General features: G+C 43.7%; 2 long non-coding RNA genes across 2 annotated transcripts; one reads left to right on the top strand and one right to left on the bottom strand.

The window, feature by feature from the left end:
* The first annotated feature begins 11,760 nt into the window (after nucleotides 1-11,760).
* On the top strand, nucleotides 11,761-43,628 carry LOC142070747 (uncharacterized). Its single transcript, XR_012666695.1, has 3 exons — nucleotides 11,761-12,462; nucleotides 16,668-16,782; nucleotides 42,860-43,628. It is a non-coding gene; the product is annotated as an uncharacterized LOC142070747 (long non-coding RNA).
* A 3,299-nt stretch (nucleotides 43,629-46,927) lies between these two features.
* LOC142070746 (uncharacterized) lies at nucleotides 46,928-59,286 on the bottom strand. Its single transcript, XR_012666694.1, has 3 exons — nucleotides 59,248-59,286; nucleotides 50,519-50,690; nucleotides 46,928-49,310 (listed from the first exon to the last, which is right to left on the bottom strand). It is a non-coding gene; the product is annotated as an uncharacterized LOC142070746 (long non-coding RNA).
* Nucleotides 59,287-72,089: the final 12,803 nt, after the last annotated feature.

The raw sequence follows: 72,089 nt of genomic DNA, 5'->3' as shown, positions 1-72,089 counted from the left end.
TACCGTGCTAATAAACGATGGTCACATAAACACCACCCTATACCGGAAACCTACTGACTGCTATTCCTACCTACATGCCTCCAGCTTTCACCCTGACCGCACCACACGATCCATTGCCTACAGCCAAGCTCTGCGATACAACTGCATTTGCTCCAACCCCTCAGACAGAGACAAACACCTACAAGATCTCTATCAAAGCATTCTTACAACAACAATGCCCACCTGCTGAAGTGAAGAAACAGATTGATAGAGCCAGAAGAGTTCCCAGAAGTCACCTACTACAAGACAGGCCTAACAGAGAAAATAACAGAACGCCACTAGCCGTCACCTTCAGCCCCCAACTAAAACCCCTCCAACGCATTATTAAGGATCTACAACCTATCCTGAAGGATGACCCAACACTCTCACAAATCTTGGGAGACAGGCCAGTCCTTGCCTACAGACAACCCTCCAACCTGAAGCAAATACTCACCAGCAACCACATACCACACAACAGAACCACTAACCCAGGAACCTATCCTTGCAACAAAGCCCGTTGCCAACTGTGCCCACATATCTATTCAGGGGACACCATCATAGGGCCTAATCACATCAGCCACACTATCAGAAGATCGTTCACCTGCACATCCACCAATGTGATTTTTGCCATCATGTGCCAGCAATGCCCCTCTGCCATGTACATTGGTCAAACTGGACAGTCTCTACGTAAAAGAATAAATGGACACAAATCAGATGTCAAGAATTATAACATTCATAAACCAGTCGTAGAACACTTCAATCTCTCTGGTCACGCGATTACAGACATGAAAGTTGCGATATTACAACACAAAAACTTCAAATCCAGACTCCAGCGAGAGACTGCTGAATTGGAATTCATTTGCAAATTGGATACAATTAATTTAGGCTTGAATAGAGACTGGGAGTGGCTAAGTCATTATGCAAGGTAACCTATTCCCCCTTGTTTTTTCCTCCCCCCCCCTCCCCCTCCGCAGACGTTCTTGTTAAACCCTGGATTTGTGCTGGAAATGGCCCACCTTGATTATCATACACATTGTAAGGAGAGTGATCACTTTAGATAAGCTATTACCAGCAGGAGAGTGGGGTGGGGGGAGGTATTTTTTCATGCTTTGTGTGTATAAAAAGATCTTCTACACTTTCCACAGTATGCATCCGATGAAGTGAGCTGTAGCTCACGAAAGCTTATGCTCAAATAAATTGGTTAGTCTCTAAGGTGCCACAAGTACTCCTTTTCTTTTTAGTGAAAAGGAGGTTGAATCAGAGGCTAAAATAGGAAGAGAACAAGTTAAAAAAATTAGACAAGATAGATATCTTCAAGTTGGCAAGGCCTGATGAAATACATCCTTGAATACTCAAGTTGCTGACTGAGGAGTTATCTGAGCCATTAGTGATTATCTTCGAAAAGTTGTGGAAGACTGGAGAGATTCCAGGAGACTAGTTATCAATGGCTCCATGTCTAGTTGGCAGCCGGTATCAAGTGGAGTGCCCCAAGGGTCAGTCCTGGGGCCGGTTTTGTTCAATATCTTCATAAATGATCTGGAGGATGGTGTGGATTGCACTCTCAGCAAATTTGCGGATGATACTAAACTGGGAGGAGTGGTAGATACGCTGGAGGGGAGGGATAGGATACAGAAGGACCTAGACAAATTGGAGGATTGGGCCAAAAGAAATCTGATGAGGTTCAATAAGGATAAGTGCAGGGTCCTGCACTTAGGACGGAAGAACCCAATGCACAGCTACAGACTAGGGACCGAATGGCTAGGCAGCAGTTCTGCGGAAAAGGACCTAGGGGTGACAGTGGACGAGAAGCTGGATATGAGTCAGCAGTGTGCCCTTGTTGCCAAGAAGGCCAATGGCATTTTGGGATGTATAAGTAGGGGCATAGCGAGCAGATCGAGGGACGTGATCGTTCCCCTCTATTCGACATTAGTGAGGCCTCATCTGGAGTACTGTGTCCAGTTTTGGGCCCCACACTTCAAGAAGGATGTGGATAAATTGGAGAGAGTCCAGCGAAGGGCAACAAAAATGATTAGGGGGCTGGAACACATGAGTTATGAGGAGAGGCTGAGGGAGCTGGGATTGTTTAGCCTGCAGAAGAGAAGAATGAGGGGGGATTTGATAGCTGCTTTCAACTACCTGAAAGGGGGTTCCAAAGAGGATGGCTCTAGACTGTTCTCAATGGTATCAGATGACAGAACGAGGAGTAATGGTCTCAAGCTGCAGTGGGGGAGGTTTAGATTGGATATTAGGAAAAACTTTTTCACTAAGAGGGTGGTGAAACACTGGAATGTGTTACCTAGGGAGGTGGTAGAATCTCCTTCCTTAGAGGTTTTTAAGGTCAGGCTTGACAAAGCCCTGGCTGGGATGATTTAACTGGGAATTGGTCCTGCTTCGAGCAGGGGGTTGGACTAGATGACCTTCTGGGGTCCCTTCCAACCCTTATATTCTATGATTCTATGATTCTATGATTCTATGAAAAGGGCAAATATAGTGCCCATGTATAAAAAGGAAAATAAAGACAGGCCAGGGAGTTACAGACCAGTCAGCTTAATTTCAGTACACATAAAGATAATGGAGCAAATAATTAAGCCATCATTTTGCAAACACCTAGAAGATAATAAAAAGATAAGTGACGGTCAGCATGGGTTTGTCAAGAACAAATCATTACAAATCAACCTAATAGTTTTCTTTGACAGGGAAACAAGCTTTGTGGCTAGAGGGAAAGTGGTAGATGTTGTATATATATGGACTTCAGTAAGACTTTTGATACTGTCTTGCATGACCTTCTCATAAACAAACTAGGGAAATACAACCTAGATGGAGCTACTATAAAGTGGGTGCATAACTGGTTAGAAAACTGTTCCCACAGAGTAGTTATCAGTGGTTCACAGTCAAGCTGGAAGGGCATATCAAGTGGGGTCCTGCAGGGATCAATTCTGGGTCCAGTTTTGTTCAATATCTTCATCAATGATTTAGATAATGAGATAGAGAGTACACTTACCAAGTTTGTGGATGATAACAAGCTGGGATGGGTAGCAAATGCTTTTGGAGGATAGAATTAAAATTCAAAATGATCTGGACAAACTGGAGAAATGAAACGTTATTATGCAGAAGAAAAATGCGACCTGTAACCATCTTAATTTAAATGAAACAAGCACAGGAACAGTTTCCTTACCTTATCAAATCTTTTTTTTTTAACTGTCCCTATATTTTTAGTAGTTTACATTTAACACAGTACTGTACTGTATTTGCTTTTTTCTCTCTTTTGTCTCTGTTGCTTCCTGATTGTTCCAAATGAGGTGTGTGGTCGACTGGTCAGTTCGTAACTCTGATGTTCATAACTCTGAGGTTCTACTGTACTGAAAATTGGGGAGAAACAGTAGTTGTCAGGGACTTTCTGACCAGGAAAATAATGTAGGACTTTTTGGAGAGGGAGGGCATCAAATGTGGAGGCAGGATCCAACCAGAAACCACTGTGGAGGGAAGGACAGATTAGTGTAACAATTGTTAGACTAAAACAGAATTGTCTGAGGCCGTAAGAACATGGGGTTGAGACTCCTATTTCTCATTGATTCAGTTGTAAGTGGATACAAAAAGTAACTGTTAATGGAATGATGTCAGATTGGAGGAAGTCTCAATTGGGTTCCACAAGCAGGAGTGGCGGAAGCTCCCTAAAAGTGGAGCTTTTATGGCCCCTGCCCCCCATGACGCTTCTTCCCCTGAGGCCCCGCTCCCATACCACCTCTTTCCCCAAACCCTGCCCCCTGTTTGCTTCTCCACCTACCCTGCCATTGCTCACCCTTACAGTTGGTAAAAAGTGATGGGGCCATGGCCCCCTGTCCACCCCATTATGGCACCCCTGTGCACAGAGATCTGTTCTGGGTCTGGTGTTTTATAACACCTGTATTGATGACCTGGATGTGTGATACTGATCAAATTTTCAGAAGACACAAAGCTAGGGGGAGTTGTCAACACTTTGGAGGATGGAACTAAAATTCAGAGGGATCCTGATAAATTGGATAACTGGGCTATAGATAAGCAAATTAAAATAAAGACAAATGTAAGGTGCTACACTTAGGGAAGAAAAAACAAATGCACAAATATAGAATGGGGGATAACTGGCTTGGCAGCAGCACTGCTGAAAAGGATCTGGGAATAGTGGTAGATCATAACCTCAACATGAGTCAGCAATGCGATGCTGTTGCAAAAAAAAAGCAAATGCAATTTTAGGTTGCATTAACAGAGGCATAGCATGTAAGTTACAGGAGGTAATAGCCCCACTCTACTCGGCACTGGTTAAACCTCCACTGAAGTCCTGTGTCCAATTTTTGTCAACAATATATAGAAAAGATGTACAAAAAAGATCCAGAGGCACGTGACAAAGATCATCAAAGGGATGGAATGCAAGCCCTATGAGCAAAGGCTGAAGGAAATGAGTATGTTTGATTTGGAAAAGAGGAGATTAAGGGGGGACATAGTGGTCTTCAAATACTTGAAAGGCTGCCATAAAAAAGATGGGGAAAAGTTGTTTTCTCTTGCCACAGGGGGCAGGACAAGAGGCAATGGTTTCAAACTACAGCATAGCAGATTTTGATGAAATCTCAGGAAAAAATTCCTAACTGTAAGAACAGTAAGACAATGGAACAGACTACTAAAGGAGGTTGCGGAAGCTCCTTCACTAGAGGTTTCAAAGGAGGCTGGATAGCCATCTGTCTTGGATGGAGTAACCACAACAAATCCTGCATCTTGGTAGGGGTTTAGACTAGATGACCATTGCAGTCCCTTCTAACCCTGTGATTCTAAGTCTCCCCAGAAGCTTAAGCACACCCTTTCCCAGAGCTCCACCCCTCCGGGTATTCCAGTTTACAGGTTAAACCTTTGGGGGTACACAGTAGCAAAGCCAGGTTTTGTAACTAAGAGGAACCGGGGTGTGATGAGTCATTGGTGGCCATTTTTCAACTGAAAAATATGTTTCAAAAGGTGACAAAAAACATCTAAAGGACACTGGGTGAGGGACACCTGCCTCTTCTGCCCTTTCCGGGTTCTGCCGCTGTGGCCTCATGACAGTTACAGCAATGAAATCAGAGGTTTTGCAAAGTATCTTCTTAAACACACACACAAACACACTCTTTATTCCTAATGAAAGCCTAGAGATTTACAGATCCATGGAAAAGCAACAAAAGCTGCATGTGCAAACCGTCCAGTGTCCTCACCACTTTAAGAACACTTTGGGTTTTTGATCAGTCCTCTCAGGAACCCAAGGCCCTCCTGCTCAGCCTTCAGGTTTTCACTCCCTTCCCCTGCAACAAACAAGCTCTTCTTAGCTTGTTCAGGTCCAGTGGTCAACAGCTTCCCCCTAGCTCAGAAAGCATGCCCCTTTTAACAGCAGCATCTAACACCTCTTTCTTTGTTCTCCTCTTCTGCTGGAGAATTTCAATTGCTCCAACCCATCTCCCTGCAGACAAGCTAGGGAGAAACCAGTTTCCTTTAGCTTGGCCAACCTCTTTAGCAAATTCATTGTTCTTCCATGGCAGAGTCATTCCATATTAACCACTCTTGATTGTCCTGTAGCTGTTTCCAAACAGTATGTGTGATATGTGACATGGTCACTGTCAACAAATGGCTGATTCAATATACATTGAGGGTTAAAGTTACACAGAGAGTTTGGAAAATCAATCTGAATTCATATGCCGTACATAGATTCCCCAAACCATTGCAGTATGGGGAATGAGTCTGAGTTTAACATAACATTCTAATAACTTTTCTTCATGGAGATGTTAAGATTATTTGCAGGAAGCTTGAGCTCAGCAGTCAAGAAAAATTGCCAGCTGATCTTAATAAGCAGTAGAATCAAGCTATATATAATAAACTTTGCCAAACAGTGAGTAACATGAGGACAATGTTATTCAGCAAGCTGCCTTTAAAACAAGATAAGGTCTTGATTTACTGTTATGACCAGAGGTGGTTATTGTTAAATTATTTTTAAGAGATCATGGTTTGGAGCTATATAACACAGCATCTGATCAAAGTACTACAGTTACGCTGTTGTTTTTTTATTGAGAGATAAGCAATATAATCTTTTTTCCCTATCACATTTCAAAAGTTCTCATTTCATTGTAGTGCTTGTGGAGGTTTGTTCTTCATTTAAGTTACTGTCAGATACAACTTCTGAAAGATTGGCATAGAGCCCACGATCCAACCCCAGTCAGATGGGTTTAGGGTTCTGTCACTAGTGCTTGGTATTCCTTGCTCTTGCAAAGCTCAGACCAGGCTGTGCAAATTGCATGAACCTGGGCTGATGCTTTATGCCCAGCCATACCACTTTACAGCTTGCCTTCAGCTGCACAAATTTCTTGGTCCTATTATTAACTTTCAATACCTTTGGGATGAGTTGGGGGAAGAGAAGAAGGTTCATGTGGAATGCAAACATCCAAGTGAACTTTCAGGGGTTGGTCCCAGGCTCAAGCCATGGCTTCTAGGGCAGCCAGGATCCTGGCTGTGTGGCAGGAAGTCTGGAAGCAGAGTTTGGAGTTCTCCAGGCAGTTTAGGGAGCCTCCTAAATTTTGTTTCAAAAAGTTAAATGAAACGGTGTTCTGATTTTTTCAAAATGAAGTTTGGAATTCCCGTTCCATGGGAAAATTCCAGTCTTCGAGGTTCTGTTCCAATGTGGAACACATTTAATTGATTTATTTTGAAATTTCAGTATTCCCCCAGAATGGGAATTCTGGGTTCTGGCCAGCCCTACTCCTTATGGTTGGTGTAGCAGCCCTCACATGAGGTGTCTAAGGGTAGGGGAAAGGAAGGGTCCTTATGCCCTTTCCACATGCAAAAGCCTAGGACAGTCTGGCCAACTACACGTAAAACAGTTCATCGCCTAGAGTTAATTACTGAACCTGCCATATTAATACACCCTTAGGATAACATTATCATTGACACACTGCTTCAGTAAGGCCTTGTCTACACTGCAGAGTTTTGTCACCAAAAGGCAGCTTTTCGCGATGAAACAGTGGCGGTGTACACACTGCAATGCCACTTTTGGCAACAAAACTCTTCGGTTTTGGTGACAAAATAAAATCACCTTGACGAGAGGCATGAAGCTTTTTGTGGCGAACTAAAAGTGACAAAGCATCAGTGTAGGTGCTGTTTGTTAAATCACCATAACTGGCCTCCCCCAGTATTTCACAATGCCCACTGTGACCACCCGGCTCACTGTTTTGAACTCGACTGCCCTTCATTCCTGCTACACAGGCTTGCGCCCCTCCCCTTTCAAGTTCTGACAGCTGAGGAAGCCGCTCAACTGCAGCAGCAAAGGGCAAATCACAAGCATGGAATGCTGCTTTCTCCAACACTAGGAACACAGAGGCAGGCAGGGGTGGATGTGTGTCTGTGTGTGTGAGAGAGGGTCTGCTGTGATGTGCAGAATTAGGGAAGGAGGTGGGGGTTGCTGTCAGGGGGGTCCCGCTCTCCTTTCCTCAGGACTGGTTGCTTCCTGAAGCTGTCTGAAATTAGAGACAGTGTGCTGACACACTCACTCTCCCCAATACACACTCTCTCTCACATACACACTCCCCCCCTCACTCTCTCACATATTCTCCCAACACACACTGTCTCTGTGTCTCACACACACACACACGCTCCCTGTCATACATTCTCCCTCCTCCCCCCACACTTCAGTTGAAAAGCGGCTGGCAATCTAGTAGGATGCCCATGGAATGATGGGATTGAGAAACCTGCATCATTTGATGCTGTCCCTGTCCCATGAGGCATTGCAAACCCTTCCCAAAGCACCCTGTGGCCAGTTGGACAGTGGGATAGCTACCCACAGTGCACTGCTCTCTGTGTCGATGCAAGAACTGCTAGTGTGGATGCACTCTGCCGACACAAGGAGCATAGTGTGGACATGCAACAGCTATTTAATTAAAGCACTTTAATTAAAATAGCATAACTTTTGGTGACAAAATTCTGCACCGTAGGCAAGGCCTAGAATGCTGGCTTTAAAAAAAAATCTAAGCCCCCTCCCATACATGCACAAAACATCAAGATTATTACATTTCCAAATGTTAATTCACAGCTCTACATCCATCACTTTTTCATCATTGTCCTGATTCTAAACTGATTAGCCTGTAAACTAACTGTTAGCCAAACATTAATTATCTGTTATGTAACTTGCAAATATTCATAGATTCATAGATTCATAGATATTTAGGCCAGAAGGGACCATTATGATCATCTAGTCTGACCTCCCGCACAATGCAGGCCACAGAATTTCACCCACCACTCCTAAAAAAGACCTCACACCTATATCTGTGCTATTGAAGTCCTCAAATTGTAGTTTGAAGACCTCAAGGAGCAGAGAATCCTCCAGCAAGTGACCCGTGCCCCATGCTACAGAGGAAGGCGAAAAACCTCCAGGGCCTTCCAATCTGCCCTGGAGGAAAATTCCTTCCCGACCCCAAATATGGCGATCAGCTAAACCCTGAGCATATGGGCAAGATTCATCAGCCAGATACTACAGAAAATTCTTTCCCGGGTAACTTGGATTGCAGCAGTTCAAAGGTTTGCCTCACCTATTTGCATATGTAGTCACTGAGAATTCTTAAGTATCCATACTAATGTGGGAAAGGATAAAAAAGTATCTTCAGACAGTGCAAAGAGTATATCTAAAATTCAGTAATTGAGTCCTAGTGTGCAGGGGAAAGTAAATTGTTATTGTGAGTGGGAATATAATAGTTTCAATGCAGTTTTATACTAGTTGGTTTGAACACATATGGGGGTTATAAATAATTATGCCTCATATTATTAGCCAATCAGGGTAAAGTATTTCAAGCCTATTCAGAAAGGTTAAAAGGCATCCTCAAAGATGTCAATCCTCTGTTTTTGAGATAGGGTTTCCTTACTACACTTCTAACCACTGCTCTTATAGAGGTGGCACAATATGGGAACCCATTTTAGTTGAACTAAGCTAAAAATTAAACATGCTAGTGCTAAGGTAATTACTGTGTTACCTTGACAGTGACATTAAATAGCTTAAAGGCTTACAGATTTTGCAAACAGTAAAACATTATTTTTACTCTTCAGAGGAAGGATTGGGTGACGTGGAGGTGAAATTTATTGATATTGTAATTAGTAAACATTCATATCACATTAGTACTTTCAGGCCCAATACAATGATAGAGTTTGCATAGGTTTGGGGTATTTATTATGATCCTATAACAAAGAAAGAAAAAGACACTGAACAAAATTCACCAGTATTAAATCAAAAAAATAAAAACAAACAATATAAAATCTTCAGAGTTTCTGGCTGTCTTTTTGCACTTTTTCAATTTTTAGAAATGTTATATACATGATTGTATTAGTGATACTTTGTACTAATGATACTTTTCATCTCTAGGTAAGTTTCATAAACATCCTTGTGAGACAGGTCTTGTTATCCCCATTTTACAGAATGATGAGCAAGGCAGCAAAAAGTTGAAGTTAAAATTCTCAAATATAGGTGCCTAAAGTTAGGGACCTGTTTTAAAAAAGAGACTGGTTTATTTTAAAAGTACCTGAAGGCCCACAGCTTCCATTGATTTCAGGGGGAATTTCTAGGGATCAGGTTTTCAGTGCAAACAATGGGGGAACCCCCATGAACTATAATTGAGAGTAGTCATAGCAGAAGTCACAGAGAAGAGGCTGAGGAAACCAAATTATAAATCTAAATAGCTGGAATCCTCACTTAATAGAATGGTATAACAGAACTGTTAGTAACTCAAGCCCAGATATCTGCTCTGAAGACATTGGTTGAATCTCAGGATTTCCAGTTTGATATTTTAAAATTTGGTTTCATTCCAAATTGGAGTCGAACCATTTTTTCTGAGTTTTCTTGCAAGCTGGAAATCTTGAAAAAATTTCACTTCAGAAACACAAACACGTGGTGTTTTCAGAATGAAATATGCTCTCTCCATCTGCCAGCTGCTGACTGAACTTGACATTCTAGTCAGATTCCACTGGAAACCCGGGATCCCCAGTGCTGCCCCAGAGCCATACACTCTGGAATCCCAGTCTCCACAGCAGCCCCCCAAGCGAGCTGGCAGGGAACCAGGAACCTGCCTGTGGTTTGGTGAATGTTCATCAGACCTTTTGTGAGATGTTTCAGGGTCAATGAACCAGCATTTTTTTGATGAAACTGTTTCATTGGAAAATTTCCAACCAGCTCTATTTGTTACACTCCAATTGTAGTGTGCCTCTGAGCAGGGAGGCACTATTGTGTAAAGAATTTTCTTCAATACTGCACTTGCTATAGCATCTAAGATCAGCCAGAACCCCTATTCTCTAGTGCTGTTCTGCTGTCAGTGACCCCTTTGCAGGGCTGCTGTAGTCTGCTGTATGTGGCCTATTATTAGCAGTAGCAGCAGTAAGTCCCCAGAAGGCCCCAGGGACCCATTTTGCTAGTTGCAGAACAAACACAGAAGAGACAACCCCTGCCCTGAAGGGCTTACAATCTAAAGACTCAAATACAAAGGATAGGGGATGTCGATTCAATGTACAAACAAAGGAATTGGAACATGCTATGGCTGTATCATGCCACTGATTTTAAGCACAAATCTCCGTTGACTCCATCAGGGACTTCTGCTTTAAAACTGATGGTATGGTATGGCTCTGTTATAGTTTTTTGAGAGGGGTAGGGGGTTAGTTTGTTACTTTTGACCCACTGCCTTCATGCTCATCATTATACAGAGCTGAACAGTTTAAAAACTTTTGATCTCCTTTGCAGTTTAGACTATCTTCAGGGTACTTTTGTAAGCAATTATTACTATTTAAAGTTGACATTCTCAGTTGTAATTTACTGTGGCATACTTCCTGTGTTATGCTATTTCAGACTATGTGCTTGGTTCCAGGTAACTGAGGCCAGCCCAGGAGAGAAGTGTTAATATCTGTAGATAGTTCTCCATCAACTGATATGTTTTACAACTGGGTTTCTTATAGCCATGATTAGTCTCCACTGGAGGGGAGTAAGGATTTTTTTTTCCTATTTGCTTTATAATAACGTGGCTGTAACGAGGGGGCGTAGACTCCCTCCCTTAGGGACAGGGAGAGAGCCATGACCACCTTACAGTGACCTTCTCCCTAGGTGATAATTAATCCTGTCTTAACTAATGAGGGTTATTTAGAGATTATATGATTAAACAGTACACTTCTTTCCCTTGTTAACTGTGGGATTCTCCTGTTGCTGATATAATTTCATTAACTTCAAAGGCGTTAACTCCAGTTGTGTAATGTGTAACGAAAGTAGAATCTGGCCCAATGAGTTAAATCTATTTATTAAAAGACTTTGGAATTATATATTATCTCTGGTGGGTATATTCTTGTAAATTACTTTAAATATATGAATAAATAATAACAAACACATGATCAGAATTGAAGCTGGGTCCCAATACCCAGGATAAGAGCCAGAACAGTACTCAGGACAGGAGCCAAACTGGGTAATATAACTTCCATTAAAATTGATAGCTGGCAACATGAAGAGCAAATCTTAAGCCTGGTCTACACTACAAACTTAGGTCAACATAAGCTGTGTTAAGTAGATCTACTAATTATGTGTCTACACTACCGAGTCCCTTCCACCAACCTAAATGGTCTGTAAAGTCAACATCAGTATGCCACCTGTGTGAGAGGCATAACACTTGATATCCACAGGTCAACATGTGGATAGTGTAGACACTATGTTGTGTAATTCAAATGAATTGGCCTCCAGGAGGTGTCCCACAGTGCTCTGCTGTGACTGCTCTGGAGAGCACTTTCAACTCCACTGCACATCAGCCAGGTACACAGAAAACAACTGCTCCCCTCTTAAAGCCCCGAGAACTTTTGAATTTTCATTTCCTGTTTGATCAGTGTGGAGAGCCTGCCAGCACAGCTGATCATGGAGACTCAAGGCCACAAATGCACTCCAGCATGGAGTACACAGGAGATGGTGGATCTTACTGCTGTGTAGGGAGAAGAATCTGTGCAGGCAGAGCTCTGATCCAGCAGAAAAAACACTGATATCTATGCCAAAAATCGCACGGGGCATAGGGGAAACGGGCTACACCAGGGACATGCAGCAGTGCCACATGAAAATAAAGGAGCTTCGGCAAGCATACCAGAAGACAAGAGAGGCAAACAGTCATTCTGCTTCTGCCCCACAGACATGCCGCTTTTATGACGAGCTGCATGCAATTCTCGGTGGCAACCCCACCACTACCACAAAACGCTCCATGGATACCTCCCCGGAGCCCCAGGCAACCTCGAGCAACAACGAGGAGGACACTGTTGACCAGGAAGAGGAGGAGGAGGAGAATGTAAGGCAGGCAAGCAGAGGATCCATTCACCCCAACAGCCAAGAACTGTTCTTAATCCTGGAGCCCATCCCTTCACAGGACCAATTGGCAGCAGAGCATGAGGCCAAGGAAGGCACGTCTGGTAAGTGCACATTTCCAATCAAACTGTAGGGGTTACATGCTATTATTTTTTATGTTTAATCTGAACAAAAAAGTATGTGTAGTGGGTATTGGTGGTCAATCCAGCTACCCAGAGGGTGCTTAGGGACCACAGACTGTTCGCTTGTTCTGCCCCACCCAGAAGGCTATAGAGCAGGGGGTTGGACTAGATGACCTTCTGGGGTCCCTTCCAACCCTGATATTCTATGATTCTATGATTCTATGACCGATTCTATGTTGCAGAGTCAGACTGCCTGAAACTAAGCAAGGCCACACAGGACAGATATGGAAGAACAATGCTGAATAAAGCAGCTTTATGTATAGTTTAACAAATGATACAGAGAATCAGGGAACTAGCTGGGAACTGGAGGTAGTCTCCCCCAGCCAGTGGTCAGGTTCACCCACCGCCCATGTGGCACTGGCCAATTGTGTTGGCCTGCGGGGACCCGCAAAGTGCGGGGCCTGGAGCGGTTGCCCTGATTCGCCGTCCCCTAGGGATGGCTCTGCCTGTATCCCCCGGGTAGGGTTGGGCAAACAAATAGTCTATGGCCCCCAAGCCTCCTGGCTAGGGCAGATAGTAGTAATTGGGGTTCTTGCCATCTGGGTGAGAAAGAACAGCAGTCAGTCTGTTGGGGACACTGGGGCATGGCCACTAGGTAACTCGAGGGGATGGAAGACCACGAGTGTCGATGAAGCCCCCTCGCACTAGGCCCCGGTGTCCTTGGCCCCCCCTCCCCTTCTATGACCGATCGCTGTTCTGTCTCACCCAGAGGGCCAGAACCCCAGTTGCAACTGTCTGCCACAGCCAGGAGGGTTGGGGCTATAGACTAATTATTTGCCCTGTCCCGCCCGGGGGCTATAGACTTGTTGCTGGCACCCAGTGCCGAGAGGCTGAACAACAGCTTGAGTTGGTTCGTTACCCGGTGTGCTACATCCAATAATCACAACGGGGTGGAGAAGCAGGAAAGTTTATTTGCAGCTGCAAAAAGGTACAGGGAGAATAAAATCTCAAATCCTGCACACAGAGCAGGAAGTTACACAGGCTTTTATACATCCTTTTTCCCAGCATACTTATCCAATAGCAAGCTGCCCCAAGTATCCATATAGCCAGCCAATCCAGTTCCCAGCTAGTTCCCTGATTCTCTGTATCATTTGTTAAACTATACATAAAGCTGCTTTATTCAGCATTGTTCTTCCATATCTGTCCTGTGTGGCCTTGCTTAGTTTCAGGCAGTCTGACTCTGCAACATATTGTTGCAGATTCTCAGCATAACTGCTGTGTGTGCCTCCAGGCGGGGGGGCCAAGGATACTTGGGCCTAGTACGCAGAGCTGCTGCGAGTGCCTCCAGGCAGGAGGGGGGGCCAAGGACACCGGGGCCTAGTGCGAGGGGGCTTCATCGACACTCGTGGTCTTCCATCCCCTCGAGTTACCTAGTGGCCATGCCCCAGTGTCCCCAACAGACTGATTGCTGTTCTGTCTCACCCAGATGGCAAGAACCCCAATTACTACTATCTGCCCTAGCCAGGAGGCTTGGGGGCCATAGACTATTTGTTTGCCCAACCCTACCCGGGGGATACAGGCAGAGCCATCCCTAGGGGACGGCGAATCAGGGCAACCGCTCCAGGCCCCGCACTTTGCGGGTCCCCGCAGGCCAACACAATTGGCCGGTGCCACATGGGCGGTGGGTGAACCTGACCGCTGGCTGGGGGAGACTACCTCCAGCCCCGCCCCTTCCACCCGAGGGAGAGCACACTGGGAGGGAGAGTGCTTGGTGGCGCTGCTGCAGCCTTCCCAGCCCTGGGAAGGTAGGCGGCATGGCTCCAGACCCCTGGGGCCTAGCAGTGCCATCAAAGCAGGGCCCTTAGGGGGCAGAGTGTGGGCAGGGCCACACCTGGCTGTTTGGGGAGGCACCGCCTCCCCCAGCCTCCCCTACCCACTTCCTGGCGCGGTTGCTCCCAGAAGTGACGTCACTTCTGACTCGGAAGTGACATCACTTCCACTCTGGGCCCCGCACCCCGCTAGGGATGGCCCTGGCTACAGGTTGACCATTGTTCCGTCCTACCCAGAGGGCCAGAGCTCTAGCTGTTTTGTCAATCCCAGCCTGGAGACTCAGGAACTCCTGACTATTTGTTTGCTCAGACCCACCAGAGGTCCAGAGCCCACCACACGGCAATTACCTGATCTAACAAGGAATCCCAACAACTGGGTGGCAGGGTGTACCAACTCCTCACTGAGCCAACAGGGGCAGCCCAGCCCGACAACAGGGCCTCCTCCCATCACAAGCACCTCACAAAATGGGGTCCTGATCCATGACTGAAGCTCCTAGGTGCCATGAGAATACAAAGAATAATATGAGCCGACGCACTCATCTGTATTGAAAGCTGAAGAAAAGTATGTTAATTTTAATAGAGTAAAAGCTACAGAATAGACCAGAGCATCCTTTCTGAAGACAAGGAGTTTCCTGAAGACCATCCCAAAGTAAACGCCCAGCTGCTGAGTCCAAGTTTGCTCCCCCTTTATTGGAACACTACCTCTGACATGCATCTCATTTTTGCTGAGGCCTTGTGTGGTCACTTAGGTCAGGTTTAATGGCTACGAAGCTGAATGCTGCTGTGCCAGTAGTGTATTTGTTCATGGCCACAGAGAAATCTGCCCATCTAAGGACATTCTTTGAATATTAATATACTTTTGGATTTATTCATTTGTGTGTTGGTTTTCTCCTTAACCACTATGAGTATATGGTAGCCAGCCAGCCAAGATGAGGGGAAGGCAAAAGTGGGTTTCCACCCCTGACCTGAACTCAGAGATTTATTTTCAGATTTCAGGGCACGTGTCTTAATAGGTGTCTCCACAGATCAGTCAATAATTGTTTTAATTGCTCTGCCAGGGCACATTCAGGGCAGAGGCCAAGCCACTGCAGTATTATAAGAGATGCTAATTGAAAAGTCATTTGTCCTGAACACAAAGTTAGGAAATACATTGTGCTTTGAAAGTTCTTGGGTCAGCACCAAAGTCAGTAAAATACTCATACTTTTTCTAAGAAAGGCCAAATCCTCTACCCCAATGGCAGAACTGGCAGGGAAATCCATGGGAGGGATCTCACTGGGCTTTCTTCCAAGAGAGGCAAGCTTAGAATTGATTCCAGAATGGCTATTTGCCTGAGTATCGTCTGCAGGTGAATAAGGACTGCAGGATCTGGCCTGGTAATTGTTGCTGTTATTATCGGTGAGGCTAATAGCATCCATATTATTAAGGTTTCTTAGCACTTTCCATTAGTGCAGTTGCTTATAATTTTACCAGACTTCAACTGGTTGGTCTGAAAGTCCCAGGCTGGGTGTCTGCCTCAGGATGAACTGTTTTGGAAAACTATAGCCAAAATAGTTCAGCTGTTTCTGAGAACAAGGCTAGGGAACATGACATTGTTTTGCCTAGGTTAAAAAATTCTGGTGACCTTTTCTTCGAAAAGCTTGCGCTCCTGCATACTTTGGAGCAGGGACTTGAAATTTGGTAAAGAGGTGGTAGCCTTTGTGTCAGGAAATCCATCCAATCTAGGCAGCTTATAAGCCTTTGAAAAATCACAGTCCACCCATGCTCAGTAGAGACTTGTTAGATTTTAACAGCAAAATTCCCCAAAGATTTTATCTGCAACAGGCACACGCCAGCCTGGGGCTCAGCAAGAGTTTCCCTGAAATTATAGTTCTAGGCTGCCGCAGGCCTTGCTAGCTCTGGTTTCCAGTCTGGGCACCTGTTATTTAAAAGTGTCAAATGAGAGCTGAAATTACTTGTGGTGGGATGGCATTTCTGCCCGGCCTGCAAAGAGCTGAAAAATCACTCAGAGACTGACCTGGAGAGGTCACAGCAGAGAGACAGGTGGCAGCAGATGTTAACTTAAATGGGGAGCTGGGAACCCAAATCAAACCAACCTCCCCACACACACACAATCAAGCTCCACCCCCTCCCACATCTATCATTGGCTAGTGATTTATTGAACCAAGAAGGCAGGAATAGATGAAAATAGATTTATTTAAGGACCCCCTCCCAACAACTATTCCCAATTAACAGACAAAACTCACTTGGGTGTTAACCAAACCAATAGGCTTTAAGCCCAGAGCCCAAAACCACAACAATATCAGGAGTGGAGAATACAAATTAAAAGGGTAAACACATCACCATTCTCATTGGCACAGGGCACAGGACACACAGGGTAGGAATCACAGGAACCGAAGGACTAAGGGACACCACCAGGAACACAGGACAGGAGCCATGATCACAGGACACTGAGGATCTAAGGAACAAGTACAGGTAAGCATCTTCTCTTCTTTCTTGACTCATTGTCTTGGCAGGGAATAAACAGGCACTCTGGGCTGCCTCTCAGATGGCCAGCATTTTATCACTGTCAGTTGCCAAGCAGAACTTCCTAAGTCACCTGACCATTTTCCCACTGAACTGTTGTTACTAGGCAGTTTCACATTCACAGGGGGATCAAGAAGGGGACACAAAATGGCGGGTGAAGAACAATGAACAGAAAACAAGATGGCGAATTGCAGTTACCTTACACAGAAGGTGACTGATAGTTGGCCAGTGAATGAGCAGCTGGTGAGGTGGCAATCGACGAGCGGCTGGCGGGGTGGCCAGCCAGCACAAGTGCTCAGATGGTGGAGCAAGCAAGTTGCCATCTTCCCCAGGTGGAGGTGAACTCACACAGATGCAAAATCCTGGGTCCTCACTGACCCAGGACAACCACTGTGAGTGGGGTACGGTGAGGGAGCAGAGTGGGGCACAGAAAAGGAACTTTTGGTTGTATAACTCAAGAACATGAGGCAGAAGACACTGCCCCACACACTCTGGGGTGGATGTCCTGCTCACGGTTTTATGATTATGAATCCTGCTTGTGGCATTTTCCCTAATTAATGTCAGGTAACTTCCCTCCTTTCATTTAAAGTTTCTTTTCTACACTCAGACTCTATGTTTGCAAGAGGGGAAGTATTGCCCCTCAGAGGCACCGAGGGGTGTTCTGTTATTTTCCCAGGTTACTGAGTGGCGGCTCGAGCCAGTTCTGTGTTGTACTGTTAGAAAGGAACCCCTAGATATTGAACCTGGCCCTGGTTGCTGCCAGCTCCACATGGCAAAAGGGTTACACAATTCTAACATATCTTTTTTGAGATGGGGCAACCAGAACTGCACACAGTATTCAAGGTTTGGGTGCACCAAGGATTTATATAATATAATTTTGATGTTTTCTGTTTTATTATCTGTTTTCTAATGGTACCTTGTCAAGGTTCCTTTCCCACTCTGAACTCTAGGGTACAGATGTGGGGACCTGCATGAAAACCTCCTAAGCTTACTTTCACCAGCTTAGGTTAAAACTTCCCCAAGGTACAAATTAATTTTATACTTTGACCCTGGATTTCCACGGCCACCACCAAACTTTAACTGGGTTTACTGGGAAACGTAGTTTGGACACTTCTTTCCCCCTAAAATCCTCCCAACCCTTGTACCCCACTTCCTGGGGAAGGTTTGGTAAAAATCCTCACCAATCTGCATAGGTGACCACAGACCCAAACCCTTGGATCTGAGAACAATGAAAAAGCATTCAGTTTTCTTATAAGAAGACTTTTAATAGAAGTAAAGGAATCACCTCTGTAAAATCAGGATGGTAGATACCTTACAGGGTAATTAGATTCAAAATATAGAGAATCCCTCTAGGCAAAACCTTAAGTTACAAAAAAGGTACACAGATAGGAATAGTCATTCTATTCAGCACAGTTCTTTTCTCAGCCATTTAAAGAAATCATAATCTAACACATACCTAGCTAGATTACTTACTAAAAGTTCTAAGACTCCATTCCTGTTCTATCCCCAGCAAAAGCAGCATACAGACAGACACAGACCCTTTGTTTCTCTCCCTCCTCCCAGCTTTTGAAAGTATCTTGTCTCCTCATTGGTCATTTTGGTCAGGTGCCAGCAAGGTTACCTTTAGCTTCTTAACCCTTTACAAGTGAGAGGATTTTTCCTCTGGCCAGGAAGGATTTTAAAGGGGTTTACTCTTCCCTTTATATTTATGACATACCTAACCTTGTTAACTTTTTGGACTGACACTGCACATTGAGTGGATGTTTTCAGAGAACTATTCACAATGACTCCAAGATCTCTTGAATGGTAACAGCTAATTTAGACCCCATCATTTTGTATGTGTAGCTGAGATTATTTTTTCTAATGTATATTACTTTGCACTTATCAACACTGGATTTCATCTGCCATTTAGTTGTCCCGTCACACAATTTTATGAGATCCCCTTGTAATTCTGTGCTGTCAGTTTTGGCCTTTATCTTGAGTAATTTAGTATCCTCTGCAAACCATCTTCTGCTTTTCCAGATCATGTATGATGATGTTGAACAGCACAGGCCAAGAACAGACCAATGGGGTATTTAACACTTTCTAGTGTGAAAATTGATCATTTATTCCTACCCTTTGTTTCCTACCTTTTAACCAGTTATGATCCATCAGAGGACCTCTTACCCCTTGACTACCTACTTTGCTTAAGAGCTTTTGGTGCTGGACCTTGTCAAAGGCTTTCTGAACAGCTAAATACATTATATCAATTGGATCACCTTCGTCCAGATGCTTGTTGACATCCTCAGAGAATTCTAATAGATTAGTGAGGCATGATTTTCCTTTACACAAGCTGTGTTGACTGTTTCCCAACATATTGTGTTCATTTATTTGTCTGATAATTCTGTTCCTTACTATAGTTTCAACCATTTTGCCTAATACTCAAATTAGGTTTACTAATCTGTAATTGTCAGGATAGCCTTGGGAGTCTTTTTAAAAAAAAATTTAAAAATCAGCGTTAACTGCAGGGTAGCTAATGTATTTGGTACAGAGGTTGATTTGAGCGATAGGTTACATATCACAATTAATAGTTCTGCAATTTCATATTTGAGTTCCTTCAGAACTCTTGGGTGAATACCATCTGGTCCTGGCGACTTACTGTTTAATTTACCCTTTATTGACAACTCAGTCTGGGACAGTTCCTCAGATCTGTCACATAAAAAGAATGATGTATACACAGTTGTGTATAAGTGCTGCAGGGATATTGGACTGTTTCATTGATTTAATTTTCATTGCCCAGCTTTGAAAGCAAAATTGCACATCATATGTTGCCATAGATTAAATATACACAGGACATTCCTCTCTTTCTCTCTCTCTCCCTCCTTTTCCAGCTCCTGCTCCTGTGGCTTGAAAGTTCTGTAATATGTAAGGGTAGTGGGTGCCCCAGAGGACTTCATTTCCCTATAACAGCAATTACACACTGTCATAGCCCACCATGGATCCAAACACAGCATTCCCTTTTCAAATAAAGGGAGAATTCTGTGTAAAATTGATGTCAGGAAGTGGGCTGGAGCTCCTTTACACAAAGTAAAACAGAAATGTATATTAGTCTTTTTAAAGAGAGCAGCTGCTAATTAGGAATATAGGCCAGTTAAGTCAATGTGCTGATTTTTACTGACATCCTCTATAAGGGCTCCATAAGGATGCCAATCTAGTAGATGCCACTACCTGCAAGCACAGTGGGGATGGATTGTCTTTCAGTGCACCACACTGGAATACTGCCTCAACTTTGGCTATGTCATGGTCATTCCAGTTTTCCATTCATTCTCTCTGTCCTGATGCAGTGGCAATCACTTGTCAAATAATATTTCTAGACATCAAACCACCCAGCTCATGATTTTTAGCAGGTAGGTTTGAGTTGCCCAGATACCCAACAGTGTTTTGTTGATTCCTACCAATTGACCAGCCTGATCAGGTATTTTAGCACCACATCATGTCCTCTAAAATTAAATTGGAAATTGAAAATTGTTGTTCATTTTATATTCCTATCTGATCCACAGTGGGCCAGTTTGTGGAATTTTTGTGGTAGCATTATTAGTGATATAAAAAACTGGAGTGGATTCTAGGGGAGTAGCAAGCGCTGGTTGAAAAATTTCTGATGGAAGTTTGATTGGAAAATGCTGATTAGGCAGAACCAAAACAGCAATGTGTCAGCTCAGTTGAAACTTTTGAAGGAAACCAGGCAGAAAGCCTGCCAGGCTTCTAACACCCGCCCTGGCCGGCTCCCCCAGCTGCTAGGCAAGTACACAGGCGGGCTGGTCCACTCCCTGGGCAACTGTGTCCCTGGTTTGCCCAGCTCACTTGTCAGGGAGCTGGCTGGCTAGCTTAGAAATTTTAAATTTTTCCAGAATGGAATTCTCAAAAATTTCTGTTTCACAAAACATTTTACATTGGCAACTATTCTGATATGCATGAAAAACATTTCAGAACTGTGAAATTTTCCATAGCACAGAAGTTCTGGTTCCCACACAGTACTACTATTTAGTTCTCAGAGTCTACTATTGAAATTCCGAAGTTAACTTTAGATATGTACCTTTTCTTGCACATTATTTCTTGACACCTTGGTGGAAATCCTGGTCCCATGGAAGTCAATGGGAGTTTTGCCATTGACTTTCAAGTCAGTCAGGATTTCACCCTTTATATTTAGATTGAAAGCCATATTGTTTAGCCCTAGTACTAGACAGACATAAGTTGTAGGATATTTAGTGCCCATTCCAATGCCCACAGAAGTCAGTGGGAGTCTTTCCACTGAAGTCAGTGGATGGTGAGTTGAGTGCTGAGAGAAGAGCAAAACCATAGTTAAATGTCTGGAAGGATTAATATGAGGAAAGACTGAAAAGCTGAATACAGACATCTTAGCTAAGTGATGACTAAGAGGGAAGTGATTGCAATCTACAAATATTTGAAGAAGATTAAAAACGGGTAGGGAAGGAACTATTTAGGATAGCAAGGGAGAGACATAGCTAGAACCAAAATGATTATAATTACCAAAAGGATGATTTAGGTTGAACAACAGATGTGTCTTCTCAGTAAGAAGAGATATTAGATTGTGGAACAGTTTCTAAAAGGAAGTGGAGGTAGCTCCTTTGTTTGGGACATTTATCTAGAAGTGTGAAAAGCCCACAAAATATACTGTAAGAACAATTCTTCACTGGGAGTGTGACGGACTTCACCATCTTCCATTGCCTTTCTATTGATAGTGTCTATTATTCTTTCAGTTTCTGAGATCTCTAGGTGGAAGAGGTATAAAGGTGAAGCAAAATGCAGACATTAATGTATTTCTGCCATAGTTTGCTAGTATAATGTTATCTCTGAACAACAGAAGATTTATTTTTCCATCCCATGTCTTTGCCAGAAACTCCTTTTTAAAATATCCTACTATCTTATGTCTCTGATCTTAAATTTACTTAGTTTAATACAGATTCCAAAACAGTGAATTCAAATGTAATTGAGAGATATAGTGTTTGTATTACCTCTTGCCCATAAGCAAGCAGTTGTACCAAACAAATTGCATTTAAATTAGTTTACAGGCAACTGCAGTCACAGTGGTATTAAAAATACATGCATATTAGTATCCTTATTTATCCTGGAGTAATGTCAAAAATAATGATGCACATTTATATAACACCTTTCTTCTGGAAGGAAACCAAATTGCTGCACAAATTGATTTTACAAACTACATACAAAATTCTCTTCCTTCACCACTTAAATACACCTAGCAGTAGCTTAGATCAGTGGTCTCCAAACTTTTTGGCTCGTGCAGCCCCAGGGTGAAGAGCGGAAGACCTGCCGCAGACGCGCCACCGAAGGAAGAAGACCTGAAGACCAGCTGTTATACCAATAAAATAAAAACCAACAGGATCTTATTAAAAGGGGAAAGGCAAAAAGAATCATAGTAAGCAGTTAGTTATAGCTATAACATTCCATTCAATTTCATATTTATTCACACATTCATTCATACACACACACACACAGGTTCTGCAAGGTTGTTATCATAGTTACCAGCCTTAGAGTTGCTCATGCCAAGCCCCTGGCCAGGTGGCCTGGACATGAGGAGGGAGCAGGGCCTTGTCAGATGCACATCTGATGCTCCTGGAAGTTGGTTTGCAGAATCAGACCCCAAAGTTCTCACAGAGAGGGAAAGAAACAGTTCCAAAAACCAAGAGACCTCTTAGTTTAAATTCCAGGGTATTACTAATTATCAGGAATCAAACTCATTTGTGATTTTAATACAGAACTTCTTTAATATGATCCAACACCGCCGCAGGCGGGCCGCTGGAGGGGAACACCAGCCATGGACGTGCAGAGCTGCTGCCTGCCATGCACCACCTGGGATCATCTTGTGCACCCCCTGGGGTGGGCGCATCCCAGTTTGGAGACCACTGGGTTAGATCAGAGCACTATGCTGGGACATTGCCTCAGCATTGACTCAGGAGGAAGGGTGCCACCTAGTGAATCACCAACGCTGCTTAATCTGGGAGCTGCATGGTCTTTGGAGGCTCCTCGTGTTTACCTTCACAATTTCTTTCAGTGCTATGGTGACATGAAAGCACAGCCACTGCTTTACAAACCTGAAGTGCTAGAGAGGTTAGCTCTAATGCTGTGGTGTATTAAGGGGAATCAGTGAAGAAGTTACTCAGCCTTGGGAGAAAGTGTGGGAAGTAAAAATCTGTTTCACCAAAGCACAGGGAGTAAATTAGAGTTTACTGATTAAAGCTGAGTTTTTAAAGCTTCATCTCAATATTATTTGTGGTTGGTAGCACTCACAGTGTAATAGGTGAATTTCAAACATAGCAGGGGGCGTGGTCCTTGGCACAAAAGAATGTATGTAGTCTCATTGTTTGCTGTTTTGTAAAAAGTTTATTTTCGAAAGAAAAGTTATATGGGGGAGGTCTAGGTTGGTTATGAGGAAAAACTATTTCACTCGGAGGGTGGTGAAGCACTGGAATGGGTTACCTAGGGAGGTGGTGGAATCTCCATCCTCAGAAGTTTTTAAGGCCCAGCTTGACAAAGCCCTGACTGGGATGATTGAGTTGGGGTTGATCCTGCTTTGACCAGGGGGTTGGACGAGATGACCTCCTGAGATCTCTTCCAACCCTAATCTCCTATGATTGTGGATTATAGCTGAGTTTTAAGGTTCAGATGAGCTTTCTGTTTAAAGTTCGACTGTTCTAAAATCTGTATGGTTAGTCAAATTGCCTTGAAATTATGGTCAGTGGTCCAAATTTGAGGGCATTCCACTACGGGATTCCTAAGATACAGCTCTCAGGGGGTATTAAAAGCTGCTTTTTTCACACACACACACACCCTTTAAAAGTTGACACATTCTGGCAACATTTTTTTACTCCCAGATAGAGACCCAACCAGGGCTCAGATCATAGAATCATAGAAATGCTGGCCTAAATGGGACCTCAAGAACTCATTAAGTCCAGCTCCCTGCAATGAGGCAGGAACAAGTAAACCTAAACCATCCCTGATGTTTGTTCAGCCGGTTCTTTTAAAAACTTGCAGTGATGGGGATTCCTGCCTTGGAAGCCTATTCCAGAGCTTAACTACCTTTATAGTTAGAAAATTTCCCCCTAATATCTAGCTTCCACCTTCCTCTGCAGATTAAGCCCATTACTTCTTGCCCTATGTTCAGTGGACATGGAGAACAATTGATCATAATCCCCTTTATAACAGCCTTTGACATAGTTGAAGACTTATCAGTCCCTGTCATGGGATACTCTACTCACTGCAGGAGTGTCTCCTGGGGATTCGCTCTGCCAGGCCAATGCCCCTTCCTGCAGTTGCACTCCATCACTCTCACAGTCTCATTCTCTCAGGACTCACTTGCTCCCACTTTGTGGCTTGGCCCTCCAGCCAGGTCACAGTAGTCATCTCCTTCCAGGGTATCAAAGGATCTCAGGACCCACTGTCCCAGGCAGTTTTTTCTCTTACTGCCCCTTAATGGCACCGCTGCCCAATGGCTGGTAGGGGAACCCAGGCCTGCCCTCTACCCTGGGTTCTAGCCCAGGGACCCTACAACAAGCAGTCAAGTTCTGCACACTCCTGGACCGCACTGCTGTATCCCTGAGCTGCTTTTCTACCTCACCATCTGTCACACTGAGAGTGACTGCAGTTTCTCTCCCTACCACTCCGCTCAGCTCCTTGGCTTTATACAGGCCCCCCTCCTGTTTGTGTCCTGCTGAACCTTGTGTCTAATTAGACCTTGATCCCTGGCTTCTCCTCCAGGTGCAGCCTAGGCAGTTAATTGACCTGGTCACCTTAACCCCTTCAGGCTTTGTGTGCGGTGGACACCTCATCACAGTTTCCCCTCAGTCTTCTTTTCTCAAGATTAAACATGGCCAGTTTTTTTAACCTTTCCTTATAAGTCAGGTTTTCTAAACCTTTTATCATTTTTGTTGCTCTCCTTTGGACCTTCACCAATTTGTCCATATCTTTCCTAAAATGTGGCACCCAGAACTGGACACAGTACTCCAGCTGAGGCCTCACCAGTGCCAAGTAGAGTGGGACAATTACCTCTTGTGTTTTATGTACAATACTCCTATTCATAGACCCCAGAATGATAGTAACCTTTTTTGCAACTGCATCATATCGTTCACTCATTCAGTTTGTGATCCGCAATCACCCCCAGATCAGCAGTACTACCCCCCGAGCCAGTTATTCCCCATTTTGTACTTGTGCTTTTGATTTTTCCTTCATAAGTGTAGTGCTTTGCATTTGTCTTAATTGAATTTCATTTTGTTGAATTCAGACCAATTCTCCAATTTGTCACGGTTATTTTGAGTACTAATACTGTCCCCCAGAGTGCTTGCAACCCCTTCCAGCTTGGTGCCATCTGCTAATTTTATAAGCATCCTCTCCACTCCGTTATCCAAGTAATTAATTAAAATATTGACTAGTACTGGACCCAGAACTGTCATAGAATCATTGCATACCAGGGTTGGAAGGGACCTCAGGAGGTCATCTAGTCCAACCCCCCTGCTCAAAGCAGGACCAATCCCCAATTTTTGCCCCAGATCCCTAAGTGGCCCCCTCCAAGGATTGAACTCATAACCCTAGGTTTAGCAGGCCAATGCTCAAACCACTGAGCTATCCCTCCCTCGCAGGACTCTACTGGATATGCCCTCCCAGTTTGACAGCAAACCATTGGTAACTACTCTTTGAGTATGGCCTTTAAATCAATGGCACACCCACATTATGGTAATTTTATCTAGACCACATTTCCCTAGTTTGCTTATGAAAATGTCATGTGGGACTGTGTCAAAAGCCTTACTAAAATCAAGAGATATTTCATCTACTGTTTCCCCCCATTCACAAGACCGGTAACCATGTCAAATAAGGAAATTAGGGTTTTGGTATGATTTGTTCTTGACAAATCCATGTTGACTATTCTTTATAATCCTATTTATACTCTAGGTGCTTAAAATTGATTGTTTCATAATTTATTCCAGTATCTTTCCGATTATCAAAATTAGACTAACCAGCCTATAATTCCCAAGTCCTCTTTCTGACCCTTTTTAAAGATAGGTGCTATGTTTGCCCTTCTCCAGTCCCCTGACTTCACCCATACCCCATAAGTTCTCAGAGATTGCGTGTGTTTGTTCCTTAAGAACCTTAGGATGAACTTCAAGTCTTGTTGACTTGAACAAATCTAATTTATTTAAATAGTCTTTAACCTGTTCTTCCCCTATTTCTAGCTTGCATTCCTCCCCCCCGCCCTGTTGTTAATATTAATTGTGTTGCATATCTGGTCACCATTAACCTTTTTAGAGAAGACTGACAGTTATTAACTCCCTTTCCCTTTTAAATAGAGGGCCTACACTTTCCTTTGTCTTTGTCTTGCTCCCACCAACTCTCTGTGGCAGTTAAGATCACCGCACCAAGGTCTCAGATGCTTGAGGGTTAAGACATTGCACCCACCAGCCCTTTGGACGAAATCAAATGAAAATATTATTTGAAAAAGAGAGAGTTACTTCTCCAGTTAGGCATGCTAGATCTTATGCCCCTATTTGTATAACTAATGGATTACACTGAGCATGCACAGAGAGAGAGGCTAACTGTCTGGAAAATGAACTCTCTGGCACAGGCCCTGGGTGGCTCTGAAGTTGTGTTATAGTACTTAACTTGGACCACTTTCCCCAGACACTATGAGTTTAAATCCACTAGGGCAGAAATTTGCAGCAGTAAACACAGATACACCTGCCTCCCATCTGTCTTTATCAAAGGGGGATTTTTATTTTGGGGCAAAGTACTGAGTGTACAGTAGAGTATTCAGAAGGCACTGGAACTATTGTTTTGAAAAGAAAATAAACACAAGCAAAAGCTTACTGGGAGGGGAGGATGATCAGGATGGAGGAATAGGGAGAGAGGGGTTGGGATCAGGTGGAATGGGAGGGAGGAGAGGAGTAGGACACTAGGCGGGGGACATGGAATGAGTGACAGAGACTGGGGGAGAATAAGGATAGGGGTGTCTGTCAGCCCCACATATTCTACCTGTGTGTGTCCCATGAACTGGGCCCCCAGTCTACAGTGGTGTGACCCCCTCTTCCCTGCTCCCCCTCATATGAGCCAGGTACTGGATGGGGCTTGCCTATCTGGGGGGAGGTCTGAATCTCATTCTCTCTCTCTCTCTGCCCCCTATGTGAGCTGGAATCTGAGGGTCTCTACCCCCTGGGGGTGTCTGAGCCCTGATTCCTGCCCCCTGTGTGTGTGTGCAAGGCTCTTGGAGGCTCCTGCCCATCAATGACAGTCTCACTCCCCTCCCTGTTCCCCCATGTAAGCCATGTTCTGGAGGGGGCTTGCATTTCTGGGGGTGTCTGACCTCCCACTCCTCAACCCTTTCATATGATCTGGGAGCTGAGATTCAGTGGCAGATTAACCACTGGGTCAATGGGACCTCTGCCCTGGGGCCTTAGGCAAATGGGGGCCCCCTGGAAAAATGGGCACCCCCATGCCCAGACCCGTTCTGCCCACAGACCCGGTGCTCCTGCCAAGGAGTGGGGTGTGACATTGCACTCCATACGATTTTATGAAAATATGCTAAGTGTGAATATAATGTAACTGGAATATGCTTCACACAAAAGGTCTCTTGTAAGGTATCATTACAAAGCTTATAATCTACTGTGTTCATCCTATTTGTATGAATGTATCATTCTTGTATCTGAAACTAGGAATATAAAATATAATTCTGAGATCCTATTGTAGTTATGCAAAGTGTGGGCCATGAATGGTGGTTTAGAATCTTGATGGCTCCTATCAACTAGGACAATTGACTATAGATGGCTCTGTTTACTTGCAAGCCTTCCTGTGAGTCAGGCCAGGAAGAATGAAGGCTTGGGGTCTCACAGGACATGTGACCATGTCACCGTGTACTGGAATCCATCTTAAACCTGGTGCTTTTCCACTGAGAAGGCGGGGTGGGGACCCAAAGAGACAAAGATTCCTGCCTTGTACCAAAGGTACATAGGGGGGTGGAACAGAATAAATGGGGCTGAAGTCATGAGAAATCCCTTCGCTACCACGTGAGCTAGAACAAGGACTGTACCAGGAGAAAGGATTGGGCCCAGACTAGAAAGGAGTCTAGTCTATGAAAGAAGCTTATTGGAACATCTCTGAGGGTGAGATTTCACCTGTATTCAGTTTCCTATTGTATTAGGCTTAGACTTGCATGATTTATTTTATTTTGCTTGGTAACTTACTTTGTTCTGTCTGTTATTCCTTGGAACCACTTAAATCCTACTTTTTATATTTAATAAAATCACTTTTTGCTTACTACTAAACCCAGAGTTAGTGACTAATACCTGGGGGAACAAACAGCTGTGCATCTCTCTCTCTCAGTGTTATAGAGGGCAGAAAATTTATGAGTTTACCCTGGATAAGCTTTATAGAGAGTAAAATGGATTTATTTGGGATTTGGACCCCATTGGGAACTGGGTGTCTGGATGCTAGAGACAAGAGCACTTTCTAAGCTGTTTTCTGTTAAATCTGCAGCTTTTGGGGGACATGGTTCAGACCTGGGTCTGTGTTTGTAGCAGGCTAGCGTGTCTGGCTCAACAGGGCAGGGTACTGAAGTCCCAAGCTGCCAGGGAAAACAGGCTCAGAGGTAGTCTCAGCACATCAGGTGGCAGTCTCTGTGACCCAACCCATCACATGGGGTCAGTGTGCGGGCGCTTGCCCACCCAGCGCTTCTGCAAGGGAGTGGAGTCAGGGCGCAGGGGCTTGCCATGCTCTGCCCACCCAGTGCTCCTGCCAGGGTGCGGGAGAAACCCCCACGCCCTGATCCCACTCCTCGGCAGGAGCAAGGGGGAGCTGGCGGGGGGGACTGCAGATGGAAGGGGTGGGGCGGGGCCCCCACTTGCTCTGGCCCAGGGCCCCGCAAACCCCTCATCTATTTCTGCTGGGAGTCACTGCCTCCTGGGGTTCTCTGAGTGCTGTTCCCTGCCCGGTGTGAGTGTGCCAGGATCTGGGGGCCACTGCTCATCTATGGGGGTCTACCCATCTCTCTATCCCCTCCTGTGAGTAAAGATCTGGGGAAGACCTAACCCTTTGGATGGGGGACTGGGAACAGTCATGGTTGAAGTATGCACCAAGAGCACACTACTGACACTGGGGTGGGGACACATCAGAAACTCTCCGTCACTGGACACAGGGGAAGGGAACACCCACCGATATGAGCAGAGCAGTTCACACATCATAGGGTTTAAGGCCAGAAGGGACCCCCAGATCATCTCGTATGACCTCCTGTGTATCACAGACCACTCACCCATACCTGCCCATGATGCAAAATGAAACCAAAATTAGACCAAGGTATTACAGCCCACAGGAGACTAGACTATTATATGCCACAGGCAGAGAATAGGAGGAACCAAGGTGACCAGTGCCCAAGGCTCCCACAAAGGCAGGTAAATGATTAAGTAAGATGTACCTGGATAATCCCAGCAAGTGACCTGTACCATATGCTGATCAGTTAGACCCTGAGCATGTGAGCAAGAACTAGCCAGCCAAGCACCTGAGAGAGAGAGAGAGAGAGAATGCTCCATGCAACCTCCAAGCTCTGGCTCTCTCTGTCAGATGGCCCATCTCCGCCTGGGGCCATTCTTTAGAGGACAGAGAGAAAAAACAAAAACAAAAACCAGAATACCTGGGGGCTGGGGAAGAGCTGGTATTTCAGGCTTTATTCATCTCCAGCAGGTATTTTCTTTCAATTGGGAACACCTCATTGTGATGAATGGGCCATTTAATACCTCCCTGGGCCTGATGGATGTGTAGAGCTCCTCCTCTCTATTCTCACTCTAACTTCTACAATATTAGAGCAGAGCACAATTGAGAAACCCTTCCTGTTAAAAGGACAACTCTTCTTAATGCTCTAAAAGCTGTAAGAACTACACATTTCTAAATGACCACAACTCCTACCAACAAACATTTTTCTTTCTGTTTAAAAAAACTAGGAAAACTAAATGGCAAAAAACATTTTTAGCAGTGTAATATCCTGCTGCCAGAGTCTTACCCCACTGCAGCCAGCTGCCAGAGCCTTTCCCCAGTACCTCCCCCTCACAAGAGCCTTTCACTAACATGTGTAGATACTTACCGCAGTATGGACACAGCCTCTTTTCACTGTGGCATGTAGCTATACATATCCTACATGTCACTGCCAGAAGTGTACAGTGTAGATGTCACCTAAATTTACATAGTACGACAGTAAGGTACAGTGAATGGCCTTAGACCAAGGCTACAGACCTATGTCTGTACAGACCTATGTCAGTGAAAAATCCACACCTCTGAGCGACATACTTGTACCAACCTTAACCCCTCGTGTAGACAGTGCTATGTCGATGGGAGAGCTTCTCCTGTCAACATAGGTACCACCTCTCCGAGAGGTGGATTAACTACGCCATAGGGAGAGCTCTCTCATCAGCATAGGAGCATCTTCACTTAAGCACTAAAGCGGCGCAGCTGCACCGATGCACCATTTTAAGTGTAAGACCTGGCCTAAGAGACAAGGGCCCTGAGTCAGCAAAGCTGGTGTTTAGCTTGAAACATGCGAATAGTCTCAAACTCAGGGGATTAAAATGTGCTTGAAGTTAAATACATGTATAAGTCTTTGCAAGACTGGGATGTAGATCAGACTGTGTCATTGAGTTTCCTGTGTAAAATGCCATGTATATTTATGGTGCTGCCTCTATGGTGTTTATAATAATAAACAACAGTTCAGGTGTGAGAAAAGATCATGAAAAGACCAAGAAAACAGCTTACGGGGAGAAATGAGCTATAAGAAGGGGTATGACCGAGAGATGGTACCTGTCCTATCATTCTTACTGACTTTTCCGAATGCAGGGGGCAGCATGAAAGAGGGCAGGAAGCAGAAGGAGGGAAAAGGAGATGAAGAGAGAGTTCAGTTGATAGCACAGAACACAATGAGTGAAGGAGAAATAGGTGGAAATAAGAGCAGAAATGAGGTAGCAGCAAGCTACATGTCTTTGAAAGTAGGCACAAGTAGATTGAACTTAATGTCATGAAGCCAGTGAAGGGAGTTTAAATGGGGTGATGTGACCAAAACAGCATTTTGGGGAGATTTTAAGGGGAGAGGTGAGATGCAAGAAACCAGAGAAGGGGAGGTTACAGTGATTAACTCGGAAGACAACAAAGGGTTGGACAAGGAATTTAGCAGCAGGATCAGAAAGGGAGGGATTGGTTTTGGTGATATTATAGAAGAGTGGCAGGACTTCAGGACAGCCTACATATGGGAGAGAAAAATGAACTGAAGAGAATTCCAAGGTTGCAACCCAAGGAGATAGGGGGGCAGTGATGGAGAAATAAAGTGGAGGTTACTAGGAATGATGAGTATGGATCAAAGTTCATACTGAGTCAGATTTATGCTTGGTGTAACGCCATTTCTTTCAAATGATACTAGGGAAGAATGTGCCCCACTGGATAAAATCAGTAAATGAGATCAAAGCCTGACCCCCATTTTCTACTGTGTGTGTAGTAATATTCAGCGTGCAGTTGATCTGGTCTGCCGAGAGAGACATTTTATTATTAAAGGCCCTCTATGCAATGCAGTGTGCTCTGCTCTCGCTCTCTCACAAGCAAAAGGAAAAGATGATTGTGACCTTTTGAGATTTCAAACTTTTCAGGAAACCAAATGCAAAAAGGCTTGAAGGCCTGATTCATAAACAAAAAGAAATCTGCCATCTGTCTTTTATGTCTTTGTTCTATGTATCTTTTCTTTTCAGGCTTCCTTTATCCTTATACAGTACCCTTTGAAATACATCTTCAGTCTGACTTTCCTTTTAAAGAAAGTGTCATGATGTGCAGATCCATTTTACTCTATTTCTGTTCACATCTGGTATTATGCTTTTTTCCTCTTTACATTTTCTGTCTTTTTCAGTTTTTTCTTGTTTCTTTATCCCCCCCCCCGCCATCAGTCCCTTTTTCTCGTCTCATCTAATTTCTCAAATTTCCCCTTTGATAAGGAGACATACAACAAAGTCCTTCACATTTCTATTAGTTCAGATTCTAATACACAAAAATCTACATAAATGCACTCCCTGATCCCAGATAACACCGGCATTATTAATTCAATTTCAACAAAACATAAGGGAGAGGGAAATTTGGTCAGTGGTGCTCTCTATTTTTATCATTGCATTTTTAAACTGTGCCAAGGCGTGCCTAGAACAAAGGAGAGATGGAATGTGTATAAATCTGCAATAAATAAATTACAGTTTATCTGGCCTCAAAAGTGTTGTCACCTTTCTTGAAACAATGAACAGCAAAAGAAATGTTCCACATGTCTGACCCTACAAACGGACCATTTCAAACTCCCTGCTCAGCTTTCTTGAATCTGAAAATCAACTTAGTTCATGGTTGGTTGGTTTTCAGTGGTTTTAAGAATTAGACTTACCCTGCAATGAAGGATGGCTCTCTATGGTATATATTCAATCACTTTTTGCCATGTAGTTTTAAATGTCTCCCTGGATGGGGTTTGCAACACTTCCCTTCGAAGATTTGGGGGGAGAAGCTCTATGGGAGATCTGCCCCCCCAAATTCTTCCATGGGGGGGGAACATTTGTCTTCTCTACAAGAAATGTAGTCAAATAACTTAATATAAGCAATAAGTTGTGTATTGTGACAAGGTAAATGGATACATCTAATCAAATAAAGTTTAGATGAGATGAGTAGGAATCTTCCAGTGAAATATGAGCTGTATCAGTTTCCATTCATATAGGTTTGACAAATTTTGCGGGGGCTTTGATTTATGGAAGTTTGCAAACACTGAGCCAGATTTTTCCCTCATTTTCAATAGTTCAATCCTACTGTGGTCAATGGGGTTGCACAGGGGCAAATGAGGTCAGGATTTGCCCCACTGAGTTTCACCTTTAATCAACAGATGCCAACCTAAAAGTTTCAGAGTAACAGCCGTGTTAGTCTGTATTCGCAAAAAGAAAAGGAGTACTTGAGGCACCTTAGAGACTAACCAATTTATTTGAGCATAAGCTTTCGTGAGCTACAGCTCACTTCATCGGATGCATACTGTGGAAAGTACAGAAGCTCTTTTTATACACACAAACCATGAAAAAATGGGTGTTTACCACTACAAAAGGTTTTCTTTCCCCCCACACCCCACTCTCCTGCTGGTAATAGCTTATCTAAAGTGATCACTCTCCTTACAATGTGTATGATAATCAAGGTGGGCCATTTCCAGCACAAATCCAGGGTTTAACAAGAATGTCTGGGGGGGGGGGGGGGGGGGTAGGAAAAAACAAGGGAAAATAGGTTACCTTGCATAATGACTTAGCCACTCCCAGTCTCTATTCAAGCCTAAGTTAATTGTATCCAATTTGCAAATGAATTCCAATTCAACAGTCTCTCGCTGCACATCCACCAATGTGATATGTGCCAGCAATGTCCCTCTGCCATGTGCATTGGTCAAACTGGACAGTCTCTACGTAAAAGAATAAATGGACACAAATCAGATGTCAAGAATTATAACATTCATAAATCAGTCGGAGAACACTTCAATCTCTCTGGTCACGCGTTTACAGACATGAAAGTTGCGATATTACAACAAAAAAACTTCAAAACCAGACTCCAGCGAGAGACTGTTGAATTGGAATTCATTTGCAAATTGGATACAATTAACTTAGGCTTGAATAGAGACTGGGAGTGGCTAAGTCATTATGCAAGGTAACCTATTCCCCCTTGTTTTTTCCTCCCCCCCCCCCCCCCACGTTCTTGTTAAACCCTGGATTTGTGCTGGAAATGGCCCACCTTGATTATCATACACATTGTAAGGAGAGTGATCACTTTAGATAAGCTATTACCAGCAGGAGAGTGGGGTGTGGGGGGAAAGAAAACCTTTTGTAGTGGTAAACACCCATTTTTTCATGGTTTGTGTGTATAAAAAGATTTTCTGTGCTTTCCACAGTATGCATCTGATGAAGTGAGCTGTAGCTCATGAAAGCTTATGCTCAAATAAATTGGTTAGTCTCTAAGGTGCCACAAGTACTCCTTTTCTTTTTGCCAACCTAAAAGTGTAACTCAGAAGAAAAAGTAAGGCAAATGTCTGCGTTATGTAAGGGCTATGCAAAATCACTGAGTCTTAGAGAGGTTAATTCTGGGACAAATTCATCCCTGGTGTGAGACCGTTGATGTTGCTCAGTCTGTTGCCCACTCATTTTCTCCCCTAAATTAAATACGTCACTTTTGGAGTCTAAAACTGTTTTGACTGCTCTGACTCATGCATGAAATAGATTCAAAGTCTAGATATTTAGTGTGTTCTTTACAATGGGTCCATCTGTAGAGTCTTGTGTTTATTACATTGCAACTAATTACAGATGAGCATGTCCCATTAAGGTATCTGACCTGGAAGTCAACCTTTGGACAAGCCTTTCTTCTTGACATTTGAATGGGTATTGTGACTACAGCTCCTGAGAGATACCGTAGGGGTCTATATTAAAAAAAGCTATGGGATATTTATTATTCTTTCTTATCTAACATGCAACAGACATCAGCATTTGAAGCGGTTGTTTGAATTTAATTAACTCAAAGACCTGTTTATAAAAGAACTGTAACTTCCAATAGACCCAATTCAGGGAGCAACTTCTTCATGACTATTAGAGATAAAACTCTGGTGTTCCAGCAGGTTGTTATCTGAATAGTAAAAATGATTTATGCATATGTATGATTGAATAAATGAAAATTGGGAACACTAAATTTCAAAACAAAACCTCAAAGCAACAATATGATATGGCTTTTATTGCTTGTTTTGGAAACATAATGTAGAAGATATGCTTAAAAATATGTGAAATGCATCTATTGAGATTACACTTCAACCTTATCCCCTGAAGCTCTGCTGAAAATATTGGCCAAAGCTTTGCTTGCAAGACGGGTTGGGTTGGGTTGGCGAGGCGAGGCGAGGCAAGAGGAGGGGAGGGGAGCGGAGAGGGAAATCACTCAGTTTCAAACACTATATTTTCAGAAAGTGTGTGTTCTAATGTAATGCCAGTTCTAGTCTAACTATATCAGAAAGGTTAGCTGTTTCAGGTATGTCCATTCACTTTGGCTCCCTCGCATTTTAGGGTTGTCCAACAATCTTATCAAGTGGATGACAATACTGATGAACAAGTTGGTTTGGAAAAAGTCAAGGAACTCCAAACCTTTACCCATTTCTAAAATTAAATTTCAACCAACCTCTCCTAGGACTATGAAATATTTGGATACTTTCTGGTCTCCAACTAGGGTCAGAACCAGAAGTGCCAAACCTTGAGAGACAGAGCTCATGGTATGTCCAGTCCTGGTCATAAGTATAAACGCTGAAGATCTTGTAAGAAAACCTGTGATCAGAAGATTTCCAATTCCAGTTTCCTAAACTAAACATCCAAATTTTTTACTGGTTATCTGAGTCAATCCTAGCTTTCAAATGTTTTGAAGTTTGCTCAGAACTATTTGGATTTATGGATTTAGCCCCCTTTTTGGTTAGTAACAATTAATGAACCAGTCCTGGTTTCTGCAAATATAGGCCTCAGTCCAGCAACAAAGCCTGTGTGGGCAGTCTCTTGCACACACCTACACAGATGTCATTGCAGGATAAAGGCCTTATTCATTAGTCTTAAGTATGGATGGACTGTGCTCTTTAACTATTTGTGTTGTGTGACTGGTCATGCAAGGCACATGGTATTTTTTCTGCTCCCTGACTGGATGACTGAACTTTTTCAAACTGGAGAATAACAAACTTCTGATATACACTTTTGGATGAATAATCATTTATGCTAAATCTGTGACTATTTCAACATTCGTAAGCATTTTCACAGATAACTGGCAGTTGTCCATATACCCACAAATGGAAGATAATATGATCCTACAAAACAGCAAACTGAACTGAACTTTATTATTTACAAAAATATTACTGAATCAGTGTTTACTTACCCTTGATTCTGTGACAATGTAATGACTGCCATAAAATGATATGTAAAGTGCCATAAAATGCCTTTTAAATGGCATTTCAGCACAATGGGCTGCTGGGTACATAAGGCAGATATTACAGGTACAATTGAAAAATACAGTTCCGGGGAACGAGGAGCTCAAATAATCTGATGTCCTCTAGGCAAACAAAGATAATCCGCAGTACAGAAAGTACAAGATTTCCTGAACTGAAGGAACTGCAGAGCCTACAGAAAGCCATCCAGTTGTCTCCACTGGTTTTTTGTTTGTTTGTTTGTTTGTTTTTTAAGATAAAGACTATGACAGAAATACAAAGGAAGTATTATTTTAAGTATCTTTCCCAATCACAACTCAGCACTTTGGAAGATAATAACTAGTATATCAAAGAGTTGATTTTCATAACTAAAAGCCTTGAAATATCATTTACACGCAAGATGTGGCTAGTGAAGAGAAAAATTGTTCCTCCACACAATGCGTTTTACAGGAACAAATTTCAGACGAGGAACTCTGATATGTGCATTTAAGGATTGAACTTCTGGTTTAAAATGTCATCACTCTGCCATCCTGTGGCAACTTGAAGTACTACAAGTATAATTTTGATTGGTTTAGTAATTTAGCGTTGTTACTGGAAATGGTACATATTGAAAGAAAAATGCATTTTATATTTATATATCAATATGCTATAATACAGAATGAGAATTTTTATTATAGCTTTTCATCACAAAAAAACCCAAATGAACAAAAAACCCTAAAAAGAGACTATTTTTATTTCTTCTATTTCAGAGCTGATGCCCTAAATAGTTGTTGTATAGTCAGTCCTAGTAACATTAACTCCTTCCCTGGAGAAAGTCCTGCCCTTCTAGGGGTATCTCTGCACACTCCAATCTTATTCAAGTCCAGCTTGTACAAATGATTAGAAAAACAAATGTTCATATTTCTTGTAATGAATGCACCAAACCATTTGTAATAATTAGAGACAGGCCAGTTTCTGGCCAAGCTGCATGGGGTGCAAGATGGGGGAGGGAAAAAGATTCCTTTAGGCCACCTTTATGTTCCCTCCCTACTATTCCTGGGACTGACGAGCTGCTGACCCACTTCAGTCTGTGGCTGTGTCTAAGCACCAAACTAGGAATATGATTCCCTCACATACACATACCTGTGCTAGGTCTCACTGAGCTGGCATGAGGATAAACAGTTGTGTAGCCACAGTAGCCCGGGGACTGGTAGCAGAGGTGTGGCTTAGCCGCCCCGAGCATGTACCCACCGGTTTCAGGTGGGTTTGTATTCAGCATGGCTCAGCTCTGCCTCCGCTGCTGCTAGCTGTACTGCCATATCTACACTACTGTTTATACCCGAGCTAGTGTGACTGTGTGTACACAAGCTGGGAATCACACCCCTAGCTCATAGTTTATATGTTGCCTAAAGTAGCACAGCCATCCCTCCTCCACCTCAGTTTCTATTCTAGCCAATAGTCTTGAATAGTGACCAGAGACTCTGTGCCATTTATATGGGGGTTGGGACCACTGTATTCATGAGTGAGCATACCAGGGCCTCTCCTCTGATCCATTCCTATTGTGGCCTTCTGCACCAGCCAATGTGGCACCAGCCAGAGACCCTTCCTGCTGCATCTAGGTATGGTGCATAGTCCTCAAGCACAGGGCTGTGTCAGCCCTCCATAACAAAGGTAAATTTCACTGTAATAAATCTAGATTAGGAGAAAGACAATTTGCTAATGACTGGCCAAGGTCAGCATGTTTTCCCTCACCATTAGTTCTTAGAAAGCTAATTAAATTATCATGAACATTTAAACCTGACAATCAAAGTAAGTTGGCTAAGTGTGTGATTGTACACCAGGATTTGGAACCTCCAGAATCTAATAGTGCCAAAGGCCAATATGAGCACATGCTATGTGCAACCTGAGGCATTGTTCAAAGAAGGTAGCGGGAAGGTGGCATGGGCACTGTCAAGGTTTCTCCCCCACTCTGAACTCTAGGGTACAGATGTGGGGACCTGCATGAAAAACCTCCTAAGCTTATCTTTACCAGCTTAGGTCAAAACTTCCCCAAGGTACAAAATATTACACCCTTTGTCCTTGGATTGGCCGCTACCACCACCAAACTAATACTGGTTACTGGGGAAGAGCTGTTTGGATGTGTCTTTCCACCCAAAATACTTCCCAAAACCTTGCACCCCACTTCCTGGACAAGGTTTGGTAAAAAGCCTCACCAATTTGCCTAGGTGACTACAGACCCAGACCCTTGGATCTTAAGAACAATGAACTATCCTCCCAACACTTGCACCCCCCCTTTCTGGGAAATGTTGGATAAAAAGCCTCACCAATTTGCATAGGTGACCACAGACCCAAACCCTTGGATCTGAGAACAATGAAAAAGCATTCAGTTTTCTTACAAGAAGACTTTTAATAAAAATAGTAGTAAATAGAAATAAAGAAATCCCCCCTGTAAAATCAGGATGGTAGATACCTTATAGGGTAATTAGATTCAAAAACATAGAGAACCCCTCTAGGCAAAACCTTAAGTTACAAAAAAGATACACAGACAGAAATAGTTATTCTATTCAGCACAGTTCTTTTCTCAGCCATTTAAAGAAATCATAATCTAACACGTACCTAGCTAGATTACTTACTAAAAGTTCTAAGACTCCATTCCTGGTCTATCCCCGACAAAGACAGAATATAGACAGACACACAGACCTTTATTTCTCTCCCTCCTCCCAGCTTTTGAAAGTATCTTGTCTCCTCATTGGTCATTTTGGTCAGGTGCCAGCGAGGTTACCTTTAGCTTCTTAACCCTTTACAGGTGAGAGGAGCTTTTCCCTGGCCAGGAGGGATTTCAAAGGGGTTTACCCTTCCCTTTATATTTATGACAGGCACCCCCCCTTTTTTTAACCTCCCTTTCAGTCATTTAATAGTCTTAGATGGAATCATGATGGAGGAGAGTGAAGAGGTTGTAAAAGGAGGTGAATAGCTTGTACATTTCTGCAACTGCCAGCGAGCAGGGTAAATGTGTGTCCCGCAATTTTCACACTGAGTCAGCCAGCCCCACTTCCTCCTATCAGCTGGGCCCAGCGCACCCTGCTTTGGCATACCTCCCTAGTCATGTCTCCAACACATTCACTGCATTCCTCCCTCCAACCTGGCCCTCTCCTCACTACTGTGCCCACCCTCCTCCCTCTGCCCGCAATCGGCAAGCAGGGAATGCATCTCCCTGTTATACAAACATTTCTATGTTATTACTTCCCCCACTACTATAACCTGACTTACATGCAGTTCCTGGAGCAAAGGACAAGTAGATTACAAGTAGGTGTTCCTGGTTGTGTTTCGAAATGGTTGAAGGCTAGAGTTTGTGGCAGAGTGGTGAGAGAAATCACAGACTGGGTTTCTGTTCTAAAATACTGACAGTTTTATGTTTGAGTCAAAGATCCTCTGACCTCTATCCATTTTCTGATCAGACATTAACTCTCTACTTTCCTGTTTAATGTTCTTCTAACATTTACTAATAGCATTCATATTGTCACTGTAGCAATTACTGAGACTCAGCCAAATCAGAGAAAACTTTCACAACTCCTGGACACAAATCCCTGATGTGGTCCAAATTGGCTCTCATACCTTGTATGACGTGTACACGAGGAATAAGGCCCAGTGAATCACCACAATGTGTACAAACCCCCAGGGCTAAAACCCGGGTCAGCAGAGCCTGGGATGGCTAGTAGTGTCACCAGGAGGCCAGCAGAGGCACAGCCAGAGAGCACTCTGAAGAGTAGGAGCTTCAGGAAGTACCAAACAAGAAACCCAGTGTGACAGTACCCTGTGGCCCTCTCATTGGCCAAGCTACCTACTTAACCCCAGGGGTTGCCCCAGGAAGTTGTCTGGGCAACCACGCAGACTTTGGCCAGCTGTAACGCCAGACCCCCTGCTTGATCTCCTAGTCTCCAGTCTCCAACTCCAGCCTGACTCTGACCCTGATTCCTGCCTCTTGATTCTAACTTGGAGGGCCATTCCCGCCCACTTTTTAACATGGGCATAGTAGCCTCGGGCAGGTACGGAGTGGTGGTGGCAGGAGCTGCACTTCACGGCAAGGGAGCTGATAAGGTGATCAGCTCCCCTGCTGTGAATCACAGCCCCTGCTAGCAGTGCCAGCCTCTTCCTGGTGCGGGGCTGAGGTGGATCTTAGAACCCGCCCCTTGCCATGAGGCCCTGCCCCGGGGCCACAGTTCCAACACTGGTGCCCTCCCCCCCACACACACACACACTTCTGCTCAGGTTCCAGTGCTCCTGACCCTGACTCATGCTTATGGAATCTGGTTCTTGCAATTCCTCCAGCTCCTGCCCAGAGACTACCATCCCCTGGCGGGCAGACCTCAGCCCAGCCGTGACCTGTGCCCCCATCCATTACACAATGTCCAGTAGATCACAAACTCCTAAATCACTGGTTACATTCTGCAGTGTAATTAAAGCATGATGCCAACACAGGTCACCTCTCTCCACCCACATCAGGCTGGAGTCACTAAGCCCCATGTCATGGTGTACCCATGTTCTCTCACAAACTTCTGCAACCTCATGATCTGGGAATCGCCCAGAATCCACATGCTGGCAATCCTGGCAATGCAATATTTCTTTTCCCCTGTACTGTCAGTTCCAAATCTTCATGCTACGTGTCTTTGGAAACACCACATCAATCTGTGCCTAGATCAGGAAATAGCAACTTGACCTCCCCCTCCCCAAGGGGCTAGTAAAATACAGAATTTGTCAGCCAACTAATCAAGGCTTACCTATTACCAGGGCTCATATCCTGCCCCCTCTGCAGCTGCAACCCTTCTGTCCCCCCATCCTTTTCTCCCTGTCCTCACCCCCCTACATACATACACAATCCTCTCTCTCCTACTCCTTCCCACCCAATATAACAAACATTTTGGTGAGACCAGCTGCTGACTATTCTGCTGTGTTCACAGTAAACCTCCACAGAAAATAAAAACCTGTTACATTATAACAGACACAATTTGTAGCAAGCAACATGAGTCAATCTTTCTTGCAGAGGCATACAAAGGTTCACGCTAGAAACATCAGTGGAAGGGTAGTTCCAGGAAAGCATAAAGTGCCTACATAGAAAACCGCTCCTGGTTTTTTCTTTATTGGTGCATGCACAGTGTAATCATTCCAGCCTGCACATTTATGCAAAAGAAATGAACGTGATCTCAAATACAATTCTCAGTTTGGGATTTTAGTGGGTACCTTGGGTAAAACTCAACAGGTCGAAACCATTTTGAGCCATATCACCTTACTAGTTAGGTGTTTAGCTATGTGCAAAAAAAAAAAAAAAAAGTTTTAAAAAGTTGTCTATTCTTTTCTGGGCATCGATCTCCATAACTCCTAGATCAAATGACCCCAAATTTGGGTCTCTAACTTTACCCTGAACCTTCCTGGGGCACACCAATTGTCAAAGGTACTCAACTCAGACTATATGCCACACCACTAAAACAGACAGTCCCTGCCCCAAAGAGCTCCCAGACTAAGTGAATTGGTGGATGTGCTCAGGGTTTGTGCATGGTCTGGGGTGCACTGGAAAAAGTGTGGGATTAAAGGGGGGTTGGAGGGCACTGGCAGAAATGGGGTTGCCATGCCTCCCTAATCTGAGCCCCAAAACTCTTTTGCCTCCCCTACCATCCATCCCCAATTATGCCCTTCCACATAACTCTCCTCCCTTCACTGCAGTCCCAAAGCCATCTCCCCTTAGTCCCTCACTCCTTCACCCCCTAAATCTTCTCCCCTCCCAGGAAGGATTCACATGTCTAAATCCCACCCCATCCCCAAAGTCTTTGATACTATTCTCCCCAAAATAAAATTGCCACCCAGAAACTGTAGCAACCTCCAGCCACTCGGTGCAAAACTCCTTTTATTTTAGGTGGGGGCTTGTGATTAATTTGTATTTAGTTATGTTAATTGAATGATGAGTTCATCGCCATCAAGTTCACCAAGGTCTGGGATTCATCCAGTCATTATTACAGTTTAACACTATAAGGCAGAAGGAAACTATCTGGGGGGGGAGGGGGGCCCTGTAACTCAGGAAATGACCACACATCTGGGTCACTAATACTATCCCATATCCCAGTGAGGCACACCAAATTTCAAAGCAAGCCAAATGACCATTTAGATTGTAAAACACTCACAAGAGTCAAGCTATAAAGTGTCAGGAATGGAAAACCTCTAGCGAGTTTTTTCTGTATTGGTGCATGCATACTGTAAAATATGTACATGTTCTTAAATACCTTTCTTCGATGAAGTGAGCTGTAGCTCACAAAAGCTTATGCTCAAATAAATTGGTTAGTCTCTAAGGTGCCACAAGTCCTCCTTTTCTTTTTGCGAATACAGACTAACACGGCTGCTACTCTGAAGCCGCTCTCAGTGTGGGCTCCCCAAAGATTTATATGTGCCATGTCCTACCTTAGGTAAAACTCAACAGGTTGAGACCATTTTGACCCATAGCTCAGCAATAATTTGATCTGTAGCTCTGCGCAAAAAATACACCGAGAAACTTTTTGAAAAATTGCTATTACCTCCACAACCTCTCACTCAAATTACCTTAAATGTGGGTTACTAGCACTACCCTGCACCCTCCTGAGGCACACTAAATTTCAAAGGAATCTGAGTAAGCATGTCCATTGTAGAGGAATTAGAAAGGTCAACCTTTAAACAGAAGTCATGATGAAACCTTAACTATAGTGGCTCTGCTGGACTACCAAAATAAATGAATTGTCTACTTCAATCTCATGGCTGATATGTAGCATTCACTGAAAAATGGTCGAAATGCTCTATAGGAACCTGCTATGCCTATATCCAAACTGACAGAAGTTATACCCATTACTTGTTTCTCATACATGACCTCACCCTGTGAGCACTATGCACAAAAGAAAGGGTGTGTGGCCTACTGAACAGAGCAGGGGACCAGAAATTGTAGGGTATGGACTCCTGGGTTTTTTCTGCTGCTGATTTTATCTTCATTTTGTTGCCATTTTATCATTGCAGACATTTGGGTCTGATCGAGGATGTGGATTCCATCCGCTGGACAGCTGTCTGCATAAAGATTTCTGTGCAACAACTTCTATCAATTTATTGTCCTACTGGGATATATTACAGTTGCCAAAGCAGTTCCATTTTAACATTTAATCTTCTACTGTATTTCCTTTTGTGATCAGAAATAAGATTAAAGGTTGCCTCTGAAGATGGTGCTGTCAGAGGCAATCAATGTTTCTTTCTCTGACAAACAGCGATGGATTTCAATGTTTCTGTTCTGGTAATAAGGGTCCAACTCTGCAAACTGTTCCTCACATGAGTAGTTCAAGTTGCTTCTCACGTGACTAAAGATTTTTGGAATCAGCTCCATACTTCCATTCTAGTGAAATTTCACATGCTGCCGCTATTATTTGATTATTCTTGTCACTGAACAATAATTAGTGTAATTAGCCTTTCTCTGGAACATTTCCAAAGCTTTGTGCAGGGTTTTTAGCTATATGACTTCTCTCAGGGTACATCTATAATGCAAAAAAAGACCTGTGGCACAGTCAGTGTAGACATTCTGCCATGCAAAGCCCAGGCTCTGCAACCCCATGAGGTAGGTGGGTCTCAGAGCCCAGGCTCCAGCCTGAGCCTGAACATCTACACTGATATTTTTAGCCCTGCAGCCCAAGCCCTGAGAGTCTGAATCGACTGACCTGGGCTCTGAGACTCGGTGCCATAGGTTTTTTATTGCCTAACAGTGAATGAGAATCACATAACTAAGATAGGTTTCAGAGTAGCAGCCGTGTTAGTCTGTATCCGCAAAAAGAACAGGAGTCCTTGTGGCACCTTAGAGACTAACCAATTTATTTGAGCATAAGTTTTCGTGGGCTACAGCCCACTTCATCGGATTCGATGAAGTGGGCAGTAGCCCACAAAAGCTTATGCTCATATAAATTTGTTAGTCTCTAAGGTGCCACAAGGACTCCTGTTCTTTTTACATAACTAAGATGTGGCCCTTTGGAAGCGTACCCTACTGACTATTTCACTTTCCATATGTTTTACTACAAGCAAATCTGAAAATAATTTCAAATGTGAAATAAAACATCTTGAGTAACAGTGGCCTGTGCTATGCATTCCAGATTTCTCGGTCTCTGGGAACTGGAAATATTCATACTCCAGCAGGATTGTCAGACTGTCGGCCAATGGACAATTTGTTGCCTTGCTATTTTATTAATTATTGTACTTAAAAATAAGGAAAAGCACAAAGTAAAATGACCCCTTTGCTGGGTGCTGATGGCAGCAATGAGGGCGGGGTTGAAAACGTCTAGCGCACCTTTTCTAAATTAAAAGAAACTCTGTCTCAAGCCCTTGCCTTCTCCCTCGACCCCTATTCTTCCTTCTAGCTGTGGGGAATTAAAATAAAACTTCCATGGTCACCCTGGCAGGCAGGTTTTCCCCTCTTACAAGCACTCTGAGCCCATTGGAAACATGGAATACATAGAATATTTTTATTTGGGGGAAACAGTCAAAAGAAACACAAAAGCCAGTATATATATATTTGCATATAAGAAACTGAGCAACCCAAATCAATACATGAGGAGTATGGCCAGGTCCCAGCCCCAAGTAATAAAGGTCCAGCTTGTGTCGGTCCAGAACTCTAGGTCACCACAAACCCCACCCACTGACAACCCACTCATGGGTCAGGTTAGTCAAGGACATCTAAGAGTGGCTCTCCGCTGCCGGTCTGCTCCAGTCCCAAGACGACAGCTCTACAAGGTCCTGCTCCAGTGTGTTCAATGATTTCAGCTGTGCTTGCACCAGCCAGGAAGACCAGAATGCTATGAAGTAAGCTCAGTACAGCCACCACTTCCAGTCCAATCAGGCATCACCATGGATTCAGCTCTGCTCTAGTGCTGCCAGCCCAATTAGAGTTTACCAAAGAGTCAGCCCCGCTGTTAGTCTCAGAGATCCTTTTACACAGGGCACAGAATTGCCAGGTAAGGATGACAGAACAAAACAATAACCTCAGACATGATCTCTGCTCCCTATGATAAAGCTTCTTGTTTCCTGGACAGAAACCCTTCTTTTTTTCTGCTGAGTCCAAGTTTCATTACCCCACCAAAAGCCATTCTCAGAAAGTCAGGGAGACCCCTGACACAGGGCACATCTTCTACAATTTCTATACCCGTTTGCGAGCACAGTAACACTATTAGTCTATTGTCACATTTACACATCAAAACCTAGACAAATTTTAACTTTAACAACAATACTCAATTGGTGAGATTATGGGTAAACAAAATTATAATTTATGTAAATAAAGTGGCCAGAGCTGGCTTCTCCCCTGGTCCCCAGTAGAGGGAGCAGAGCACTCCATCCCTGTCAGTCTGCTAACCCTGGGTTTACACAAATAATCAACAAAAAAGAGTAACTAACGTGCCATTGCTACTGGTGACCCGGATTGTCCTGCTTGTAAATGGCATCTTTTCCCTCCACCCTGTCTATTTAGATGGTTAGCTCCTTAGGGCAGAGCCTGGTTTTATTTATTATGTATTGTTGTTGTTTTTACAGTGCCTAGCACAAGAGATCCCACTGCTACCTAGGATCATTAGATTACAGGTGAGTTTTGACAGGCAGTTTTATCTCAGTGGTGCCCATCTCTTCTCTGGAACCCCCATTTCACAGAGGGGGAACTGAGGCACAGAGAGGCTAGGTGACTCACACAAGGTCACCCAGGAAGTCTGCTATAAACATGATACTATGCTGCGTGCTTTGAGTGGTAGATTTGATAAGAACTTGAAGCACAGCATCAGCACTCTGATCTGCCACGTAGAACTGAGCTGGAGAGTACAGACTCACGGGGGCAGCAAATTCTAGATGAGTCACACCATGCTCTACTCTGCAATGCATTTGATTCCACCGTGGCACACAGATTTTGGTTTGTACGCACAATACCTGGAAACTGAAATAATTTGCATCTGTAAATTCCTGTTTGCTTGTGCAAGGCTGCGTGTCTTCAATTTCAGGAGCTGATTTGTAAGGTGGGCCTTAAAGTGGTAAATGGATTGGGCCCTACATACCTCCCCAGTTTTCTGGCATCCTATGAACCATCTCACTTACCTAGGTCAGAGAGGAAGGGGTTTTCATAGGGGCACAGAAGATAGGCACAATAGTATTATATTTGGATCTATGCACTGATTCAACCCCCCTATATTGGCCAACAAAGAGCTCGTCTTCATTCCGTGTTTTCATTCTGTTCACTTCACAAGATGTCTTGGATGCCCTGAAGGCATCTCAACCCAAGATCTGTGAATTTGACCCCTGCCCTTCCTGATGGGTGAAGGAGAGTCCCGAGTGAATGGTACCTCTCTTGACTGAAATAGCCAACAAAACACCTCATTAGGAGGAGGAATTTTCCAGTTATCTTTCAAACATACAACAGTGAAACTGACACTGAAGAAACCCACATTGGATACACTGGATCAAGCCAGCTACCACCCAGTGTCAGTCTGTTCCGGAGGAAGTGCACAGAACAGCTGGCTAAAAGCCACCTACAAGCATATCTAGCTGAAGCGAAAGATCTAGCCCTGTCACAATCTGGATTCAGGCCAGGACATGGGTTGAAAACTGCTTTAGTGGCACTGATGGATGATCCCCTGCTGTCAATGGGTGGAGGGAAGACATCCATTTTCATACTTCTGGGCCTCTCTGCAGCATTTTACACTGCTGATTGTGAGATATTGCTGGTCCTCAGTGAGAAGTGGCAGGGTCCCGGTGAATGTGCTAAAATGGTTAGAATCCTTCCTGGTGGGATGCACCCAAAGGTTGTTGGTGGGAAACTGTACCTCCACCACCAGACCCATCATTTCTAGGAACAATTTTCTCTACAGTTCTTTTCAATATCTACATGCAGACACTAGGAGAACTGGTCAGGTGACATGGATGCAAGTGTCAGCAATTTGCCAAAAAGAAAAGGAGTACTTGTGGCACCTTAGAGACTACCAAATTTATTTGACCATAAGCTTTCGTGAGCTACAGCTCACTTCATCGGATGCAATTTGACAATGTCCGACAGCTCTACCTATCTTCTGCCACATACATACATACATACATACATACCACAGACACCAGGACATCCCAGTCCTTGAATGAGACCAGCTCATGCATGAAGAACAGCTGGTTAAAGCTTAACCTTTGCAAGGTAGAAGTTATGGTGGTTGGGAGAAAAAAGCACATTGAGGAATCTACAGTCACAGTGCAGTCTCCTTTGGTTGAAGACGTATATACTCAACTGGTCAATTCTGTCCATAGTTTAGGAGTGCTGCTGGATTCCTCACTAATGCTAAGCTTCCACATAGCAGTGTCCACCTGCATTTGGCAAGGAGACTCCATCCCATCCTGGAAAATGATGACTTAGCTTCAATTATACATGCCTTCACCACCTTCTGTCTGGACTACAGCAATGCAATGCACCTGGGCAAGAAGTCATCAGCTCTCAGGACATTCCAACTAATACAAATTGCTGAAGTGCATCTCCTCAGCAACATGTCCATCAAACCTGTCCTCTGCTCTCTACACTGGTTTCCCATGGAATATAACAAGTCACGTTCAAGATCTAGGTCTTTATCTTCAAGGCATTCTGTAGCCTGTACCTAAGATACCTAGCAGATCACCTACGGCTCTGGCATGAGGATCATGGGTGGCTCAGGCACACTAGAACTGACTGGCACAAGGGCAAAGTGTGCCTGAGTAGGAGACAGAGCTTTCTCGGGTGCCAGCCTGGTACATGAAACCCATAGGAACTAAGGCCCGTTGCAAATCTCACCACTTTTGGCTATAAGTGCCAGGCTCACTTCTTCAGCCTGGACTTCTCTAATATAAACACACAGCGTAGTGTGCATATAATGTAAACAAAACTAACCACTACACACATAATATTCCCCATGCGACAGAAATTGTCACATCACTCACTGCACTTCTGGGAGACACTCAGATACTACAGTGACGAAGGTGGCATAAGAACCTGAATAGAACAAAATATTGACTCAGCAACCCTGAGTTTTTGGAGTACCCATCCTCCTGCCAGTAGGAATGCCCATAGATTGGGCCCCTTTCAATGAGGGTGCTAAGTAGAGCTCATCAGAATTTTCCAGAGGAATGATTTTCCAGCAGAAAATTCAGTTTCTGCAAAAAACAACATTTTCTGTGGGACAATTTCAATTTTGCCATAAAATTGTTCCCAGCTCCATGGCTTTCCTGCTCCTCAACAACCCAGCAGGTGGGCTGCCACAGAGCTGGGGCTCCCACAGAGCTGGGGCTCCCAGCACTTCTGTGCTCCTGCCAAGTGGCCAGCCAAGGAGCTGTGGATCCCAGGGAAAATATTGCATTTCAGAAACACCAAACTTCTCCTGTGGCGGGAACATATGGGTGCTGCTGAAAGGAAATATTGCAGAATTTCAGTTACTCCAAAAAATTTGAGTTGCGGGGGATTGTCCCAATTTGGAATGAAAACATACATGTGTAGGGGGGCGGAGGGTGAGAAAACCTGGATTTGTGCTGGAAATGACCCAACTTGATTATCATACACATTGTAAGGAGAGTGATCACTTTAGATAAGCTATTACCAGCAGGAGAGTGGGGTGGGAGGAGGTATTGTTTCATGGTCTCTGTGTATATAATGTCTTCTGCAGTTTCCACAGTATGCATCCGATGAAGTGAGTTGTAGCTCACGAAAGCTTATGCTCAAATAAATTGGTTAGTCTCTAAGGTGCCACAAGTACTCCTTTTCTTTTTGCGAATACAGACTAACACGGCTGTTACTCTGAAACCATACATAATCTGAAAAGTCAGTTTTGGGGGGGAACTGAATTTCTGTTTTCTGGCCAGCTGGAGTGTTGAAGCTATTATTTTTCAAATGCAATTAGAACTGCGCTGGAATCTGTTTTAATGTTGTTCTCTTTAGCTGTACTATTGTTTCATTTATTGTTCTAAATGTGTGTTATTCTAAATGGTACCATATCATTATTATAACCTATGTATAAACTGGCTTCCCAATTTCCCCCATGGCTAAAATTCATGAGAGCCAAAATCAGCCTATTCATTATGATAAACAGTTAATCATTCCCCACTCGGCTAGTCCAGAAACAGAAAAAAATGATGTCATCATCACCTTTGTGTACATAATTACCATGGCTTTTTTCATTGTCATCATCCTCTGTTTGCCTACACCTGATTCTATGAATGTCACCTCCTATTTGATCTGTTCCATAGCTCTTATCCAAGTCTCTGTTGGTTTTGTAATTTTCACTGTATCCCCAGGGATTTTGCAGCCTTTGTTGCACTTTTATTGTCTGGGATCACATTTAAGTATCCTTTTATTGCCTACCTTTCTGATGCTGCTGTGTGTTGGCCGTTGCTATTTGCTCTGTCCATCATATTGCTTCAGCTTGTTAACGAGATCAGTTAGGTTAACGTTTATTACCTGTTAACAATTAACTCTTGTTATTGGTTAACGTAAGTATAATTGCAGGCTTGATAATTCTGTCTCTCTGATGGGGTCAGGGCAACATTCTTCACAGCAGTTGTCAAGAAGCAGATGTCTGTCTTTTCTGGGGGAAATGTGAAAATCGCCAGAGGCAACAATGTCATAAAAGTTAGAGATGGAAAAGACCTGGCGGATCACCAGGCCAATCACTTTGTCAGTGCAGGACTGTTCCTTCCCCCCGAGTTTGTCAGAAAAACAACCACTAAGCAATTTATTTATTATTACAGCTCTGGCTTTTGGGATGGCTGCCAATCTGTGCCCAGGGATGGGGAGCCAGTTTGGAGGATGTTCTTGAACAAATGTAGGACTGACTTGCAGCTAAGTGTATAGAGTAATGCTCTGCTAGCTGCCTCTCTTCCTATAGCCGACTGAGAAGGAGAAGCCATTTAGAGAAGGAGCACCTGACAAATGTCCCTCATGTTAGTCTTTAAATTGGACAATGCTCCACAAAAATATGGTGTCCCCCTCATTTTCATTGTTGACATTTATTTGCATCAGACATGCAGAGCCATGACACTGAGGTTACAGCAGGAGTTATTCACACAAAGGGGATCGATCCCACAGCATTTTAAGTTTCCTGCATTAACAGTTTTTTAGCCCTGATTCTGGGCCTGTGTCAGACATTGCAACCCACATATGGGCCTTGTCAGGCTGAAGGGCAGGACGGGAAGGAGACACAGAAGAGATGTGATCTCCTAAAAATAATCTCATTGGTGGGAATCAAGAACAGCTATGCCCATGGGCCCCAATATCCAAACATAAAAATCCTCTCTGTGGCGAAGGATACTCTATGGAGCCTAACATCATCTCACAATTAAAATGAAATGAGGATACACACTTGAATTAATATTTAAATGGAAAGAAACGGTTATTATTTCTATAGGCTGCAAAAGACATTTTAAAGGAAATTGGACATTCTTGTCACAATCCATACACTGTAAATGTACAGTAAAGGTCTGCAAATGTTTTTTTCTTGTTCATTATAAACACAAACACTCCAGTAGAACTGACCTTTTCCAACTGATAAAACAAAAGATGGGTCCAAGATTACATGTGGAGTCATTTAGTAACAAGTTATTTGTTCGATGCCATCAAAAAAAATCTGTCTGAGGTTGGGCAGGTGCTAAATTGCAACTACTGCTTACCAGAAAAAGTTCGCTCATTTCAGAGTTCCCTTGTCATTTCATTCCCATCACCACACATTCGTTTGTTTCATCCAAGTGTCGCATCGTGCCATAAACCATGTTGTGGCAAGAGCAATCTTTTTCACTTCAGGACTATACACAGTCTAGCACAATGGCGCATCCTGTTGGGGTGCTATGGGGATACAAGGAAAAAAAAATAATTCATGTGCAGACAGCCCAAAGCTTTCCATGTGTCAGCAATAAAAAAAAAAAAAACCCATTCAGATCAAGTTACTGTAATCCAAGAAGTTATCAACAAAGAAAACCAAATTTTCAGCGGGTTATATACGTGCAAGGGATGAGGGGAGTCACCATCCTGAGCTAATCACACAATATATTTTCATCAACAAAATTGCAATAATTTGAAAAGAAGTAGTAGAAACATTTCAATAAGAGAAACAACATACAAACCCTTATCATGCTGCATATTCAAACACATTGGTCAGAGTGTGAATAATAACGTAACTCAACGGAGTTAGACCAGGAATGAATTTGGTCCACTGTGGCAGTAGCTAAATGTTCTCACTGCGGCTTCATTGCCTTAATCGCCTTCTCCAGTGTTTAGCATTTAACACAAGATTTTCTTGTGCCAAGACTATGCCTGTTATAATCTTTACCATGTGTGACCCAGGGTATCAATGCCAACTGGCAGAGGGCACACCATACCATAACTGTCATCAGGCCTGATCCACTCATTGCCCCAACTCACTGTTGTCATAATCTGTCTCTAAAAGATGTTGTGTACATTGTCATATGCAAACTGGTGACGTGCTGGTCATTAATATTTGTTGCTTGATGTATGCATGGGCGGTGCATAAAGAATTATAGATGAGTGCTGAAAATATGTTCCTCCACTGTGGCTAAGCACAGCCTGGCTTAGACAAAAGCACATTGTTTCACCAGCTTGACTGTGTTACCCATGTAAATTAAGCAAAGCGTGACCTAAGACAATGAAAAACTCATTTACATGCAAGGTAAACCAGCCATCAGTCAAGCAAGTGGGGGAAGGTGACCATTTAATATTCTCAATGGGGGATGGAGCCTGAACCTCCAGGAAGCCTCCCTGCCTCTTGAAACAGGGTCAATGAACTTTGGAAAGGTACAAGCAGAGATAAAAAGTCATTTGGTCATTCATCACTTTGGGGACAATAGGGTACAGCATCTTTAGAGCCTGTGAAAGTTGGGTCTCCTTGTCAGGAGGACTAGGGATGCTGATAACTTGATGTAAGTAGGGAAACTACTTAGGCAAAGCTTATAACTTGCTAGAATGACATTTTAGCCACTAGAAAGTTTGTACTATAAGAGTGTATAGAGTCACAGAATCATAGAACTGGAAGAGACCTCGAGAGGTCACCTTGTCCAGTCCCCTGCACTCAAAGCAGGACTAAGTATTATCTAGACCATCCCTGACAGGTGTTTGTCCAACCTGCTCTTAGAAATCCCCAATGATGGAGATTCCATAACCACCCTAGGCAATTTATTCCAGTGCTTAACCACTCTGACAGTTAGGAAGTTTTTCCTAATGTCCAACCTAAACCGCCGTTGCTGCAATTTAAGCCCATTGCTTCTTGTCCTATCCTCAGAGGTTAAGAAGAACAATTTTTGTCCCTCCTCCTTGTAACAACCTTTTATGTATTTGAAAACTGTTATCATGTCCCCTCTCACTCTTCTCTTCTCCAGACTAAACAAACGCATTTTTTTCCAATTTTCCCTCATAGGTCATGTTGTCTAGACCTTTAATCATTTTTGTTGCACTTCTCTGGACTTTCTCCAATTTGTCCACATCTTTCCTGAAATGTGGTGCCCAGAACTGGACACAATACTCCAGTTGAAGCCAAATCAGCACGGAGTAGAGCGGAAGAATTACTTCTTGTGTCTTGCTTACAATACTCCTGCTAATACATCCCAGAATGAAGTTTGTTTTTTTTGTCACACTGTTGACTCATATTTAGCTTGTGATCCACTATGACCCTCAGATCCCTTTCCACAGTACTCCTTCCTAGGCAGTCATTTCCCAGAGTGAGGTCTGTTCTGAAAGCTAATGACACATTCGCGATTAATACCGTTGTGAAATGTATGTATTAACATTGCGTAAAGAATTATGGAAGCTTCTAAGAAGTGGAAACTTGGACAGATAACTAGGGAGGAGTATAAAAATATTGCTCGAGCATGCAGGGGTGTAATCAGGAAGGCCAAAACACAATTGGAGTTGCAGCTAGAAGGCATGTGAAGGATAACAAGAAGGGTTTCTACAGGAATGTTAGCAATAAGAAGGTGGTCAGGGAAAGTATGGGACCCTTACTGAATGGGGGAGGCAACCTAGTGACAGATGATGTGGAAAAAGCTGAAGTACTCAATGCTTTTTTTGCCTCGGTTTTCACAGACAAGGTCAGCTCCCAGATTGCTGCACTGGGCAGCACAGTATGGAGAGGAGGTAAGCAGCCCTCAGTTGTGAAAGGACAGATTAAAGACTATTTAGAAAAGCTGGACATGCACAAGTCCATAGGGTCTTGAGCATATGCTCAAATAAATTGGTTAGTCTCTAAGGTGCCACAAGTACTCCTTTTCTTTTTTCAAAACAATACTGTGTAACAACAGAAACAGCACCCAGAGACTCCCCGCCCTTTTGTTGTATTAACAATTGTGATTAAAATAGAGATAGAGGATGTATGTGGATGGATGCTTGGTGTGGATAATAACTGAATGATCAGGGAGGTGCCAGCCTAAGAATCCAGTGTCCATCGGCTGAAGAAGGCATCAAGTGGAAATAACCAGAGGACCCCCGGAGGGCAGACTAGAATCCGCCCAACAGCCTCAAGAATGGGAGAACCAAAGAACAAGATAACATCTGGCAGCACGGAGCCGTCAGGAATGTGCTATCTGCTGATTGATTCAGCAACAGCATGATGAAGCAATTCCCATAGACAGGCTTAGGAAGAAACTCCTATAAAAATAGACTCTAGAAAGTGAGAATTTTGGGGTCTGATTCTGCAAACCAACTTCCAGGAGCATCAGATGAGCATCTGACAAGGCCCTGCTCCCTCCTCATGTCCAGGCCATCTGGCCAGTGGCTTGGCATGAGCAACTCTAAGGCTGGTAACTATGATAACAACCTTGCAGAACCTCTGTGTGTGTGTGTATGAATGTGTGAATAAATATGAAATTGAATGGAATGTTATAGCTATAACTAACTGCTTACTATGATTATTTCTGTATTCACAATAAATGTGGTATTTTGCCTTTTTCCCTTTAATAAGATCCTGCTGGTTTTTATTTTATTGGTATAACACTTGCTGCACCCCAGCTGAAACGCCTGGGCATCAGTGTGGACGGGGTGTTGCATTACTGTGCTGTGATTGGCCTCTCGAAATGTCCCATAATCCCCTGAAGTCAAGTGGCCTCTCTTCTCATTGTTCTGAACTTGGCTGCAGGCATGTGGATATCCCCTTTCAAAGCTCCGTTTCTGACAGCTGGCTGCTTATCTGCTCCAGGACACAAAGCAAACCATTACTGTGGAATGCTCCTGCTGCCGAAGCAGTGTGTGTGTGTGTGTGTGTGTGTGTGTGTGTGTGTGTGTGTGTGTGTGTGTGTGTGTGTGAGAGAAAGAGAGAGAGAGAGAGAGGTGTGGGGGGGGAAGAGCAGTCTGCTGCTGTCTGAACTTACAGGACATCATGCTGACACACTCTCTGCTCCCCAAAACACACTGTCTTGCCCCGCACATACACACAACACACTCCCTGTCACACTTCACCCCCCCCATTTGAAAAGCACGCTGCAGCCACTTGCACACTAGGATAGCTACCACAATGCACTGCTCTCTGTGGCGTTGCAAGAGCTGCTTATGTGGCCACACCACTGCGCTTGCAGCTGACAGCGTGAACACAGGGCAGCATTTTCCCTGCTGCGGTCTCCAAAGGCTGGTTTAACTCCCGGCGCTCTACATCTGCAAATATAACCAACCCCTAAGTGTTCTGATGCCTGGATCCAAAATCTGTATCAGTTCCATTGGGACTTCGTCTTCTCCTGACTGATCATGCTGGGGGCTCTGCCAGTCTCCAGCACTCCGGACCCTCAGCTACCACCACCTCCTGGGACCCCCAATCGATTCAAGTTTCACGAAGTGGTGAGAACCCAGCTCTCTCTCGCTCTCGGTATAGCCTTCTGACCCTGATTTTGTGATCAGTTATAGTTTTCTAAACCTGACTTTTATAATCAAATTTAAGTTAGATTTAATATTGTAACTGTTTTGTTTGTTTGGCTCCCCTATGGTTATTACCTGGCAATAAATAACTTTCATGGTTAAGCTGGTTGCTTCTCTCTCTCTCTCTCTCCCTCTCCCCCGTGGGTGTTTTTTTGGCTTCCTCATTCGCTCTGCAGCAACGCTTCTTGTACCTAAGCTAAAAGATCCCTGAAGTGCCCAAAAATCCTGTGGGGTTTGCTCATCAAGTGGCTCATCATCCCCTCACCCCCAGAAAAGTAACCCTAATAAATGAGCATAACCCAAGGTAATGGGCAAATCTAGTAACAAAACCAACTGGCTATGCGGCAGTTCTGCAGAAAAGGACCTGGGATTACCGTGGATGAGAAGCTGGATATGAGTCAGCAGTGTGCCCTTGTTGCCAAGATGGCTAACGCTATATTGGGCTGCATTAGTCCGAGCATTGCCAGCAGATCGAGGGAAATTATTATTCCCTCTATTTGGCATTGGTAAGGCCACATCTGGAATATTGCATTCAGTTTTGGGCCCCACCACTACAGAAAAGATGGGGACAAATTCGAGAGAGTCCAGTGGAGGGTAACAAAAATGATTAGGAGGCTGGGGCACATGACTTATGAGGAGAAGCTGAGAGAACTGGGCCTATTTAGTCTGCAGAAAAGAAGACTGAGGGGTGATTTGATAGCAGCCTTCAACTACCTGAAGGGGGGTGTTCCAAAGAGGATGAAGCTCAGCTGTTCTCAATGGTGGCAGATGACAGAACAAGGAGCAATGATCTCAAGTCGCAGTGCGGAAGGACTAGGTTGGATATTAGGAAAAATGAGTTTCAAGCATACTTTGTTCACAGTATTTGCCTAGCATCTTGGTTGAGAGAGATCAGATTTGAGCAGTACAGTATTTGATTTTCATTTTTATGACCAGCAATATTAGAACTGTGTTAATTACTGTCAATTTATATGGCTTAATATTCTTTGGCTGTTAGACCATGACCTTCAAGTTCTTTTTTATGTTGATTTCTAACATAGCTTGGTTCCAAAGATAAGAAGTCTCAGTTTTGTCTTTTTGCAACTCCTTTTTCTCCTTTTTGTTCACAGCAATATACATGCCTGTAAGATTAATAAGAATATAATTCTCAGAAATGTCAACCAAGTATTATCTCAGCACATTTCTCCAACCATCAGCAACTGTAAGAGAGGTTTGAAAGGAAGTCTTGCAAATGTGCCTACAAGGTTTTCAAACAATGAAATACTGACAGATTTAATTTAATATCTTTTTCTGGAAACAGCAACTGTGCATTAAAGTCATGCAATGATGCCAGGTGAAAAGGAAAATCAATGACAAAATAATTTTTCTTGACAGCCTCATATCTGTCCTAATTCCCTGCTTATTTTAAGATCATTTTTCTATTCTGTTGAGGTTAATACTTGAAAAACAAATCTGAGATTCAATCTCATATAATAAACAGGCACTATAAATGATATTCAAACATACACTTATTCTGTCAGTGAAGGAAACAAACTATAGTTTAAAATACAGCATTGTCCATATTTATTCATGAATCACACACAAAAGTTTGCTGTGTAACTACTACTGTTTGTTAATAACATTGTTAATGAGTGGAGGTGTGAATTAAACTACATTTGCCCATTTCTGGGAGCAGGGTTTTATTCTTTGTTTTTACTCAGAGAATAAACTATGGAGATCTATACTGGACCCCAGTCCTGCAAACGCTTACATTCATGGGTAGCTCCAATGGCTACTTAATTTCACTCGTGAGTATAAATGGTAGTAGGATCAGAGTAATTGATTAATCTATAAATGTCACCAAGTAGTGTAGACCCTACTACTTTATCATTGTAGTTGTGGGAAGAGCTGGTCAGGAATTTTCCAACAAAAATGCCAATTCATTGAACCTGAAATGTTTTGTGGAAACAGAATCATAGAAATCTAGGGCTGGTGGGAACCTCGAGAGGTCATTGAGTCCAGCCCCCTGCACTGAGAAAGGTGAGAATCAAATCTAAAATGGCTGATTTCCCTCTTGTTGCTCATATGACCCTATTATAAATTTTCCATGTCTCCCCAATACCAACATCTAGCCCTCTGTTAAAGTTGCCTTTCTTTTAGGTCACCTGTGCAATTTTTTCACCTGCCGCCTTTGAACCTAAATTAAAGCCAACTCCTTGGGTTTGAAGTCAGTGTGCGAAGATGCTCTTACCCTTCTTGGACCCCAGTTCTTCCCAGCAGTCCTTCTTCCTGGAACAGCATTCCATGGTCAAGGAAGCCAAAGCCCTCCCATCCACACAATTTGTGCAGTCATGCATTCATGTCCAGGATGCACATGCCCCTGCTTGGGCCCTTACCCTCAACCAGGAGGATGGATGAGAACACAACCTATGCCCCCCTCACCCTCATTCCCAGAGAATGGTAGTCACTGCTGATTTGCTCAGGATCAGACCTGGGAGTATCATTAGTGCCAGGGCCGGCTCTAAGTTTTTTGTTGCCCCAAGCAGCAAAAAAAAACCCCAAGAAACAAAAACCTGCCGAATATGCTGCAGCCGGAGAGAACAGGAACATCAGAGGGAGTTGCCACCGAATTGCCACCGACAGTGAGACCGGAACCGGAAGAGTCGCCGCCGAATTGCCGCCGCGGGAAACAACAGAGAGGTGCTGCCGCCAAATTGCCACCAGGACTGCTGCTGGAGTGCCACCCCAAGAATAGCCGGAGTGCCGCCCCTTAACAGCACTGCCCCAGGCACCAGCTTGCTTAGATGGTGCCTAGAGCCAGCCCTGGTTAGTACTCACAGGGATGAGAAGCATGGGGTAGTGGTCAGAGGGATAGATGAGCCTATACAACCTTTCCGGAATGTGTCAGATGCAGGCTCCAGGCAAGCAGCACACCTTTCAGGACATCGTGTCAGGTTGGCAAATGTATGTCTTCATCTCCCACAGAAGGGAGTCCCTGACTACCAGCACCCTATGCATCCTCCTCTTGAGTGAGGTGGCCATTGGCTTGGGCCCTGGGGGCAGGTGGATCCTCCGCCACAGCCACTGGGGTCTGCTCCTCACCTTCTGTTGCCAGTACAGTATATTGGTTCTTGACCACAATGGCCAGGGTACCTAGGTGGGAGGTGGAGCACTATCTACTTCCCAAGGTGGCCAGCAGCCAGTCTCTTCTCTGTAGAGTAGGTGGTTTGCCTTCCTCCTCTGGTGCTGCTGTAGACATCTGTAGCCAGCCAGCATCCTCCATTCCAGACATCTCACGTGCATCCTGTCATAAGTCCTCATGCTCTTGGATGCTATGCAGATTTGAGTCACCTCCTCCCACAGCTCTCTTATCTGTTCCTGAGGGACTCCACCAAGAGACACCTCTCACTCCAGGTGGTTTTCCCTGCCTGGTTTTCATTGGTGGGGATATGCAGGCCACATTCCCAGCAAGGATTTCACTGTAGGTCCCTCAGCTTTAAGAGAGTAATTCATAGATATTTAGGTCAGAAGGGACCACTATGATCATCTAGTCTGACCCCCCGCACAACGCAGGCCACAGAATCTCACCCACCGCTCCTGCAAGAAACCTCTCACCTATGTCTGAACTATTGAAGTCCTCAAATCGTGGTTTAAAGACTTCAAGGAGCAGAGAATCCTCCAGCAAGTGACCCATGCCCCATGCTACAGAGGAAGGCGAAAAACCTCCAGGGCCTCTTCCAATCTGCCCTGGAGGAAAATTCCTTCCCGACCCCAAATATGGCGATCAGCTAAACCCTGAGCATATGGACAAGATTCACCAGCCAGATACTACAGAAAATTCTTTCCTGGGTAACTCAGATCCCACCCCATCTAATATCCCATCACAGGCCATTGGGCCTATTTACCATGAATATTTAATTACCAAAACCATGTTATCCCATCATACCATCTCCTCCATAAACTTATCGAGTTTAATCTTAAAGCCAGATAGATCTTTTGCCCCCACTGTTTCCCTTGGAAGGCTATTCCAAAGCTTCACTCCTCCGATGGTTAGAAACCTTCGTCTAATTAGAAGTCTAAACTTCCCGATGGCCAGTTTATATCCATTTGTTCTTGTGTCCACATTGGTACTGAGCTTAAATAATTCCTCTCCATCTCCAGTATTTATCCCTCTGATATATTTATAGAGAGCAATCATATCTCCCCTCAACCTTCTTTTAGTTAGGCTAAACAAGCCAAGCTCCTTGAGTCTCCTTTCATAAGACAAGTTTTCCGTTCCTCGGATCATCCTAGTAGCCCTTCTCTGTACCTGTTCCAGTTTGAATGATCGGCCGGTAAGCTGAAAAAAAACTAGTTCTATTAGAACATACAGATTGAGAGATCAAACCCACAATAATTCACCAATGGAAAGAAGAAGAGTAATTACAGCTTGCAGAAGCAAACAGGAGACTTTGACAAAAAATATCCGGACTCTAGGCACCCTAAGATAACAATATTACAAAAATGATACCTGCAGGTTCTTGGGAAAGCGATACACTTGAGATCAACACAGCAGCATTTAAGTGGCTACGTCATCTGAGTAGAAAAGGAAATGCTGAGAGATTTGCATAGTGATTGTTACTACAGAAACAACTTCCTTTGCACATTAACCACATTTTTTTCTCTCTCTGTGTCCAGCTATTATGCAACCAAATGAGATGGCATTGGGGAAACCGGAGGATACACTGAAGGAAAAACATAGCTTAATGATCAGAAAGGAGAGCTAATAATCATCACGGGGGAAAAGTGAAAACAGCCTTCTGGCGCCAAGCAACTAGTTTTGGAGAATAGAATATTTTGTTTAATTATTAATATCTATCTATCTTAGATACTTCTATTTCCCCTCCACAGTAATAGCAGAGCACCTCACAATCAATCTTTAATGTATTTATCCCCACAACACACCTGTGAGGTAGGAGGAAGTTCTATTATCCCATTGTACAGATGGAGAACTGAGCACTGAGAGACTAAATGACTTGCCCAGGTCACACAGGAAATCTGTGGCAGAGCAGTGATATAAAATATAGGTGTAGAGGATTTGGGTGTACAGCTTTTGTTCTCTGTATCTGTCTCTTCAGTGGCTCAGATCCCTGAGTAAGTTCACAACCTGAGCGCACAAAACAGACGGTTGCCACGGACAGCAAAATATGAGTAGCAATAGTTAAATGATAGCTTATTGTGTTAGAAGCTGAGGCCTATTTGGAGCAGAGATTACCTGGACTGCAATGAGCAGCAAAGCCCTTACATCTGGCACTACATGTGCAATTATATCCTTAAAGAGTCCTTGTCTGTGAGGAAGAGAATGAGGAGCCAGTTCCTGATGGTGTAATACCCATCCACCTTGTACAATAATCAGGAGATCCAAGTCATAGTGTCTTCCCTAGCATGAGGCATAAAGCATGCAAGAAGTGTCTGCCAGTTCATCATCTGCAACATTCAGACCACAAGGTGACTAGTTTGAGTGAGTTTCCTCTCTGATAACGTTCAGGATGGGGTGTACACACAGCCAGTCAGGGCACTCCTCCTGTGATACATTATAAGCCTACAGCCAATCTAAGTGGCCATAAATGGATCACCCCAGAGGGATCCTCTGATGGTGCACAACTCCTAAACCACCAGCAATAGCTTGCTATCAGAGCAGGGTGTCTGGCCAGGATACCCTAAACCCCTACTGATCCCATGCTGCCATATTGAACACTTGTGTCCGTTGGCAGCTGGTATAATTTAGAGCAGCCTCCATGATTTGGAAAATAAAAATATACACAGTATGCGCAAATGCTCTATAAGGAACAAAGGTTTTACATATGGAACTGTCACATAAGAACTAATATTAAAATATCCTCTTGCATATACTGCAGTCCACAGTGTAACTCTATATATGGCATCCTAAGGGCCCAATCTTGTGAAGTACTGACCAACCTTAACTTCCATTAATGGCATTAACTGCTCAGTACCGTGTAGGAATCACTAAGTCAGCTTAGTCACTCAGATACTATAGCGACAGAGGTAAATGGGGTCACAGAAGCAGAGCAATGTTAGTACCTTGCAGGACCAGACTCCATGGATGTGGGGCACATATGTCCTTTCCACATGGGCGTCCATCACTTTTTTGGGGTGGGGAGGAAGGGAGGGATTATTTTCATCTGCCTTCATATTTCTTTCACCTGGCTTTCTTATTTTAGACATTGGCACAGTCTGAGGGCCAGTGATACTATCAATATACACTTTCTTTGCTTCATACGGTGCTGAAATTATTCATCATGCACTTCCTGTGTCACACCAACAACCAAAGCTCTGAATATTTGAGTTTGCAGAAAGTCAACAAAAAAACTTGAACTAAGAGGCAACTCTTCTGCAAAGGAGTGTAGCAATTATATCTGCTTGTGAGGCTATACCCTGGGAGCACTGCAGGGGCTCATGAGGAAAAATAAGTTAGAGAAGGCAGCTGTATTAACATCTATTAATTGGAATCTAATTACTCTTTCAATTGTTCTTATTCAACAGACTCAGTCCCTAAGCGAGCTACTGACAGACATTAGGTGTGTGTGTGGCATATTTTTCTACAACAAACCACAATGAGTGGGAAATAAAATGAAATGCTGTTGCATCAACACTAGTAAACATGTCTTTCAAATTCTCTACAGTATGGAGTGTGTTGAATGTTTGATAGACACAGACTCAGACTCAAACATTTTTAGATTCTTATTTTTAAAGCAATATAAATTCCCATATTTCTACCGGATTTAAACACACAGTGTACCTCCAGACAGGTGCTTAAATTCTACAACTAGATAACTACACAGTAGTTGCCAACTTCTAAACTTTCTGCACTTAAAGCCAAGGAGAGGTGCTCTATACATTAAAAGAAATCAGAATAAATTAAATATTTTTTTTCTCCAGCAAGAATTTTTTAAATAAACCAATTATCTGGAAATCATCAGATCCCCAGGATCCAGAGCATTGTGTGTGTGCGTGCCTTAGAATCATAGAATCATAGAATATCAGGGTTGGAAGGGACCTCAGGAGGTCATCTAGTCCAACCCCCTGCTCAAAGCAGGACCATTCCCCAATTAAATCATCCCAGCCAGGGCTTTGTCAAGCCTGACCTTAAAAACTTCTAAGGAAGGAGATTCTACCACCTCCCTAGGTAACGCATTCCAGTGTTTCACCACCCTCCTAGTGAAAAAATTTTTCCTAATATACAACCTAAACCTCCCCCACTGCAACTTGAGACCATTACTCCTTGTCCTGTCCTCTTCTATCACTGAGAATAGTCTAGAACCATCCTCTCTAGAACCACCTCTCAGGTAGTTGAAAGCAGCTATCAAATCCCCCCTCATTCTTCTCTTCTGCAGACTAAACAATCCCAGTTCCCTCAGCCTCTCCTCATAAGTCATGTGTTCCAGACCGCTAATCATTTTTGTTGCCCTTCGCTGGACTCTCTCCAATTTATCCACATCCTTCTTGTAGTGTGGGGCCCAAAACTGGACACAGTACTCCAGATGAGGCCTCACCAATGAGGCCTCACCTTATTATTTCTATTTATTATTTGTAGTAGAGTAGCATCTAGAGGCTTCAACTGACTTTGAGGCTACATTTAAAGTTGGGCAACATTTCTTCAGCAAAAAGTGAAGCCACTGAAAAATGCATTTGGAGTGGGGGACATCAAAAAACGTTGTGAATTAGGGTCAAATTTGGTGAATAGTTTCGTCTGAAAAAATATTTTTACATTTTGGAAAAAGTCAAAACATCTCATTTTGACTTTTTGTGCTGAAATTTAGCTAAATTTAAAAAAACAGAGGGAAAAGAATGAAAAACACTGAAAACTACCTGAAACACAAACTGGAAAATAAAAACCAAACATTTTATTGTGGGTTGAACAAAATGTCTCAGTTGACCTGAAACTAAACCAAAAACTGAAACATTTCATTTGAGCCAAATTGACTTTTTTCATTTTATTTTTTGGTTTGGCCTCCCAAACTGAAAAATCAATTAGTTGCTCAGGTCTAGCCCCATTGTGGTAGGCCTGTAAATACACACAGTAAGAGACAGGCAAGTCCCCTGAACAGTTATAGCCTAAATTGATAAACCAGACACGGCTTACTGTTCCCACCATTTTACAGATGGGGAACTGAGGAACAGGGTGATTAAATGACTTGATTAAGGAAGTGGCAGACCCAGCAACTGAATACAGATCTCCTGAGGCCCAGCCCGGTACCATAGCCATAAGACCATCCTTCCTCACAATGAATTTTAGGTTATTTTTATATACATATCTTAAGTGTCAGGGACTCTGAAGTTCAGAGCAGCCAGAAGTTTGATTTCAATTGGACAGCTGAAGGAATAAGTTACTAGTCAATATGAGCAAGAGTATCAGAATCAGACCCTAATGAGTCTGTCTGCCTGCTGTGAGGGTAACCATTCTGGCAAACACTTGCAGTTCAAGATGGCTGTTGTTACACACTGACACTCTCTCACACACTGTGCTCTCTCAGAAGACTTTACATTAGTTCTTTCTTATTTTGGATTAAACAAAAGAAGTCACCCAGACTACAAGCGGGCAGTTGCTCTTCGTGAATGGAAAAACATAACAAACCCTCTTACAGTCAGACCAGAGTTCTCTAAACTTTACTGCATTGATTGGTCAGTCTAGTGTGTAGATTACTGCTACTCCTCCCTGTGGATCTGCCTTTTGTCAAGAGGTTTGTTAGACAAATCACCTGGTCTGCACTACTGAAAGGCACTTATATTCTAGTTGGGCATCTGAGAGCACAGAAGACAGTTAGGCTTGGTGTGAAGGTACCGGGCCTGGACACACATTGACTTGAAATACCTGGCAATGAAGGCCTTGAGAGTGCCACTCTACATGGAACCCTCAACCAGAGAAGGAATATCACTTACCTGGAAATTCCTTTCATTGATTCAGCCCCATCCATCTTGGCTCTGTTTAGTTTCTGCAGGTTCACTAGTGCAGGGTGCTAATCTGCTTTTAAATTACAGTTCTGGGGGTGCTCATCAACCCCTGGGAGGAGAAGAGGGGAGAAGTTAGCCTTCTAGAGGGGACTCCCAACACAAGGCTCTGGCTGGTTATGGTCAGCATGCCTGCCAAATGGAGCAACTACCCATCAGTCAGCACTCTGGAGTTGGAGTTGAATCACTGACAGGAGTTACCAGGTAAAGAATTCTCCCTCCAATCAATTTTGCCATGACTTGGCTTGTCTCTGGCATTTCCTGCGGATTATGATTTTATTTTCGTAAATAGCTGTGCGTTTTTGGTGAGAACGAGAATCGGCACTGTAAAGGACACAAGAGACAGCCAGTGAAGCTTTGTTTTACAACTAAACTTTGAATCAGGGCTGCCCCTAAGAACCAAACTGATTGTGCATTGATAGTGATTGAGGCCTTCCCGTATGTTTCGTGTAATGAGGTAAATTCTCAGTTTGTTTATTAACACTAGGAAGTTCCTAATGAGACCCAAAGGCTTTTTCTTCTAAAGAGAGGCAATTACCATGCAAGCAGACGGTATCATTTAAAGTGTGGGTCTATCTCATAATGCCACTCTTGGAAAAGAAAGTCAGGACCAAGGTGTGTGGATGGCGAATCTTGGCGTTTGTTTTAAAAGTGAATTTGGGATGGTGAGGGCCCCTGACTCAGCCTCTCCTTTTTCTCCTTGTTTGTAGGTAGGAGCCTTACCCAGGCAGACTCCTACATCAATGCAGAGGGCAGAGAAAACTGGAGGAACAGTCGCCAGAAAAGGGAGGGACTCAGAACCATCCGAAACCCGCCAAGAGAAAGCACCTGTGACCCATTTCAGAGAATCTCTAGTCACTAGTGATGAAGTGGAAAGGGAACCTCTTCCTAGAGCAGCAAAAATGGAGCAGGGTGGTTAAGAGGTATACTGTACCAGGCAGTTCCCTTTTTATCTCTGGGCATTTTGCCTACCTAAATTTCCCTATGTATATAGCTGGCAGTGGTAGTCTGTATTTCTTCACCTGCACTGTTAAACAACTGCTGCATTTTACATAAGGTAGAGACAGTGATTCCCTGTTAACGTCGTAGTTACATTCTTGAAAAATGCAACTTTAAGCGAAACGATGTTAACCGAATCCAATTTCCCCATAAGAATTAATGTAAATGGAGGGGGTTAGGTTCCAGGGAAATTTTTTTCATCAGACAAAAGACATTATGTACATATACAGTATAAGTTTTAAATAATTTTAAACAAACAATTTAATACTGTACTCACCAATGATGGATTGTGAAGCTTGGTTGAGGCAGGGGCATAGCCATAAGGACAGTGGGGGGGCTGCGGCCCTCCCACTTAGCATCCAGGCCCACCTCCCCCAACCCGGGCTCTGCTCCAGCCCTAGAGCTTGCCCCACTCTGCCCACCCCATGTGTCAGCCAGGAGCAGGGTCGAGGGCTCACCCCACTCTGCCCACTGCCTGGCACTCCAGCCGGGGAGCGGGGTCAGGGGCTCACCCCACTCTGGCCGCCTGGCGCTTCAACCGGGAGCGGGGTCAAGGGCTTACCTCGCTCTGCCCGCCCACCATTCCAGCTAGGGAGCGGGGTTGGGGCATGGGGCTTGCACCGCTCTGACCGCCTGGTGTGCCAGCTGGGGAGCGGAGTTGAGGGCTCTAGTCAGAGGATGAAAGAGGGTGGATCACCTGGCTGCTCCTCTTGCTGAACTTTCCCAACTTGAAAAAACACATCTAGAGACGGTTGTTTTGTTTTCCCTTTTTTTTTTTTTAATTGGCAAATTTCTTTATAGCAATTCATTATATCACCAACTCCCCTGATCACTTTGTCGCTGCATTCCCTGTTAGGATCGTCATTACTAAGGATTTGCAAGCCAGCTTCAATCATTTGGAAAGCTTCAGAAAGACGTTTGGTAGTCAAAATCAATGGGTTGGTTCTTCTTTTACTTCTTGGCCCTCTTCTTCCGTTGCTGTCATCAGGTTTAGTTGCATCAGATCTTCACTGGCTAACTCTTCTCCGTGTGATTGCAAAAGTTGTGCATGGTCGGCTTCTTAGAATCATAGAAAATTAGGGTTGGAAGAGACCTCAGGAGGTCATCTAGTCCAATCCCCTGCTCAAAGCAGGACCAACACCAACTAAATCATCCCAGCCAGGGCTTTGTCAAGCCGGGCCTTAAAAACCTCTAAGGATGGAGAGTCCACCACCTCCCTAGATAACCCATTCTAGTGCTTCACCCAGGGCCGGCTCCAGGCACCAGCGAAGGAAGCAGGTGTCTGGAGCAGCCAATAGAAAGGGGCGGCACTCTGTCAGTGATTGGGGCGGCACGTCCGTGTCCTCGGCGGTAATTTGGTGGCAGGCCCTTCACTCCCTCTCTCCCTCTTCAGCGGCAATTCGGCGGCGGGTCCTGCTTCGTTTTTTTTTCTTTGCCACTTGGGGCGGCAAAAAAGCTGTAGCCAGCCCTGGCTTCACCACCCTCCTAGTGAAATAGTGTTTCCTAATATCCAACTTAGACCTCCCCCACTGCAACTTGAGACCATTGCTCCTTGTTCTGACATCTGCCACCACTGAGAACAGCCAAGCTCCATTCTCTTTGGAACCCCCCTTCAGGTAATTGAAGGCTTCTATCAAATCCCACCTCACTCTTCTCTTCTGCAGATGAAATAAGCCCAGTTCCCTCAGCATCTCCTCATATGTCACGTGCCTCAGCCCCCTAATCATTTTCATTGCCCTCTGCTGGACTCGCTCCAATTAGTCCACATCCCTTCTGTAGTTGGAGGACCAAAACTGGGCACAATACTCCAGGTGTGGCCTCACCAGTGCCGAATAGAGGAGAATAATCACTTCCCTCAATCTGCTGGCAACGCTCCTACTAATGCAGCCCAATATGCCATTGGCCTTCTTGGCAACAAGGGCACACTGCTGACTCATATTCAGCTTCTTGTCCACTGTAATGCCCAGGTCCTTTTCTGCAGAACTGCTGCCTAGCCAGTCGGTCCCCAGCCTGTAGCGGTGCATGGGATTCTTCCTTCCTAAGTTTAGAACTCTGCACTAGTCCTTGTTGAACCTCATCAGATTTCTTTTGGCCCAGTCCTCCAATTTGTTGAGGTTACTCTGGACCCTATCCCAACCCTCCATTGTATCTACTTCTCCCCACAGTTTAGTGTCATCTGCGAACTTGCTGAGGGTGCATTTAATCCCATCATCCAGATCATTAATAAAGGTATTGAACAAAACCAGCCCCAGGACCGACCCCTGGGGCATTCCACTTGATACCAGCTGCCAACTAGACATCGAGCCATTGATCACTACCCATTGAGCCTGACAATCTAGCCAGCTTCCATCTTATCAAAACCCATTTTCTTGGCCAAGCTGAGGATATCCTTCATTGTGGGGACAACAGCTTTAAATCCTTTTAAGTCACTGACACAATCAGGCCACCACTTCCCCAACACACCATTCATGCATGCCTGAGTAACTTCAACCCAGGACTTACCCATGTTATCGATCCACTTGAGGATGTTGTAGTCACACCAAAATTGCTGAATCGTAGGCTAGTCTTTCCCGTCAGTGCCTCTGATGAGCTGGTTGAAAGTAAGGTGTAAGTAATACGCCTTAAATGCAGTGATGGCTTGTTGGTCCATGGGTTGGATGAGTGATGTGGTGTTAGGTGGCAGAAAGACAACTTTGACATTTTCACACAGGTCATCCAGGTTGACTGGATGAGCCGGGACATTATCAATAAGCAATACAACCTTGAAATCAAGATTTTCTTTGGCACAGTATCCCTTCCATGCAGGGACAGCACAGAGAGTCAGTCATTCTGAAAAAATAGCTCCAGTTATCCATGCCTTCTTATTGGATCTCCAAATGGTGACATCATGGTGTTTTGAAGTGGTACACTGTCAGCGGTTTCATCTTCATATCTCTGGCAGCATTACTACCTAGAAGCAAGGTTAGGCGGTCTTTAGCTGCTTTAAATCTGGGCACTGTCGTCTCCTCTTGGGAAATGTAAGTCCATTAAGGCATCCTCCTACAGTAGAGCCTGTTTCATTGACACTGAAGACTTGCTTAGGTGAATGGCCACCTTCCTCAATTATTTTCTTGAGATAGTCGGGGAATTTTTTAGCTGCTGCAGTATCGGCACTAGCTGCCTCACCAGACATCTTGATGTTATGCAGGTGGAAGTGCCTCTTGAACGGATCAAACCATCCCTTTCCTTGCCATAAATGTTTGTCTGTGATCCTTCACCTTGGTCTCTCTTCAAAAACTTTTTGCCTTAGCTTGTATCACTAGCAAACTTAGAGGTGTGTTCCTCTGGTTTTGTTCCTCTGTCCACACTGAGAGAAGACACTCCATGTTTTCCATCAAAGTACTTCTTGACTGACTTATTTTAGTAGCACTAAGCGGTGTTAGTGAGCACTGAGAACTGAGCAGTAGCCTTGATCTTGTCGGCATTACTCCGAATTGTTCTCACAATGGTCGGAGTAAGACCTAGAGCGATGCCAATGTCTACCCCACGCTCGCCTGCATCAAAACGCCTTAAAATGTCTAATTTAGTACCCAAAGTAATGGTTTTCCTGGTTTTCTTACTGCTACTGCTAGGCACTCTACTATCACTTGCTGGGCGTTTTTGACTCATGATGCTGGGTGATACAATCACAACGAGTTAGAAATGTTCAAGGAATACTTTTGTACCAACACAATGTAAACAACAATGGGTGCCACACTGAAGCGGGAGCATCGCTTGGCTTACCTCACAAAGTAGTTACCTACTAGCAGGCGGTGGTGAACATTGCACGACTTTAAATGAGTATGTTCTTTTATAGATCAGCAATGTAATAACGAAACAACATTAACCAGGACGACATTAAGTGAGGAGTTACTGTACTATACATTGTTAGTTTAGTTATACTATTTCTTTCCCCACTCAGTATTATACTGATTATTTTAGGGTCAATATATATTATAAGGTATTTAAATAATAAAATATTTAAGAATACCAAAGTTTAAATAATGTATTTAAAGTGATTGTTGGAAATGTCACACTATCTTAGCACGTTAAGCCACAATCCTGCAAACATTTATGTGACTGCTTAACTTTAAGCACAGGACTCTGTATAAGTTTTTACAGGATTGAGGCCTTAATTATTCCCGTCTGAACTTTGATGTTATCCAGCAACATAGCAGGGAAATCATTCATTCAGCCAAACAAACCCAACTTCAGCGGTTACTTTTTATAAGCTATAGTGTCTCAGGAGTATGAGGCAATATTATTTCTGTATTATAAATCTATTCATGGACTATCAAGTGCTTAAACTGTTGAATGTTTTGTTTTCTTTAAAGGTGAACTGCAAAGGATTTTTTTTTTTAAATGGGTGTCTGTGGTTTGTTGTTGTTGGGCATTTTTGGTGATGAATGAAGAGGGCCTCAAAGGGTTGTTTATCTTGGTGGTTTTTTACCTATGGAAAACTCCACAATGATGATGCAATGTAAAGTGAAGTGTACTACCTTTCCTGAAAGAAAAGGAGTACTTGTGGCACCTTAGAGACTAACCAATTTATTTGAGCATGAGCTTTCGTGAGCTACGGCTCACTATCCGATGAAGTGAGCTGTAGCTCACGAAAGCTCATGCTCAAATAAATTGGTTAGTCTCTAAGGTGCCACAAGTACTCCTTTTCTTTTTGCGAATACAGACTAACACGGCTGTTACTCTGAAACCTATCTTTCCTGAAGAAGTTCAAAGTCCTTCTATAGCTCTGAATAGCTGTGAGAGAATTAGCTTAAATGCTAAAGACAGATGAAAGCAAAGAATCCAGGAGTGATGTTGAAATTATGTCAGAATGGGACTAGGCTTTTCCCCCAAGGTGATCTTTGGTAAGTAACATAACTGCCTCTGGGCCATGTGCTTTTCTCTGCCACCAGAGAAAAACTGCCTCAAAACACACAGAGACAGTGGAATTTCTCTGGTGTAACTGCAGGCCTTGTTTGGCCTACAGAATTTTTATCCTGGTGCTAAATCATAAAAAAGAACAAGATGGGAATTTCAGAGGCAGCTTTTCATAAGTTTTCAGCCCTCCACTGTTAAGAACAGTTGGAGTTACTAAGTGCTAACAATCTGAAAATCCAAACACTTTATGTAGTCCCTAAATGGCTGTTGAGCTCTTCTGAAAAACTGGCCCCAATTGTGGGTGCTGATGTAACTCACACACCTCCTGGGTGTGGTGCTCGGTCCCACGTAGTGGCACCAAGACCACTTAGATATTAATGAGTCTGCTACAGCCTTAGCTAAGGGTCATGTGGCTTTTAGCTTATGCATTTAGCTCCCAAGGTCCCAGGTTCGATCCCGCCCACCGACAACCGGGGTCTGCTGGTGTTACACTGAGCCCTTCTGACAATCTGTCCTTTGGGGTGCAGGTTGAATTTGCAGGGTGGCAGTTCAAAAACATCTTTTATTTGTAAACTGAGTGCACAAGCAAAGACACTTTCCAAAGTAGAACCACATCTTAAATAGGGATCATTGGTCAGACTGTAAGAAAATGTGTTTATAAGTCCATAACTTCCATGTGCCTGTGGATAGACAATAAGAATGTTGACCCATTTAGTCTGGAGTCATGCACACAAACAACTGGCTTTCTAGCCCTGTAGTTTCAAATGCTCTCTTCACGCAGGTCATGCATAGACATAAAAAAGGACCCAGGGAACCCAAAGAATGAGCTACGTGTGTCAACATCACCTCCTTTACGATTGACTCATACATATGCTGTGAGAGATCTCTGAAGCTAAGCAAGATGGCTAGTGTAGCAGTCCATTTGGTTCATAGACCCTGAGGAGTCCTGTCCTGATTCACTTGGCAAACAATGTAAATCCCGTGAGCCCTTGCTAAAGAAGAGAGGCTACAACTGACTTCAGTTCCACCAGGATAAAAGGAGAGAGATTTAACATCTGCCTTTTTAGTCCTATACTTACCTACCTGTTTAATGAGGTATTTGAGACAGAAGTGTTGGGGCTGCTGAGATCTGTGAAGCCCTCACTGCAATTTTGGACTCTATTAAATAATCATCTGTATTTGAAGCAACAGGTGTCTGGAGATTTTCATAAATTGGTTCTCTTGCTTCTTTCTGATGTCTCACAATGGAATGATGAGAAGATTCTGCCCTTAGTGACTGCCAAAAAAATAAAACCCTGACACTGTTTGCAAATAGTACAAATGAATAAATGCATCGGCACATTCCTGGCAAGAAAGGAAAATTTGCAAAATTTGAAAAAAAAAATAAAAAATGTATTTTATAATGTAACTTATTCCAATGTAAGTAGTGATCTGACACAAAATCCAAAAGTTCAAAATCTTGGGGTCAGTGTCATAGGAATAACTTCCTAATGTGGCATAGATGTATCATCACTGTCAGGAGGGGAAGAAAAGCAATGTTTCCTGGGATGACACTTGGGGCTTATTTCATTTCTCTCTTTATTGTCTAGTGCTAATTCCACAGCCAGGTCAGCATTTAAGGATACCTTGCTCATCCAAGAATTTCTTTTTTCCCCATAAATAACTCAGTGTTTCAATATAAATAAATGATGCATGTATGCTTCATTGCAATTGTAGAGTGCTGGGCAAATCTGAGGAATTGTGTGTTTCATAGGTTAAGGGGGAGGGATGTGACCTTTTAAAATGTCACTGTCTTTCAAGCTAGGTCTTTATAAGTATCTGAAACTTATAATACTTTGCACTTGTATACAACCTTCCATCCAAGGATCTCTAAGTATTCGTTAATTATGTCTTACAACATCCCTGGAAACTGAGGAACAAAACGAAACAGTCTTACAGTAACTGTGGTTCTTTGAGACATGTTGTCCATATAGATTGCACTCTTGGTGCACGTGCACTCTTTTAGCCAGCAAACCCAGGGCATAAAGGGCTGGGTGAAGCCAACTCACCCTCAGTTCCTTCACCCATACAGACTCAAGGTGTTACCAGACTTCATGGTAGCAGCGATGGAGGGCAGGTTGTAGAATAATATATGGACAACACATCTCAAAAATCTATCCCCCATTGGCCAGGCACAGTGAACCGCAGCCAGTGGGAGCCGCGATTGGCCAAACCTGCGGACGCGGCAGGTAAACAAACTGGCCGGGCCTGCCAGGGTATAATGCAGCATCAAGCAGCGTCACAGGTTTGGGAAACACTGGTCTAGGTGATACCCTAAATGATTTGGTCCTACCAAGGTAGAAGGAGAGACTCCTAAGTACATTTAATGTGTGGAGCCTAGCCTCCCCTTGGTTTGCATGAGGTTCAAGGAAGAAAACAGATAAGTGAACCATCTGGCTCAGATGGAAG

This window comes from Caretta caretta, chromosome 2 (genome assembly GCF_965140235.1).
Source record: "Caretta caretta isolate rCarCar2 chromosome 2, rCarCar1.hap1, whole genome shotgun sequence".
In the NCBI taxonomy this organism is placed as follows: domain Eukaryota; kingdom Metazoa; phylum Chordata; order Testudines; family Cheloniidae; genus Caretta; species Caretta caretta.
This window is presented reverse-complemented; position numbering and strand designations above follow the sequence as displayed.